At 39.7% G+C, this 71,566-nt stretch overlaps 6 protein-coding genes across 8 annotated transcripts; 4 read left to right on the forward strand and 2 right to left on the reverse strand.

Moving 5' to 3' along the window:
- Positions 1–2,098: 2,098 nt before the first annotated feature.
- On the forward strand, positions 2,099–8,196 carry npy7r (neuropeptide Y receptor Y7). Of its 2 annotated transcripts, none has more exons than XM_058063432.1 (2): positions 2,099–2,250; positions 6,050–8,196. In XM_058063432.1, the coding sequence occupies exon 2, from the start codon at positions 6,102–6,104 to the stop codon at positions 7,209–7,211; it is 1,110 nt and encodes a 369-aa protein (XP_057919415.1). In that variant the 5' UTR covers positions 2,099–2,250; positions 6,050–6,101; the 3' UTR covers positions 7,212–8,196. The 2 variants fall into 2 exon arrangements, with proteins under 2 accessions (XP_057919415.1, XP_057919416.1); XM_058063433.1 differs by having other exon boundaries at positions 6,078–8,196.
- A 745-nt stretch (positions 8,197–8,941) lies between these two features.
- Positions 8,942–13,769, forward strand: prelid1a (PRELI domain containing 1a). 2 transcript variants are annotated; one of them, XM_058063659.1, is made up of 6 exons: positions 8,942–10,078; positions 11,087–11,206; positions 11,515–11,740; positions 11,843–11,956; positions 12,557–12,635; positions 13,144–13,769. In XM_058063659.1, exons 2-6 carry the CDS (start codon positions 11,115–11,117, stop codon positions 13,263–13,265), a joined length of 633 nt encoding a protein of 210 aa, XP_057919642.1. In that variant the 5' UTR covers positions 8,942–10,078; positions 11,087–11,114; the 3' UTR covers positions 13,266–13,769. The 2 variants fall into 2 exon arrangements, with proteins under 2 accessions (XP_057919642.1, XP_057919641.1); XM_058063658.1 differs by having other exon boundaries at positions 8,952–10,078; positions 11,084–11,206.
- Positions 13,715–20,303, reverse strand: mxd3 (MAX dimerization protein 3). The gene is made up of 7 exons (XM_058063661.1): positions 19,960–20,303; positions 18,723–18,959; positions 17,658–17,757; positions 17,529–17,558; positions 17,290–17,404; positions 15,051–15,216; positions 13,715–14,896 (listed from the first exon to the last, which is right to left on the reverse strand). Exons 2-7 carry the CDS (start codon positions 18,790–18,792, stop codon positions 14,778–14,780), a joined length of 600 nt encoding a protein of 199 aa, XP_057919644.1. The 5' UTR covers positions 18,793–18,959; positions 19,960–20,303; the 3' UTR covers positions 13,715–14,777.
- On the forward strand, positions 19,722–32,021 carry fam193b (family with sequence similarity 193 member B). The gene is made up of 10 exons (XM_058063657.1): positions 19,722–20,081; positions 21,231–21,509; positions 23,322–23,502; positions 24,531–24,749; positions 25,933–26,344; positions 26,433–26,616; positions 26,706–26,939; positions 28,588–29,626; positions 29,712–29,787; positions 30,874–32,021. Exons 1-10 carry the CDS (start codon positions 19,908–19,910, stop codon positions 30,968–30,970), a joined length of 2,895 nt encoding a protein of 964 aa, XP_057919640.1. The 5' UTR covers positions 19,722–19,907; the 3' UTR covers positions 30,971–32,021.
- Positions 32,022–32,407: 386 nt separating this feature from the next.
- On the forward strand, positions 32,408–41,619 carry ddx41 (DEAD (Asp-Glu-Ala-Asp) box polypeptide 41). The gene is made up of 17 exons (XM_058063403.1): positions 32,408–32,554; positions 33,075–33,170; positions 33,275–33,425; positions 33,513–33,587; positions 33,668–33,728; positions 33,809–33,945; positions 34,026–34,098; positions 34,410–34,563; positions 35,721–35,857; positions 35,993–36,155; positions 36,265–36,396; positions 37,639–37,710; positions 37,807–37,903; positions 38,062–38,211; positions 39,967–40,038; positions 41,029–41,139; positions 41,215–41,619. The coding sequence occupies exons 1-17, from the start codon at positions 32,528–32,530 to the stop codon at positions 41,349–41,351; spliced, it is 1,845 nt and encodes a 614-aa protein (XP_057919386.1). The 5' UTR covers positions 32,408–32,527; the 3' UTR covers positions 41,352–41,619.
- Positions 41,620–48,910: 7,291 nt separating this feature from the next.
- atoh1b (atonal bHLH transcription factor 1b) lies at positions 48,911–49,567 on the reverse strand. Its single transcript, XM_058063714.1, has one exon. It carries the CDS (start codon positions 49,565–49,567, stop codon positions 48,911–48,913), a length of 657 nt encoding a protein of 218 aa, XP_057919697.1.
- Positions 49,568–71,566: the final 21,999 nt, after the last annotated feature.

Consider the following 71,566-nt stretch of genomic DNA (forward strand, 5'->3'; position numbering starts at 1 on the left):
ACCTTTAGACTATCATTCTTTGTTTACAGCGCATAGCACAGCAAACTAGGAAGCTAACTAGCTAGCCTCTCCAGTATAACCTAGCTTGTTTTTGGAATGTGGGAGGAAACCGGAGTACCTGGAGAAAATCCACGCATGAGAATGGAATCAAACTTGGGTCTCGCATTTACCACTCGGTCACCGTGCAGCCGGATTCAATATTAATAAGAGGAATATTTTCATTTTTAGAGCATACAAAACCTGTTTATGACAATGTAAACATGGTTTTTAACATTATAAGAGCAGTGTAGGTATGAAATAACACCCCTATATTTACCTTAAGACTATCATTCTTTGTTTACACCGCATAGCACAGCAAACTAGGAAGCTAACTAGCTAGCCTCTCCAGTAAATGTATTCTAAATTTAAGAAATTGAGTAGAAGAAAGGGCGGCACGGCGGGCTAGTGGTTAGCGTGCAGACCTCACAGCTAGGAGACCAGGGTTCAATTCCACCCTCGGCCATCTCTGTGTGGAGTTTGCATGTTCTCCCCACATTCCAAAAACATGCTAGGTTAATTAGCGACTCCAAATGGTCCATAGGTATGAATGTGAGTGTGAATGGTTGTTTGTCTATATGTGCCCTGTGATTGGCTGGCCACCAGTCCAGTGTGGACAGCTGGGATAGGCTCCAGCATCCCTGCGACCCTCTTGAGGGCCTGGAACCAATTCATTGCAATAAACAAGGAAGGACAGTATATCTTATATTTAAAGCAGTGCCTCTCAAATAGTGGGGCAGTGGTACTTTATATGTTAGTGCGGACCTGCCAACATGTACACATTTTTTGTACACTTATACCTCACAACTCTGCATTTTGTTGTATTTTCTAGGTTTTTTTTTCGAGTTCAGTTTGTACAGTACAAATAAGAAAATACATATTAGCAGTTTCTCTATGGACAATTTGGAGTTGCTAATTAACCTAGCAGTTAGCTTCCTAGTTTGCTTTGCTATGCGGTGTAAACAAAGAATGATAGTCTAAAGGTAAATATAGGGTTGTTATTTCATACCTACACTGCTCTTATAATGTTAAAAACCATGTTTACAAAATCATAAACAGGTTTTGTATGCTCTAAAAATGAAAATATTCCTCTTATTAATATTGAATCCGGCTGCACGGTGACCGAGTGGTAAATGCGAGACCCAAGTTTGATTCCACGCTCATGCGTGGGTTTTCTCCGGGTACTCCGGTTTCCTCCCACATTCCAAAAACATGCTAGGTTAATTAGCGACTCCAAATTGTCCATAGGTATGAATGTGAGTGTGAATGGTTGTTTGTCTATATGTGCCCTGTGATTGGCTGGCCACCAGTCCACGGTGGACAGCTGGGATAGGCTCCTCTTGAGGACCTGGAACCAATTCATTGCAAAAAATGAGGAAGAACAGTATATCTTATATTTAAAGCAGTGCCTCTCAAATAGTGGGGCAGTGGTACTTTATATGTTAGTGCGGACCTGCCAACATGTACATATTTTTTGTACACTTATACCTCACAACTCTGCATTTTGTTGTATTTTCTAGTTTTTTTTTCAAGTTCAGCCTGTACAATACAGTGCTTTTTTCCAGCAGATATCTGCAGCTGTGTGTCACAATGTTGTTCTTAAATCCCCCCCCCCCCCCCCCTTCCTTACCACCTAAGCTTGTCAGAGTCGACCAACACAAGCGAATACACACATAAGAACGGGAGGCAGAAAACGGCTCCATGACACACTTTTGGGTCACGACCCACCAGATGAAACTCCCTGGTGTTAGACCACATGCCTGGTACTTGATGATGAAGACCTCCTTCTGACTTAATGGTTCACTTGATCATTCAGAACCATCTAGTTCTCCTTTCTGTCTCTGATTGTCTCTCATATGTAGTTTGGAGCCTGCAGACCTGATTCACATTTGATTGTCTTGCGTCATATCTAGTTTGGTGATATCTTCTCGTTTTCTTCTCGTTTCTAGTGCTGTGAGGAGACTCAATACCAGATTGTTCTTCATCATCGGAGATGTCTTCTGCTTCATATTGCAAAGCTGACTCTTACTAGATTGTCCTGTCTTATGTTCAGTGCTGACTGGCGGACGTAGCGCGGATCCCAAGATGCGCACCAGGCGCTCACAGCTTGGGAGGAGCTAGAGCTACCCCCCACCCTCCTTACCCCCCTCCCTCTCCTTGTTCACGTTACTGTGGAGCGAAGACTCGATTTGGACAGAAGAAATAACACGAAAGGTGAGTCCACTGATAGTGTTTTATTTTTTTTGGTTAACGTTTGTGACACAAATTGTATTCAATAACATTATGACACCGTAGCCTTAAACGAAATCCGTTGTTTTCGTGCGTAATTTGGATGAATTTGGAGCGCAAAACAGAACTCCAAATAACATGACGGTGCTTGGAAAAGGAAAAAAAAGGACAAATCATTTGCACTTGTCGCTTTGAGAGCTAAAGTCGAAGTCTTTGAATGCGCTAATAATGCATGGTGAGAAATTACGCACGGAAGTGGGATACATTCGTGGGTAATGTTGCAACGAATGCTGCATATATTCCACATTTCGTTCCACAGCAGGTGTATTTTGAACATAGAATGATGCTTTAGGAAACAGTCCAATGCTGTGCAAAAGTATACATGTCGCCTATAGTCCGTTTGCACCCATGCAAACTGTACACATGCAGTGAAGTGCGCATACTGTGCTAGTTATTTTTAAATTGTCATTTAACTCAGTCAACTGTATACATTTTAAATAAGAATGTAGGTAGCTTTGCATAATGTACCAAAAACGTCATGAATCAAACAGCTGTGGTGATGTTTAAAAAAAAAAAGTGCACGTCATCCATTAGTAAATATTAATAAGGGCTCTCAGTGTCTAAATTGGACCCCCAAATTTGTCTTTTTAATAACAATGTCACACTACTGTACTGAGATGTCATAATGCAACATGATGTCGGTGCCTGACCATACAGTCTATTTGACAAAAAAAGTCTATGCACACAAATACATCTGATTTTCCATCCATTATTATTATAATCCATTTTCTAACTGTATGGAGTAGAAGCAGGTGGAAGTGAATTCATGCAGACAAGAGCAGCAAGTGGCAGGAAGAGCTGATGAATGCTGTACACAACATAAGCTGCACTTTGCAAATAATGTCGGGGAACATTTTTGGATTGAGTGGTTATGCAATGGGGAGGAGTAGGAAAAGAGTCACTATTTACTTAAACCAAGGGTCTCAAACACGCGGCCCGCGGGCCAAATGTGGTACGCAGGACACTACTTTGAGGCCCCCCGCCTTGATATGAAAGTTCAATGTCAGTGCGGCCCGCGCAAGTTTGATATGGATGCTGTATGGTATCATGTACCCAGAAAAAATTATTACGTTTGATTCATGTTCATGTTAAAGGTTAAATAACTGTTAATAGTTATCCTCCCTATCCGTGTGGAAGTGGTACGTTTTTGATATGGATGCTGTATGGTATCATGTACCCAGAAAAAATTATTACGTTTGATTCATGTTCATGTTAAAGGTTAAATAACTGTTAATAGTTATCCTCCCTACCCGTGTGGAAGTGGTAAATTTTTGGCTATTTAAGTTTAAAGAAAATAACTTGAAGGCTACCGTTTAGGTAGTCAACTGATGTTTTGTGAACATGACAACAGAGTGGCAGGTCATTCCTCCAAGGCAGGGGTCTCAAACACATGGCCCGCGGCCCGCGCAAGTTTGATACGGATGTTGTATGGTATCATGTACCCAGAAAAAATTATTACGTTTGATTAATGTTCATGTTAAAGGTTAAATAACTGTTAATAGTTATCCTCCCTATCCGTGTGGAAGTGGTAAGTTTTTGACTACGGACCGCGGTCTAAATAAACGATTCTGATTGGTCCGTTTCAAGATTTGCAAAGATTGGTTTGCACGCATCATTTGTGTCAAGAACAAAAGCGGCAGATCGTATATACCAGGGGTCTCAAACACGCAGCCCGCGGGCCAAATGCAGCCCGCAAGACACTAGTTTGAGGCCCCCGCCTTGATATGAAAGTTTAATGTCAGTGCGGCCCGCGCAAGTTTGATATGGATGCTGTATGGTATCATGTACCCAGAAAAAATTATTACGTTTGATTAATGTTCATGTTAAAGGTTAAATAACTGTTAATAGTTATCCTCCCTATCCGTGTGGAAGTGGTAAGTTTTTGATATGGATGCTGTATGGTATCATGTACCCAGAAAAAATTATTACGTTTGATTCATGTTCATGTTAAAGGTTAAATAACTGTTAATAGTTATCCTCCCTACCCGTGTGGAAGTGGTAAGTTTTTGGCTATTTAAGTTTAAAGGAAATAACTTGGAGGCTACCGTTTAGGTAGTCAACTGATGTTTTGTGAACATGACAACAGAGTGGCAGGTCATTCCTCCAAGGCAGGGGTCTCAAACACATGGCCCGCGGCCCGCGGCCCGCGGCCCGCGCAAGTTTGATACGGATGCTGTATGGTATCATGTACCCAGAAAAAATTATTACGTTTGATTAATGTTCATGTTAAAGGTTAAATAACTGTTAATAGTTATCCTCCCTATCCGTGTGGAAGTGGTAAGTTTTTGACTACGGACCGCGGTCTAAATAAATGATTCTGATTGGTCCGTTTCAAGATTTGCAAAGATTGGTTTGCACGCATCATTTGTGTCAAGAACAAAAGCGGCAGATCGTATATACCAGGGGTCTCAAACACGCAGCCCGCGGGCCAAATGTGGCCCGCAGGACACTAGTTTGAGGCCCCCGCCTTGATATGAAAGTTTAATGTTAGTGCGGCCCGCACAAGTTTGATATGGATGCTGTATGGTATCATGTACCCAGAAAAAATTATCACGTTTGATTCATGTTCATGTTAAAGGTTAAATAACTGTTAATAGTTATCCTCCCTATCTGTGTGGAAGTGGTAAGTTTTTGGCTATTTAAGTTTAAAGGAAATAACTTGAAGGCTACCGTTTAGGTAGTCAACTGATATTTTGTGAACATGACAACAGAGTGGCAGGTCATTCCTCCAAGGCAGGGGTCTCCAACACATGGCCTGCGGCCCGCGCAAGTTTGATATGGATGCTGTATGGTATCATGTACCCAGAAAAAATTATTACGTTTGATTAATGTTCATGTTAAAGGTTAAATAACTGTTAATAGTTATCCTCCCTATCCGTGTGGAAGTGGTAAGTTTTTGACTACGGACCGCGGTCTAAATAAACGATTCTGATTGGTCCGTTTCAAGATTTGCAAAGATTGGTTTGCACGCATCATTTGTGTCAAGAACAAAAGCGGCAGATCGTATATACCAGGGGTCTCAAACACGTGGCCCGCGGGCCAAATGTGGCACGCAGGACACTAGTTTGAGGCCCCCGCCTTGATATGAAAGTTTAATGTCTGTGCGGCCGGCGCAAGTTTGATATGGATGCTGTATGGTATCATGTACCCAGAAAAAATTATTACGTTTGATTAATGTTCATGTTAAAGATTAAATAACTGTTAATAGTTATCCTCCCTATCTGTGTGGAAGTGGTAAGTTTTTGGCTATTTTTTTAATTCTTGATTCATTTTTCATCTTATTTTGTGCAGAATAATAAAAATTAAGATATTTGAGAACAGTGGAATATTTTATCAGAGCTTTTATTGTAGAAAATCGAAACCAAAGCACTGAAAAAGTTTGTATATTTTTCTTTTTTTGGGGGGGGGGGGAAACCCAGCCTTGCCCAGACCCTAGCTCCAGTGCCCCCCAGGTAAATTGAGTTTGAGACCCCTGACTTAAACAGTATGAGTTGCAATAGCTGATTTGATGGCATTTTACATACAGGCTGACATAAACAAAAATGGCTACTTTAGGTGACCCACATTCAAATTGTGTTATAATATACAGTAGGAGGCCACAAAGGGATTCTAACTAAAAATTCAGGTTGTGTTAGGAAAAATGAATTGACTGCAGTAAACAGGACATATAATAAATACAAATATTCCTATAATAACATATTTTGTCATTTTCTGACCATAATAGAAACAGGGTGGGCCTATCTCCTTCTCAGGTGTTTGAACTTCCTGGAGAAGAAATGAGCCCCCCGGACACGTCCAACAGCACGCCAGAATGGGAGCCTGATGAAAGAGACATGTGGACTCAAGTTAACGGGAGCATGGATTCGAACCTGCAAGGTTTCCACACAGATATCACTAAACATCTCGGAGTGCAGATCACCTTGATTACAGCTTATTCCTTAATCATCTTGCTGGGGCTCCTGGGGAACGCGCTTGTGATTTATATGATAATTCGCTACAAGAACATGAGAACAGTCACAAACTTCTTCATAGCTAACTTGGCGCTCGCGGATCTTCTAGTGGACACCTTGTGCCTGCCTTTCACGTTGGTGTATACTCTGCTAGACGAGTGGAAGTTTGGCGCCGTGCTGTGTCACATGGTACCCTTCGCCCAGGCTTTGAGCGTTCATGTCTCTATTTTGACAATGACCGTTATCGCTTTGGAGCGATATCGCTGTATCGTCTTCCATTTGGGTCAACGCCTGACTTGGCATTCCAGTTTCCTCATTATGGCGTTCACTTGGACTACATCGGCGGTCCTGGCGGCACCCTTGGCTATCTTCCGAGAGTACCGTCAGGAAGAGATCCCCTCCATTAATCTGCATATCGCCGTATGTTCCGAGAAGTGGCCCCACGGGACCGGCAGAGACGGTGTCATCTACAGCCTCTCCATGCTTCTTCTACAGTACATTATCCCGTTAGCTATTATCAGTTACGCTTATATTTGTATCTGGGTCAAGCTGAAGAACCACATCAGTCCGTCGACTCGCAACGATAGCATCGCACGACGTAAAAAAACCACAAAAATGTTGGCGCTGGTGGTGGTCGTCTTTGCTATCTGTTGGCTGCCCTTCCACGTGTTCCAGCTCGCCAGCGATCTGGACCTGGTGCTCAGGTTCAAGGAGTATAAACTCATATACACCGTGTTCCATATCGTGGCGATGTGTTCCACTTTTACCAACCCGCTCCTGTACGGCTGGATGAATAAAAACTACAGAAATGGCTTCCTGATGGTTTTCCGCTGTGAAGACAAGCCGGAATCATTCCACCCGGAGGGCTCGTTCCGGACTCGCTCCACGAGACGGCTCAACGGTCGTAACGGCGGACACCCGCCGACTGCAGTGTGAGATGACTGAAGACGTTGGAATATATGTAGGAATGGACGTTTGACATATTTGTTCAATTTTGAATGTTCTGAGCTCCTGTTTCGATACCGTGCAAAATAACAGGAAGTTGCCAGTTTATTTAGACTGCAAAGTACTGCGCTCCATTTTGCCGCCGTTGCTTGAAAACCAAATTCATAAGAATCAATGATTATGCCCGTTTCTCGTACAAATGTAGCCTTTTGACCTCAGTGACTTAACCTTGAGTTTATGTAAAGCAGTTTTTTTTATTTGTGAATGTTAATCGTGACTTTAATGTATTTGGCTGTTTTCTGTATAATGTGGTTCTTGTTCATGCAAATCACTTGTCGGCAATTTAAAGCGTTTGTGTGTTTACTCTTCCTGTAGGAAGAAGGTGATGCTTGTGGACAGGTTTTTTTTTTTTTTTTTTTTTTTTTATTAGGGGGGGCACTGAAGGTTACTGCTGCTTTTCTGTCCCAACAGGACGTTAATTATGTTGACATGCCGGATTCAATGTAAAGGAAGCCAGATGGGAACTGTGAAAGAAATCTACTAGAGAATATGTAAGAGGTCTTTCTCGGATAGATATTCGAGATATTCTATTTTCAGCTGCTCAACTGACTATAATATGCCTGTGGACGTTTTTATTGTATTCTCAGGGCATTGAATTGACTGTTATCTGACCACGCTTCAGTAATTCATGCTCAAAGGACTAGATGGAACAATAGTCGAATGACTAGATATGATATTGTGTCGTCAAACTAGTGTTTGTTCCAACGCAGGGGTGGGCAAAGTACGGCCCGGGGGCCACATGCGGCCCGCCAAGTGTTTGAATACAGCCCGCCCGATCTTTCCAAAGTATTTCATTTAAACTCAACATACAACCTGGCATCATGGCCTGAGCCAACCTTTTGATGGTTGTATCAATTTCGTTTTTTTGACATGGTCTGTTGTTTACAAAGTGCTCCTGAAAAAAGGGACACAAGCACATAATAATAATAATAATTATTATTATTATTATTATAATAATAATTATTATTATTACATTATTAGATTATTATAATTATTATTAGAACTATTATGATTATTATAATTATTATATTAATGCTAATTATTATATTAATTATATATAATATTATTGTTATATTTGCATATTTTACATAATAATAATATAATAATTAATATTTTAATTTTATTGTAATTATTATAATATTTTATTATTTTATTTAAATATAAATATAAAATAATAAATAATAATAGCAGATTGCATGACAATTTTACAGATACAATAATACCAGGGGGCGGCACGGTGTTAGTGGTTAGCGCGCAGACCTCACAGCTAGGAGACCAGGGTTCAATTCCACCCTCGGGCATCTCTGTGTGGAGTTTGCATGTTCTCCCCGTGCATGCGTGGGTTTTCTCCGGGTACTCCGGTTTCCTCCCACATTCCAAAAACATGCTAGGTTAATTGGCGACTCCAAATTGTCCATAGGTATGAATGTGAGTGTGAATGGTTGTTTGTCTATATGTGCCCTGTGATTGGCTGGCGACCGGTCTAGGGTGTACCCCGCCTCTCGCCCGAAGACAGCTGGGATAGGCTCCAGCACCCCCCGCGATATATATAGTCCCCCCCCCCCCCCCCCCGTAAATTTTGTCATATCAATGCGGCCCGCGAGTCAAAAAGTTTGCCCACCCCTGTTCCAACGAGTCATGTCCAACTGATGAGAACAACCCAGTCGAAATTGATTCAATGCCCTGGGAACTTCTGAATTGACATTTTTTTTTTGTGTTTATGTTTTATGAACAACATGTAAAGAGCTATATCTTGCAAGCGCCAATCAAAGAAATGCCAAATCGAAACTCTAGCAACTGTAGCAACATTCGTAGAGTAGTCAAGTGCACGTTTAAATACTTAAACACGCATCCAAACACACATAACCAACCATCAATGAGAGGTCAGTTTATTCACATAAATAATTCTACAAGTAATTATTTGGACTGCTTTCTGAACAAAGCAGCATAATACTTTTCAGCAAATAAATGTGATAAATCGGTTTCTTCCCTGCAGTGAAAATGCTTCGAGCGAGACTTGGTGTATCTTAACACCCACATGCTGGATTTCATGGCTTAGCCTACATTTTCCTTTATGTTCTGGAGAGTCACATATAGAATATTCCGGCTTAGACTTATATCAGAAGGAAAAATAAAAACACCGGGCATGCAACGCACCATTAGATGTTTCTGCAGATTAGGTATGCATCAAGGGACACTATTAGTGTGCAGAATTGATTTGCTGTCAGTTTCTCAGCGGGGATTGCTTTATAGCTTTATAGTGATTGTGATGAAAGCAAAAAGTAGCCACTCAAGTATGAGTTTCATTCACGTTATTAAATTAGGGGAATTTCATTCAACATGTCTGAAAAGGAGTAGGAAGAATCACCTCCTTCTCTGAGCTTGAGTAATGACTTTTGGTGTGTTCACTTCCTGTGTTTAACTTGCTTACTTATGACTATTTTAGAACAACAAAATGTATTTTTATTTTTTTATGTGTTATAATCGGGGTTCAAATCTCCATTGGACATCAATTACATGTGTGGGTTTTCTCCGTGTGCTCAGATTTCCTCCCACATTCCATCCAGTCAACCATTTTCAACAAACAACTGTGGATACTAAGGGTAGTGTTAAATAACAGTGTTTTTCTACCCTCTAGTGGTCGACAAAGGTATAGCAGTGTTAAATTGACCGGAAATGACGTCAATATTTGACCTTCCGTTCAGTTCGTGTGTAACATTTGACAGCATTGGTTTGCCATACAGGGGAGTGCTAATAAACATGCTAATATTCATTATATGAAGATTTCCGTCATTCAGGTAACATTTTTTTGCCTCAGAAATATATTCGACTGATGTTTTCGTTAATGGCGGCCAAGTAGTTTTTCGACTCAATTGTGCCGTTCATTCATATAGTTTGCTATATGCTAGGCTAGCTCATGATATCTATGCTAACAGTGTGTACGTGACACATGACAGCAACGCTGAAGTTATGCTGATATGTTGTTAATTAATTATGAATATCGTCTTATAGCAGTAACCGAATACATATATGTATTTTACTCTTTCAGATGTGCGATAATGCAGCTGCGACGTTTGGCTGTAAAACTGACACTAAAGCTAACACTATTGCTATTAAGAGTATACTGCTACTGCTGTATTTTGGCGACATGCATAAATAAGTTAACGACACATAAAAGTATACTTTCAGTGAGTAAATGTAGGCACTTTTGATTTGGAAACTCTCAATTTAATCGCAGGGATCTGCATTTTTATTTATATTAGTTGAACGGATCAAATGTATAGCAGCGTAGCAGTTATCTGCTTGATATAAGCATGATAAAATATATATTTTTCATTTCTCTTGCGTGTTTATTTTCACGAATGTCTTGTGTTTTTGTTGTGTCGCAATACTGTTATTTCAGCAAGTCAAAGGATTTGATTAATAGCCCTTTTTGCATTTGTTTTCGCATCATTTGATTTAGCTGAAATAATTGTATGTAATTAAAGGGCATCATTTTATTAATGTGTTGATATTGTAAGCTTGTCTGATGGATGTTCACAATTGAGTGTTGATATAATTCTATTATTTTGCATAAAGTCTTTGTCCCGTGTTTTATTATGATTTATATCTGCAAAATACAGAACAAAATCATACAACAATTCAGTGATCTTGAAAAATGTCCCAAGTAAAAAGTATTGGAATTATTGATACAGTCCCTGTATTTACTTTGTATCGGGTCAATACCAAAATATATAATATCAGCCACCTAAACTTTTCACTGCAGATCCAAGTGATGCCTTTTCATGTTTTTGTTGTCACAGCAGGGTGCTTCTATCCTAAGCTGAGGGAACAATGGTCAAGTATTTCTGCTGCGCAGGTTTGCTAAAAACCTCCTGGGACCAAGTCTGTGTTGCTTTCTGGCAACGCTATCCAAACCCTTACAGGTGAGGCCAAAGGTCCAGAGAGGACTTATTTATTATTGACACCTTTGTCCGCCTTCATTCCTCTTAACGCAGATGGAAAACTGGAAAATCAATTCTTAAAAATATCATTGCTGCTTTTTTCTTTATGTTTGTTATCTTTATTTTTCATATTTCACTTGTAAACATGGCAACTTAATGACAATAATTGCAGCTTTATTCACGTTAATGTGTGCTAGTAAAGTTTTTCTAGCAATATTACGACTTTACGACTACAAGCTGAACATTTTCCTGATTTTTTTGTAACTGATGCGTCTGTGTGTGCCTTTCAGTAACCATGTATTGACTGAAGACATCATTTTCCGAGAGGTTACTCCAGCCAACTGCCTCATTTCCAGACGTCTCTTGACCAAAACGAGCCGTGCGCCGCGTTGGATGGAGCGCTACCTTCCAAAACACATGGCTAGCTCAGCTTACATCCTGGAGGACTCGATAGTGGACCCTCAGAAAAGAACAATGACCACGCTAACATGGAACATCAGCCACGCTCGTCTTATGGTACCGCATATATAACTCCCAAGTTCACAAACGTGTCCTGTTAAGATGAAGTTTTTGACGCAGATGTGTTTGTACCTTGTTCATATTCCCGCCGTCCCCTAGTCGGTGGAAGAGCGGTGTGAATACAGAATTAACCCCGAGAATGGCAGCTGGACGGAAATAAAAAGAGAGGCATGGATTTCTTCCAACGTGTATGGACTCTCGAGAGCGATTCAGGTCTGGAGACACTACTTATCACACACATGATGGTGTATGCTAAATGTTATTACAGTAAACCTCGGATATATCGGACTCGGATATATCGGAAATTCGCTCACAACGGACAGATAAAAAAGAACCAATTTTTCTGTAATGCATTTCCAATAAAAATTCATTGCATATATCGGATTTTTTATAACGGATTTCGCCTATTTCGGACAAAATCTCCAGTCCCGTTCCAATGCATTTGCATTAAATTTCCCTCGCATATATCGGATGGCCGCATCGTGGCGCTCCGATTCGCCGAATCGTGACAGGCCGCTATACGACGTCGTTTGCAGCGTTGCCTGCGCGTCCAGGTACATTGGAAACATAGTCAAGGAAGTGCCTTTTTATAACGGATAAAATCCGATTTCCGCATATACCGGATACAAATCCGATATATGCGTAAAACGGACATTTTCCGGTATACGCATATAACGGATTTCGCTTATATCGGACAAAACCAGTGGGAACAATTGAATCCGATATATCCGAGGTTTACTGTACATGGAAGCGAAATGCCTCCTTTTAATAATGACATTATGTACATGCTGAGTTCAACATATCTCTTTGCAGGAATTTGGTCTCGCAAGGTTTAAGACGAGTGTTACCAAGACCATGAAGGGATTTGAATATGTGCTGGCCAAAATGCAAGGTAAATCTCCGCTGCTCTTGTTAATGCACCAAATATTTGTGTCTTTTTGCTGCTTTTTTTATTGAGGAAACAAAGTAACTTGTTCATCCACCCAAACACACGATTTGTTATGATTTGTTCAGAAAGGACACTATATAAATAATATTAGGCCTTATCAAGCGAGTGTGCTCTATCTCGCCCTTGAGGTTCACCTTGGCAGTGTGACAGTCCTTTTATCGAACTCATGTAAAACATTTGCACCGGTTGGCAAAGCTTTTGTTTTGGAACTGCTGAAAATTGAAAACGGCTAACTTTCAGTTGACAACTCGGTGTCATTCACTACATTTTAATTCAAAATGGTTGGGACGTTCAACTCATTTTAGTCAAAATAGTAAAAAATAAATGAATTCGGCCTTTTGAAATAGCCTAAGTAACTTAGCCATACACGATGGTTAACGTTTCGTGGGGCTTATATTTCCAGAAAATGTGGTCAGTTATGGGGATTTTATTTCCTGACTTGTTTTCGCAGGTGAAGCACCATCAAGGAGTTTAGCCGAGGCGGCGACAGAGCGAGCGAGAGAGACGGCACTGGCAGCTAAAGAGAAAGCCAAAGACTTGGCGTCACACGCCCAGAAGAAACAATACGTCTGATCAACCCATGCTTCCGTTGGTACCCATTTAGGGACACGCTTGTCTTTAAATCCTCTTCCCAGGTGAGTGATGCATTGTGGGGAGACAAAAAAAACGGACACTTCTGCGAGGAAGCAACCTGCTGATCTGGCGGGAGGACCACATTAATGCCTCAGCTTCTTCACTCGGGTCATTCTGATCACGTTACTTTGACTGCATATCACTTTGCCACTTGGTGCAGTGTCAGATCCTGCAAAGAACTTGTTTGGAATTACAATTTCTTGCCGTTCCTCTGACCTTCATTCAACCTCTGTGCCCAACAAATGTTAACTTTTTTAGTTTGTCAAACTAGCTCCAATCAACATTTCAGCAATATGTTTTATGCAGAATTATGTCTGATGTTTTTTTTAATAAGCTACTATAACCCTGATTGTAAGTTCTTCACAAACAATCCAAACTGAAATTGAGCATTCTGCCTCATATTGTACGTCAAAAAGCAAATATGAATACATGCTCTTTATATTATGATATGATCATTCTTTTGTCAATCAGTGTTGTCTTGTGTTAAATATGGACACGTTTAAATATAGAAAATATTTATTCATACAAAAAAAGCTTACACCATTACAAAAATTGCTACATAATATTACTGGGCGGAGAGACTGAAGAATGCATATACTATAAAAAGTTATAAGGCATCTTGCATAATTCAAAAGTGAGGGCAAAATGTGCCTTCTGTTATTAAATATAGAGCAACATGATACATATTTGTTATGCAGCAAATGTAAAAAAAACATGTCTGATCCATGAGCTTGTCAAGAAATTAGTAACATAAAGAACCTTGGATGTGCAAGAATCGATGCGCTCCGATCCACCAGCCATCACCAAATTACAGAGTAGAGTGTGCAAAAAAAACGCCAAATGAATATCAGGTCAAGTTGCCTAATAGGCTGGCATGTATGTGCAAATGCCGTTATATCGTTCCTCTTAACCTGTTTTTCCACATGGAGATCTGCAACTCTTTGGAGACAAAACAAGTGCAATGCGTGGATGTTTTTGTGCAAAAAAAAAAAAAAAAGCCAAAAACACGAGCAGACGTGTATGTGTGTGTATACACCGTAGCAGAGATTAATGTTTTAAGTGCATGCCACACATGGCCTTACTGAGTTGTAATGCTTAGGAGAGGCTGAGTAGATCAAATCTAGTCCGAAGGCTGAAGTCGGTGAAGGTATTGAAGTAAAAAAAAAAAAAAAAACTGTATTGATTTATGAAATCCCTTACAATGAATGATTGTAAGTGGCTTTGGATGTTTGTTCCATCGCAGCCCAGTGATTTGAACTGCCTTTCAGTGCAAATCGACACAGCTCACTCATGATTACACTCGTGGTGTAACAACAACCGCCTTTGTAAAAAAAAAAACATGGGGTTCAGTTGTGCAGCATCATCCTCCTTATCCTGCTTATTTTTGGAATGTCTTCTCCCCCTTTGCCTCGGTGACGACGCTGATAAAAAAGGACCGCTGCCTCGCTGCTGTCATAGCCAGGCTTTGTCCATACTGGAGTAACAGTGATCTGCATCGTTGCGTGTATAGTGCAGGGCGTCAGAGTCCATGCAATCAAACACGATGCTTTCCACGTCCACCTCGACGTCCTCTGGAAGAAGCAAACATGAAGAATTGGTCATGTGTGTTAGCTCAGAGAGAAGATTTAGGGTGACAGCAGTATTGTGCCTTGTGTTGAGGGCCACTGTGTTCCTAGTTAAACGTTAAAGTCTGGAGCCCCTGGACTACGGCAACGTGAAACTCACCTCTGTCCGAGTCAGACCTTTCGGACGACATGGTGGACCCCTGGCTGTCGTTCCTCATCCGCTCGGTCCCTCTCTGCAGCTGCTCCAGACGCACCTGCAGCTCCCTCTGCTCCCAGCGCAGGCGGCCCTTCAGCTGCTCCGCACGCTCGTCCTGCTCCTGCAGCTTCTTAAAGGAGAACGTGCAAATTGCGTGTAAGGGGACAATAAGGCGCCACTGCAAAAGAGTATTACGCGGGTATGACAATTATGATTTGCAACTTTATAAAAATTTAAAAAATATTTTTTAAATGCATTCCATTGAGAAACAATGTGCTTGAGATATTAGACCTTATTTTTTATACATTTCGGTCACTGATTCTAAAATATACCACCACTTTATCCTCCATCCTCTGTTAACTCAAATAAGATATTATTTATTTTAAGATATTATTATTACTCTGACGACCACCGATTATCTCGGATTGTAGTTTTTTGCTACTTTTGCACTTGTGTTGACTGTATCGTGAATAGAAACATTGTGTTGCTTAGCCAGACATTCTAGAACAGAGGTAGGGAACCTATGGCTCGGGAGCCAGGTAGGGCTCTTTTGATGACTGTATCTGGCTCTCAAGCATTTCTTACCACAATAAAAATGTATTTTTGCTAACATTTTAAAGTAAACATCACAGAAATCACTGTTAAAAATATTAAAAATCAACAATTATGCATTTTAATCCGTCCATCTATTTTCTACTGCAATACGGCCGACCATATCTATCTTTCCTGATGATATTTTCCAGGTCAAACACCAAAACTCGATTATTACTGGGTAATGCGGTAGTGTACCTCGGTCATTAAGATGTAAATGTAAACTTTCCTCCTTTAGTCAAATAGTCACCTAGCTAAAGCTGCAGAACCAAGCCTTCTGGCAAAGATGGCCAAAAGAATGAAATATACTGAGTACGGTGCAAAACCACGCAGCAGCAGAAGTTGCACTAATGGCAGCAAGTATTTGATTTATTATTGGACACTGCGCTGCTCACGAAAGTGTGCTGGCCACACCCCCTTGGCGTGGGGTAGTGTGCCTGGTCTACGTAATTAGAGCCCATTATATATAAAACTGTTGGTCTTACATAAAAATGCACACATTTTATTGTATTCAATGTTTAAAAAAAATGTATATGGCTCTCACAGATACACATTTTAAAATATCATGGGGGCGGCACGGTGGTCTAGGGGTTAGCGCGCAGCTAGGAGACCAGGGTTCAATCCCACCCTTGGGCATCTCTGTGTGGAGTTTGCATGTTCTCCCCGTGCATGCGTGGGTTTTCTCCGGGTACTCCGGTTTCCTCCCACATTCCAAAAACATGCTAGACTCCAAAATTGTCCATAGGTATGAATGTGAGTGTGAATGGTTGTTTGTCTATATGTGCCCTGTGATTGGCTGGCGACCAGTCCAGGGTCGCCCGAAGACAGCTGGGATAGGCTCCAGCACCCCCCCCCCCCCCCCCCCGCGACCCTCGTGAGGAAAAAGCGGTAGAAAATGAATGAATGAATGGTCTTCATGGCTCTCTTAGCCAAAAAGGTTCCCGACCCCTGTTCTAGAAGAACGTTTTATGCGGATGAAAATTCAGTCTTAGATCTATGAAGGGACGTAATCCTGCTCATTTCGGGGACTTTTTAAGTGATACTGAATCCCAGTGAGAGGAGCCAGGTGAGGTGGTGCCTCCCAAACTTCTCCCTGGGGAGCTACTCTGGGCAGGAGGACCTAGACTATGTCTCTCAGATGGACTTGGAATAACTCAGGACCCGCCGGGAGGAGCTGGATGAAGTAGACGGGGAGAGGGAAGTCGAGGCGTCCCTGCTTAGGTTGTGGTCGTGTGAACCGACACAAGTGGAAGAAGACAGACCGACGGATGGATTCCAGTGGGGCAATACAGGTATAGGAAGTATTTTGGTAAAAGGCTCAAGGTAAATCTGCATTCTCCTGTTAACCTAAATGCCCCCCATTCTTCAGACTACGGCTCTGACCACGCCTACTCTGTTGTGATTGGTCACAGGTTGAGAGTCGTCTACATCCGCCCCCTATCCCGCTCAAAACTGCAGAGACACTCCCTAATGTATCCTACATGGATATCGGATTGGATCGCATATTGGAGAAGGCGGCATCCGACTGCGCTTTGTTAGCAAAACCGCTGTCCATACATGACGTGGCGGGCGAGGAGAGGAGCAGTGACAGGTTGGTTGGACGCCGCAGTACCTTGATGTGAACCTGGGCTCGTCGGAGCAGGTTGAGCGTGGTGTTCCTCATCGTGTCGGACGACAGGGGAACTTGCTTCTTTAGCTGCTCCAGGCACTGCCTCAGTTGCGCTCGTCTGCGGAAGCACAACAACAATGCTTGACAACATACAAGCGCACGCACGCACGCCGCCCCCAAATTAGCCTCATTACTCATCATGCTTACTGTATTAATATAATAGCAAGCACTATAATAGTTACCTGTTTTTCTCCAGCTCGTTGTGTACAGACCTGCATTTGCGACATAAGGTTGAGTTAACAAACAAAAACATTAATAATCGAGTCAAACCACTCCCCGCTTGTCAGCTGCGTGTTATGCAACGTATTCACCTATTGCCACCAGCAGATATCTTCTTGCTCTTCTGTTTGCTTCTCTTATCAGAGAGACCTGGACTGGGAGGCAGCAGTGAAGCGTAGCCATGTTCTGCCTCTGTAACAAACATGAAACAAAATGTAATACACATCACAAGTACGTAAAATGAAACACTAGCCAAATGTATTAATTCACGCTGATATCGTAGTCTGTCATTTTTTTTTACGTAATACATTGCCAGGTTATCCAAATACTATAGAAATATTACATAAGAGGAGAAATTATTAATGTTGTTTTGGGGGCAAAGTCAAATACAACAGGGAAGTGATGGATTACTGTAATTCTTTTGCAATTTACAATTTAAAGAAATCCTTGCTGTGACGTTAATTGACAAAGTCAATTATAACTGTAGATGACAGACTGCTATGCTAAAAATATATTTATTATTAAAATGTGGTGTCATTTGCAATATTATTTATATTCTTGAGTATCCAAGTCAAGGCATACACTCTTTTTATGGTCCCAATCATCCTTGCTAATGTTCTCATGCAGTTTTTAATGTAATTTATTTTTGATAAAAATCAATGAAAAGGGAAAATTTAATAAATCTTCGGACGCCGCTTATCTAAAGTCAGCAGACATAAAGACTCTGTCATCAGCATCAGCTGTGTTCGATTTTGGCGCCATCGGCCAGTTAACGTTTCCATTCTTCTCCAAGCTAGCAAAGCCGCATACAAAAAAGTAACCCCAAATGTCAGCAAATGCAATGGCAAAGGATGTATATCAATATGGAAAAAACAACGACATATTCTTGGACATTTCTATTAGCAATATGAGTCGCCGGGCGTCATTTTGAAAGCAGCCCATATTGGCGCCTTTGAGTACAATGATGTGGACGATATGTAGGTCACTGAGTCAAACGGGGGGGAAGCTTGTCCAAAAATAAATACTCCTACACCCAACACTTGTATTTCTCTGTAATTCGCCATTATATGTTATTTGACAACCAGTGTAAAACTCGCTCCTTTGTGTATTTTGTTACTTTAACAATAAGAAACTTCGACAATGACACAAACACTGACCTCGCTCTTTCCTCTCCAAGAACTCGGCGGCACGAAGAAGCACCTGGATGTTGCAAATGGAACCTTCCATTTTTCTATGTTATTATTTTTTTCTTCGAAAGAATGAGCCAAAGAAGCCAGTCGATTGAAGTGGGTGAAGCAGTGTCTGACTTGACTGACTGTGCAAACTGCAACGTCCTCAATACACCGTATAGTGCTGCCTTCAGGGCATCGTCTAAACTCGGTCATCTGAGTGTTCTGGAAAAATATATGTATATTCTGCCTAAAATGTCCATTCATAAATAAATACGTTTATTACAGTAGTATGTTACTTCGTAAATATGAAACATGAAGGGTAGTACCCCAGTTTGGGGCGTTTTTCTGTGGATTGAGTCCAACAATATTCCAATATTACACAGTACCTTGAAGGCATCAGCAGGCAACGTAAAACGTCATCGTCACGCCCTCTTCCCCTCCCTCCCCTGGAAGTGTATCGAGTGATACTTGCTATTCATAATTTAGCCACTAGATGACACTCAAGGATATAGGTATATGTGTGAACTACACTCGTGTTATACAAAAGAATAAGATAGTATGGCTGTATGTTGTTTGCTGAACTGAAACCATATGGCATTAAATGAGTTCTGGATAAACACAGCTCTTTTTCATTATGATTTCACGTCAGTAACATTCTAGTATATTGTTTATTTATAATTTCATACCCGGAAGTATTAAACACTGGGTCTAATTACACACACTAAAGTATTGTTTTTTTAAACTTTTGATTCATTTTGCAAATATTGGTATTAAACATTAAATGTACTAAAGAAATAAAAAGGTCTGGTCTGTAAATAAGACGTTTTAAAAGAAAGTAAACATAGACTAAAGTGAAGCCTGTTTAATCAAATTTGATTCAACATATTTGTACTAAAGGGGAGAAACGTTTGCCCTTACTAAATATGGCGGTGCTAGCTACAATGCCCGCGTAGATTTCCGTTGTAGTTCCCTTGTGAAAGCGAAGCCACTATGCCAGCACTATCTGTAACCTATGAACTCCCGAGTGTGCCAGCCCTCCGCCATATTGACTGTTGTCTTGACTGGAGGAGAGAGGGAACGTTTGCGGTCCGACAATAAACGAAAAGTGTGCTCTGGAAATCACCGAAACTGGTGCAAACTTGGCGAAAGCGTATCGCATACACTATCGTGATGGCAAGGAAGAAAAGCAAGCAGCAAGGCGTCGGTCAGAAGGAGCTTATACCTGGGCAGCAGACCGAACCGAAGAATCCAGTCTCTCCCGGCGATGCAACTGGCGGCGGCGGAGGAGGAGGAGGAGATGCTGGATTGGATAGGTTGACCACCACCACCACCAGGGCGAACCAGGCAAGCCAGTTAGGCTAATACACTTTAATGTTAGCGCATCGTCGTTATTCTATTCTAAGTTACATACACCAATTGTATCCCTTAGCGTAGGAAAGGTAAAAGGGACGTTAAGGGGTTCATCGTCTGACAAGCATTCAGGCAACCATGTTCAAGTCGCTGTAAGAACGGTGCCCCGTACATCGCACCGTGGCAATGTCGCCGTGCAGCCCATCTTATCTGCCGGACAGGTGACAGTGTGATACCGGCAGGTCGTTTCATTACCAACGTTAAACACACAACCGTTCGCCCGCCTGCTAATGTTAGCCAGGAGGCTAGCCGCCAACTAGCATGCTGCAAACGTGCTTACTACCTCCACTTGTACACACCACAGGAAACGGCTAACTAGCTACGAGCTAATCGGCTATTTATCGTTCATAAATAAGAGCTTTATAACAGTGTAACAAACACTACACACTTTATTCCAGTCTGCTTTGAAGGAAAACATCTTTATTGTTATATTTAATTAATTCTTAGTCACATGAAAGTAGATGTGCATGTGTTTCGAAGAATGCAAGATCGTAAATAAAGAATTGATGTATTGTAGGTTAGACATTTGCCACTTTATTAGCCCACTAACCTTACATTTGACCTCTGAACTTAGCTGCTTGCTAATGAGTAATTACACTGTAACCCCTTGTGTTGAAGATGAGTGCTACATGTCACACTATGCAATAGAATGAGGTTGTTGTAAGGTCTTGGGATAATAATGTGACACTTGATTTGTTGCATGCGTTTACATTTAAAGCTTCTGTATGTCATCACCTCAGGATGGTAGATTTTTTACGACCAAAAATATGAGTACACAGTCACGGGCTAGCATATGTTATCAATTGTGGATTAAGAGAATAGCTTGTCTATATTATTTCACAATTTCAAGATAAAAATGCATTAAAAAATTGCAGTCAATTGTTGTTCAGACATATGCATGCAAAAGTGAATATTTGTAGTAATGATGTTGCTATACATTCAGTGATAACTATCCTGAATAGCTAAACTTAGACAAATAGCTATCATTAGCTGACAACACATGATGATAGGATGAGCGCAGTTTATGTACTAATTGCAAACCACTGTTAATTTATTAACCTTTTTAAATATGTCTTTGTTTAGCCTATGCATACCTGCTGCCTCCTTTGCCACCGGGAATTTAAGGACTGGGGTGCAAACTCTGTCAACGGACTCCCCGGGGGCCACGGCACCAAGCTGGCTGACGCCGTGCCCGCTCTCTCCCAGGCCCTATTGCGGGAGGCGCCAGGGCGTAAGCTGGCCGATTCGATGCCCTCACTGTCCCAGTCCCTGCTGGGCGAGGTGCCCCTGTGGATCTGCCAGAGCTGCTGCAAGAGTGTGGAAGAGGAGGAGAGACGGAGCACCCAGGAGCAGCCAACAGCGGTAAATACAAGTGGACCGAGAATTGGCTCTCAGGGCGTATTGTCTGTCGGCTGAGGTGCTTCTGTTTATTTACTCACTAAATACAGCGGAACTACTGTAGTGGATGGCAATCTGTTCTGAATAACAAATAATGTAAATTAAACCAGTTTTAAGGGACAAACTGTTGCCATCCAAAAAAAAAAAACAATTTAATCGTACAGGTAATGTTTTAATTAAACATTCCAAATAAGTAAAGCTCTATTACAGATTAAATAAATATGAAATAAAAAGACTCATCCTTTGATGATGTGTGACATAAGCCAACCAAACACAAAAGCGAGTCACCTTGTTACTATTTAATATTATTAAAATGTCATACAGGTTTCTAAATCATTAACTACTAATGAGAATGAATAAACATGCAATTGGAGGATTACTGTGTGTAGTCTTTTCATATTAATATGTAAGATCACAATAAACATTAAGGTGTCCAGTCGCCTTTTGGAGTCCTGGCTCAGGTCCTAAAAGAGCTTTCCTCCTCCCCATTTGCAACCAAACGGCTGTTCATGCTTTGATTGACTGATGACAAGTTTACTTTCGCTTTGAAAGTGGCTGCTTTCTTGTGGCGTAAGAATTTAAGTGTGAGAAATAACGTTACGACACAATGATATCATCTCGGTGAACATTATCAATGATAAATCTGGTTTCGCTTAAAGCGGGGGCATCCTCTGGTGTTTTCAGGGTATTTTCTGGTTAGAATACAACCTTTTTTCTTAATATTTTGACTTTCAATTTTTTTCCCCCCCAACTACAGTAAACCTCGGATATATCGGATTCAATTGTTCCCACTGGTTTTGTCCGATATAAGCGAAATCCGTTATATGCGTATACCGGAAAATGTCCGTTTTACGCATATATCGGATTTATATCCAGTATATGCGTAAATCGGATTTTATCCGTTATAAAAAGGCACTTCCTTGACTATGTTTCCAATGTACCTGGACGCGCAGGCAACGCTGCAAATGACGTCGTATAGCGGCCTGTCACGATTCGGCGAATCGGAGCGCCACGATGCGGCCATCCGATATATGCGAGGGAAATTGAATGGAAATGCATTGGAACGGGACTGGAGATTTTGTCCGAAATAGGCGAAATCCGTTATAAAAAATCCGATATATGCAATGAATTTTTATTGGAAATGCATTACAGAAAAATTGGTTCTTTTTTATCTGTCCGTTGTGAGCGAATTTCCGATATATCCGAGTCCGATATATCCAAAGTTTACTGTATTTCAACTTTCTTATTGTAAATTATTATAATTATGACTTTATTCCTATTCTGAGTTGATGTCGAATGGCTGTCACTCGTGCTATGTTGTACTGAGCAGCCTGGGCGGAGCCATGTGCACCGATTTCTCATGTTGCATCCCCGTTTCTGGGGAAAGAAAAAAAATGCAAAGAAGCCAAAGAAATCTGAAGTTAATCCTTTAGAAGCTTACTGAACTAAAGAAAGTAAACATGAAATCTGTTTGCTGACATACAGCGTCTCTTTTCACAGCAGCTTTTACGTATATAACATTAAAAAAAAAAAGTGGATTTTTTTGGTCACATTTGGCTTGTAGTTGCAAAAGCTAAAAATAGTCCGCATGACTGAGAGCACTGCTGCAGTCTTTGAAGTGATTTAACAGTATTTGTTTTTTTTGGTGGGGGCTTTTTTCCCATTCTCATATACATTAACATTTCATTTAGTTACAGCATCTAACTTATTGTTCCTGAGCATGAAATACAAGGTCCGTGAATTAACTAACTGTATGTATGTGTCTTCCTATTGCAGGTACCATTGTCACACTCTTCCTCTTGTAAGTCCCAGAGCTGTGGGAACGGTTACCCGGAGCAAAGTACGGTGGATTGGGACCCGAGTTCCTTCCTGTCAGCCCACAAACTATCAGGACTGTGGAACTCAGCCCATGGGGGGGAACACTGCAACCATAACGCCTCCTTACACTCACAACAAGGTCTGTCAGAACCTTTAACAATGAGCATCACGTTGTATTGAAGTCTCAGAATTGACATAGGGTTTAAATGTAATTAGGTGCGGATTCTGGAAGAACTAGAACGCTTTCTTTGCTGGTTATTGTGTTTAGCTGCTCTGTAGGAGTCCACAAGTCAATACAAAAGGGTCGAAAAAATGAGCATAATAAGTCCTCTTTAAAGAGAAGATGTCGTATTTTGACAAAAGAAACTAAAAAAAATACAGTTGGAATTTTTGGAAAACAAGGTTGTGGAAAAATGTATAATTTAATGGGGATAAGGTGGTAATATTATGGAATGGAATGGCCTTTATTGTTATTATACAAGATGTACAACGAGATTGGAGAGCTTCTCCTTTCAGTGCAGTAGTCAAGTTAAAAAAAAGTATACAAAAAGTACAGTAAATAAGACAATTTAACAAGATATATACAAGATATCCAAAATATACACATAGTATTGCACAGGAGCATATACAGGAGCAGACATATTGCAGATATATTAATTTTAGTGCAATGATAAATGGGTCTTAGTGCAAATAATGACTGGTGTACACACATGAAAAAAGTCACATATTAGTATTGTATTGGGTTGTTAAACAAATAAATATGTTTGAGGTAGTAACAGAGGCTTTCTTTATGAAAAGAAAGCTTTTCATAGTTGTGGAGGACAGCACACCTGAGGAAAAATCAGTATTTTTATTAGAAGAAATTCAAAATATTAAAGGAAAAAACTGTAATTTTAAGACATTAATGTTGTAATATTAATGGGAAAAATAAAGTCAAAAAAAATACCCTTTTTATGTTGTATTTTTTGGTAAATTTGGTGAGGGGGAAGTTGTAATAATACGCAAATAAAGTGAAAATATTAATGGAATAAAATCATAATAAAAGACGGTCATTCAGTGAATTTAGTACTCATGATTCACGCTCCCTTTTACTAGATTGAAGAAAACATACCATCCTTAATGTGTAATGTTTATCATTTCATTCCGATTTTCACTATGTACCCGCAGGTTTAATAACGGGCGCACTCTGCCACGAGAAAAGAGGACTTCACGAAGCACCCGGGAAATCTGCTAAAACATCGGTAGCCAAAGTGTGTCCCTACAGTCACCCGTCAACGCAGAATTCCAGTGGACACTCTGCTGGGAGCCCCCTCTCTACCTCAGCGGACCTGTGCAAGACCACTCCCAAGCATTTCAAGACCATGTGCCGTCGACCAACGCCACCAGGTACTTCTTGGGTGGCTGTATAGAATGGTGACTTATAGTGGGGACTTTAGGTGTTTTTAAAGCGCTTTTCATACATAAAACGCAACGCAACGTGATTTGCCCAGTTAAAAAGTATGCCCTGAATTAATATAACTAGTTAATATTTTATGATAGAAACAGTTTGACCCTACAGTGGATTATTTTTATTATTTTCTTTGGGGAAAGTCCTGTGTTCTGTAATGGTGGAATTATGTTCCACCTCAGAGGTTTCATTCTGTTTTTCATTTTAACTTTTAAAGTTACGCAATAACAGTTAAAGTGGACCTATTATGCTTTTTCCACTTTTCTGACCTATAAATGTAGTTAGAATGTTGTATTCTCGTGTTAAATGATGCCTAAGTTTCACATAATGAGGTTTGCGTATTTGGAAGTCAGCCCCGAAAGAATTTTGGGATGGCTCAAAACGCTCCGTTACAAAAGGCGTGGTAAAACTGCCCCTTTGTGATGTCACAGAGGGGCGGACTTTCTTATAAATTAACTGTATGCCTCCCCCCAAGCTCTATTTTGTGTCAGTCATGGAGCAAAAGCGCTTGTCTGTGTTGCATTATTATAGCATTATAGCATAGAGGAAGCGGGGTTGCTAATAGCCTTTTCCCGCCACAATTAGCGGCTCGACCCAAGTTTTTTTTTTTTACACACTGTTAGTCCCGCAAAACACATTTCCTATTAAAAGCGTCACTTTAAAAAGATAAGTCGCCGTTTATCAACTCCTATAAAGTTGGCGGCACAAACGGGAAATCTTTATACGCACTCGACAGTGCCCAAAATAGCATAGCCGCTTATTATCAAAACTTAGAACGTTTATCAACTCCTAAACGGCACAAACCAGAAATTTTTCTATGCACACACTTTAGCATTGCATTGTGACCAACCACAGCAGAGTGGGCGTGCCTGGAGGTGGGCCATGGGTGGAAAACATTAAAACAGGAAGCACGAAATCCAAAGAAATACAGCTGAATAGGTGCAGATTCTGGAAGAACTCGAAAGCTTTCTGTGCTGGTTATCGCGTGGAGCTGCTCTGTCAACAACTCAATACAAAGAGCCGAAAAATTAGCATGCTAGCCCCCCTTTAACAGCCATGTAATTTATTATAATTAGCATGTACTCACTATAATGTCTTTTGACACATATGTGATTCTTCCAGGTGAAGCCTTCCACGCCAGCGACCATCATCAACACACAGACTTGTCGGTACCCCCCAATAGTCCCACGGGCCTGTCTTCCCAACATTCCTCCCTCCTGCCCCCAAAGTCCAGCTCGGGACAACACAACCACGTAACCTCTTCATCGGCCTCCGGCGTCGCAGCTCACAGCCCTTTCTCCCCGCTGGTACCAAACCTCCACGGGCCAACAGCTAAAATGACTTCTTCCAGTTCAGACAGCCCAACGTCGGTTCACAAGCCCGGCCCGTGCAAAAACTCCCACATTCCTGCTGTGAACACACAACACGGCAAATTGGGCACATCAGCGTCAGGCTGTAACCACCCTTGTAATGGACACAGTACGGGAACGGCGGCGTCTGCAAATGTAGGCAATTTGTCGACTGGGTCCTGCAGGTCAGTGCGGAGAAGCATCGTCTTTGTTTGGTGTGTGAAAAGTTCATTGAAGCATTCTTGATTTTTGTGTTTTTATTTGTATTTGCAGGGACCAGGCATGTAAGGGTCACAAAATGACAAACGGGACACTGTGTCATCCGCCACCAGATCTAGAGGAGGTGGAGGATGAAGACAGCAGCTCTGAGAGGAGCTCCTGCGCCTCCTCTTCCACCAACCAGAAGGATGGAAAGTACTGCGACTGCTGTTACTGCGAGTTCTTTGGGCACAATGCGGTAATTTTTTTTTTTTTTCCGCCCACACATTTGTTTGAAATGTGACTTTTAAGTCAAGATTTTACAATTAAGAAATATTGATTTCACAGCCTCCAGCTGCTCCAACCAGTCGAAACTATGCCGAGATTCGAGAGAAGCTCCGGTCGCGACTGACACGACGTAAGGAGGAGCTGCCTCAGCGTCAGGACGCTGACATGACAGCGGCCGGCGCCATTGACAACCGGGATGTCGATGAGTTGCTGGACTTCATCAACAGTTCAGAGCCCAAACCTGTTAACAGTGCAAAAGCGGCGAAAAGGGCTCGGCACAAACAAAAAAAGAAGGTATGGTTATTTTATTTTGTTTTTTTAGTTTCAGTCCTAAATTATTAATGTCACTCTTTTACTGAAATTAAAATTAGCTGCGCAATATTACAATGTGGCGATCTTGTTATCGGTTAGCACGCAGGCCTCGCAGCCAGGAGACCCGAGTTCAATTCCATCCTCTCTGTGTGGAGTTTGCATGTTCTCTCCGGTTTCCTCCCACATTCCAAAAACATGCTAGGTTAATTGATGACTCCAAATTGTCCATAGGTATGAATGTGAGTGTGAATGGTTGTTTGTCTATATGTTCCCTGTGATTGGCTGGCGACCAGTCCAGGGTGTACCCTGCCTCTCGCCCGAAGACAACTGGGATAGGCTCCAGCACCCCTGTGACCTTTGTGAGGATAAGCGGTGGATGAATGAATGGATGAATTAATATTACAATGTGGCGATCTTGTTATGGGTTACCTACTTCAGAGTGGGTAGCACACAGGCCTCACAGCCAGGAGGCCCAAGTTCAATTCCACCCTCTCTGTGTGGAGTTTGCATGTTCTCTCCGGGTACTCCGGTTTCCTCCCACATTCCAAAAAACATGCTAGGTTAATTAGCAACTCCAAATTGTCCATAGGTATGAATGTGAGTGTGAATGGTTGTTTGTCTATATGTGCCCTGTGATTGGCTGGCGACCAGTCCAGGGTGTACCCCGCCTCTCGCCCAAAAACAGCAGGGATAGGCTCCAGCACCCCCGCAACCCTCATGAGGAAAAGCGGTACAGAATGAATGAATGAATGAATATTACAATGTGGCGATCTTGTTATGGGTTACCTACTTCAGAGTGGTTAGCACGCAGGCCTCGCAGCCAGGAGACCCGAGTTCAATTCCACCCTCTGCCATCTCTGTGTGGAGTTTGCATGTTCTTTTCAAATTGTCCATAGGTATGAATGTGAGTGTGAATGGTTGTTTGTCTATATGTTCCCTGTGATTGGCTGGCCACCACTCCAGGGTGTACCCTGCCTCTCGCCCCGAAGACAACTGGGATAGGCTCCAGCACCCCCGTGACCTTTGTGTCAATAAGCGGTAGAAAATGAATGGATGAATTAATATTACAATGTTTCTACAAATAACAAAGAAAGAAAGAACGGCAAAAAAAAGTCGGTACCAATACTGCCACCTTGTGGCAGTTTATAGGTGTCGTTTGTCTCCATGCGGAAGAAAACCTTTTTTTTTTACCATTGCAGTACTGTATGTACTGCAAATGTACTGCGAAATTTACAAAAATGCACGTTTTGGCTTGTTGACGTCATTTTAATGTATCCCCATGCATAATGTATGCATGGGGATACATAATGTATGTTAACATCTGCGTGATATTTGGTTCATTCATTTTATTGTTCATGTTGTACTGACCAGCCAGACCCTTTCCGTTGTAGCAATAAGTTTAACTTCTATTTTTCTATGGTTATTATCACTTTCCTGTCCGCCATGAATGACCTAATTCTAAATATTTGTAATATTATGTCTTAACAACCGAAGGTGGGTTTTCAAACGTTAGATGATTAGACTCATATATAACTGAATGAAACACAAAGTACAGTAATTAAAAAATAATGTCTTTTTAATTCCCGCTGTCATCAGATTTGCGATTACTCCCATATCATTTATTTTTCAGGAAAAAGCTCTGCAGGGTAACATGGGTGCTGCAGGCAGCGATCCCATCTCCAATCCAACAGAGCCCGTGGACGAGCCAATGCCTGACACTTCAGAGGCCTCACGGTTACTGGATTGGCCTCAGCTGGAACTCGAGCGAGTCAACAGTTTCCTCACCAGTCGTCTGGAAGAGATTAAAAACACCATTAAAGACTCGATTCGGGCCTCATTTAGCATGTACGACCTCAATCTAGATGTCAATGACTTCCCAAAAAAGGCAGCTACGCTGGAGGGCAACCATTTACTGTCTCATCTCAACGGGTCCTCTGACTTGCAGCAGATAGACCTCGACTTAGCCCCTCTTTCGCTGGGAACTTTTAGGAACCATCTGGACCTGGTCAACGGATGGGAGGACACAAACGCATCCCAAAATACCACCACCACTACTACCACCACCACCACATCCACAGGGGTCGCAGGCGGGTCTAAGGACATCCAGCGCTTGAACACTACGCCAAGTCTCTCCAAACTCATAAGGGTGCGCTCCCCGGAAAAATGCACTTCGTCTGGATGTGACGGTTTGTTACAGGTATCCAACCAAGCGACAGCTAAATCAAAGGAGGACACGGCCGATGCTAAGAACAGCACAGTTGGAAATGGTGGTACGAAGTCAAAGAAGAGTAAAAAGCAGCAGCAAAAACAGGAGCAGACTCTTTTGGAGCACAATTCCAAAGTCAGCGAATCCAAAGTGTCTGAAATCGTTAGTAACGGCTACAAAGCTGCACTCAAACAGCTGCAGCACCAAGCTGACAACCAGAGGAACGGCTTGAAGAAAACCGAAGAGAACAGACCATCCAGAAATGCGGCAAACGCCGCAAACGGCGGCCCCCCCAATGCACACAAAGTTAAAAGTGACACTGAGATTCGGGCGAGCAGATGTGAGCAGGATTCCGAGAGCAAAGCTCATCCCGCCATTCCAGCAAACGGGCAGCAGCAGGCTCAATCCAAGGCGAAAAATAAAAAGAACAAGAACAAGGGGGAGAAATCCACTAGCGCTTTTGGTGCGGCAAGTTCTTGTTTACATCAATATATACACATATATATATATATGTTTTACAAATTCTTACTTATTTCTATTTTCTGTAGATGATGTATTTCTTCCAAAAGATGTGGATCCAACAGAAATGGATGAAACTGATCGGGAAGTGGAATACTTCAAAAGGTAAATGGAGCTCAATCAACAGGTTGGAATACAGCGGAGCCTCCAAATTCGACCATAAAGCATTATGTTACACTATGTAAACTGTTATGACTTTAAAACTATTTTTTTTTCAATTACAGTCGTGCCACACTACATTGCGGTTCAACTCCCTCAATCTATTATACATTAGTTTCCCCAAAATTATTTAATAAAATATTATTGTTGGTTAACTGCAGTCTATTTTTAGTCCCAAAGATTTATATCTTAAGGAAATGTATATATTATTATTATATTATTTACCTAAATTGGGTATTTTCAAGCATACAATGTTCTAAATGTACTAAAATACCCTACAGTTTACGGCAATACAAGCTATTAAACTGTACTATACTGGCCACTAGGTGTCACTAGTGACGCAACAGACGCCAATGAAAGGCTCATTCATTCATTCATTTTCTACCACTTAATCCTCACAAGTGTGTGTTGGTGCTGGAGCCTATCCCAGCTGTCTTCAGGCACCCTGGACTGGTGGCCAGCCAATCACAGGGCACATATAGACAAACAACCATTCACACTCACATTCATACTTATGGACAATTTGGAGTCGCCAATTAACCTAGCATGTTTTTGCAATGTGGGAGGAAACCGGAGATGGCCAAGGGTGGAATCGAACTTGGGTCTCTTAGCTGTGTGGCCTGCATGCTAACCACTCGGCAGCCGAACAATAACATTCATTTTTACTGCTTTTTCCTCACGAGGGTCGTGGGGGTGCTGGAGCCTATCCCAGCTGTCTTCAGGCGAGAGGCCGGGTGCACCCTGTACTGGTCTCCAGCCAATCACAGGGCACATATAGACAAACAACCATTCACACTCACATTCATACCTATGGACAATTTGGAGTCGCCAATTAACCTAGCATGTTTTTGGAATGTGGGAGGAAACCGGAGATGGCCAAGGGTGGAATCGAACTCGGGTCTCCTAGCTGTGTGGCCTGCATGCTAACCACTCGGCAGAAACACTACTTCATTTCACGTTTCCACTCTACTTCCAGCCCTGTCCGGTATCGTTGACTAATCCAAAAATGTTCCCCATTCTTTTCCATTCTAGGTTCTGCCTTGATTCTGCAAAACAAACCCGCCAGAAGGTAGCAGTGAACTGGTCCAACTTCAGCCTCAAAAAAGTTCCCTCCAATGCAGCTCAGTAGCTCGGCTGAGCGCCAACAAATAAAACTTCCACAACCACAAACTCTTTCAGTAGATCTCTTTGACGCGAGGCTTTCTCTCATTGGCTGAGTTGAAGGACCTCGTTCACATTATCACACTAGTTGAAAAGACTCCAACCAATCCGACTGGCGGCTAGTTAGCCAGGGATCAATATCAAGGCCAGCTATACCATTTTTTTTTGCTACTATTGCATTGTTCACTTAAATGACAGGTCCAAAACGGAAAACAAGTGTGTTTTATCCACTGCATCCATGTGCTGACGTATGTAGTATGTAAACATTTACCTTACATGAAATAAATGTTTTTATCAGAAATCATGACATGTAACAGTGTTAAACGTCTGAATTCCAATTCTGGTGCTCCGTTATGGTGTTGTTACTTATCAGCTTCCTTAAAACACAAATGTCTTCGATTTTTACTGCAGCATGTCAGCTTGACTACCACGTTACACATGACACTGCACTATTCTATTCAAGCAAAGTTAAGCAGAAGATGCATAATTTCAAATGACTCAAATACAATGGTTATCAATGGAGTCCCCATGCATGATTAAACAACTGTCTAGTATAGTGTTAGCCTGCAATCCAAACATCAATCCTTATATTCCAGTACTGTTAATGTTTATTTAATGATTGGAACCATCGCATATATTTTGCCACAGTTCATATTGTATATATTGACTGGTAATTTTGGGCCTTTTTGAGCCTTTGGCATGTGTTACCAAGTTGTTACTATGGGTTGTGGTTGTGTGTGTGTGTGTGTGTGTGTGTGAGGGACAAATTCAAAATCTGATCTTTTTTTTTTCTCCAGTTGCTCCCAAGAGTTGATCATCAAAAGCTGCATCAACCCCGAGTGTTGTAGCTAATGGCTATCATTGCGATCAATGACTTGTTTTGTTTCCATATGGACATATTTGATGCTCTCCTGGTTTAATCCAATTAGAGATGAGTATCTTACTGTTTTGAATGTAGATTTATACTATACCAATAATAGCCAAGTGTATGTTGGCTGGTTTGCTTAAAAAAAAAAACTTTTGATACTGTGAAAAATCTTTCGCTCTGAAAGATTAAAATGATACAGTTTTGACAAAAATACAATAAGTGTGACGTTTGTTTTCTTTGTGCTGCTTCTTTAATAGGCTGATGTGACGTCACCAGATGTATGCCAGATGTAGAATAATTATCTTACTGTAGTGACGATAATTCACCTTCTGTACGATGTACGGCCAATAATTCAAAAATCCCATAAAGTACGATAACCAAAACCCCTTCAATACACGGCTTTTAGCAAGAAAACAGGATACATGTGTATTGTCTTACTTGCTTAACAGCCAGGTAGGGGCGCTGTTTTTTTTAGTGGCAGTTTTTTCCCCCAGTACATCTGGCAACACATTGAGGTAAGATTTGACCCTCTTAGCTTTCCGTACCTTAGCAACAACGCACAAGACCTGTTATCGATTTTTCAACATTTAACTATTTTAAATATTTTGTGGCATTTAATGTCACACTTTGCCGTACGAGGGTATAATTTTGTATAAGATGGAAGACGATAATCGGCTTAAAAAGGTAAGTTTAAATCAAAAGCCACAATTCCCCCGGCGAAAAAAGAGGCTACGTTAGCATGAGGCAACTAGCTAGCAACAAACAACCCAAGTTACATACGTTGGACGTGCTGTGCTTTGTATTATATAACTTTTCTTTCTGAAAATTGTGAAGTAGCCGACGAATATGAATGCAGAGTATGAACGTTGTGTGCTTAATTACCTGTAATTAACAAAGCTCATAGCTACAATAGTGCTCCGAACGTTGATTAAAGTGCCCCTTCGGATTGAATTAGCATTAAGGAAATTGTGTTTCTGTGACACATATTCAACAATAATATGCTGAACGCCACCAAAACTATTAAATTGCTCGTATGGCGTATTGTAGCTTGAACCATCGATATAATCCACACTTTGGTACAAGTAAAAATGAGTTTTGCAGGACATCTATTGATACCATATGTATATTGTTTGATGTGCTTTTGTGATATTAAAATCATTCTCCCCTCCAAATATTAATGACAGCGTTAATTATTTTTGTTCAGAGATCCCTCGAAGATGATGAAGGTTCTGACTCCAATGGATCGGAGGATGATGATTATGTTCCTTACGTTCCAGTCAAAATCAGAAAACAACAAATGGTAAGTTGTTGGTGGCAATTGAATTGTCATGTGTGAAACAATCTATACCATTTGACTTGAAAGTTTGAAAAATCATACAATCGTACGTGTTGCCCAAACGGCAGGTTCAGAAGATGCTTCGCCTGCGTGGTAAAGCGGTGGATGAGGAGCACAGAGACAGCGGGGAGGAGCAGAGAGATGAGGATGAAGGGCTTGGTCCACGCTCCAATGTCAGTCTCCTGGACCAGCATCAGCACCTCAAGGAAAAAGCTGAAGGTTTCCATTTCAAGCATTTTGGACTTGTCTCTGTAACTATTATTATTATTATTATTATAATTTTGCGGTTTTGTTTTGCGTTAATAGCACGCAAAGAGTCAGCCAAAGAGAAGCAACTGAAAGAGGAAGAGAAGATTCTTGAAAGTGTCGCAGAAGGCAGAGGTAATCCTTCATGACTATAATGTGATCAATTCAAACACTTTGGTTCCCAATATCAAAAATCACATCAATTTCTCTCCCAGCTTTAATGTCTGTGAAGGAGATGGCCAAAGGTATCATATATGATGATCCAATTAAAACCAGGTAAGCTTTTTATCTGTAAAGTCTTAAGTAAATCAAACACAGATTATGCCCTTGCTACATTTCATGATTGTTTTTTGTAGCTGGAAGGCACCGCGTTATATCCTGAATATGCCCGAGACCAGAAATGAGCGTGTCAGGAAGAAGTTTCACATCCTGGTTGACGGAGACGGTATCCCTCCTCCAATCAAAAGCTTCAGAGAGATGAAGTTTCCACCAGGTTGGTTGGACTTCAATATGCTCGTCCACACACATTAATATTACTGTCTGCCATTCAAATCCATGTTGTTGTGTTTACAGCAATTCTAAAAGGTTTGAAGAAGAAAGGAATTGTACATCCAACACCGATTCAAATTCAAGGCATCCCAACAGTGTAAGTGAACTATGCACACCTTAGTGTTAACTGTATTTGAAATTCATTAAAGACAATCATCAATATGTTCAATATGTTGTAGCTGTAGTTTGGTTTTTTTTGCCCCATACAGTTTAACTATTAGCAAGTACGGTGGTTTGTATGATGCAAAGCAAGTGTACACAATCTCAAACTACAATAAAAAACACATTGTTGACTTGCTACCTCTCCAACAGTGTCAATCAAAACTGAGCTTTTTGCCACGCTTTCTTAACATGACTCTTCAATGTAGACCTCGATCGCTCAGGTAAATTTAATGACTGTGTTTGCAGTCTCTCAGGTCGGGACATGATCGGGATCGCCTTCACTGGCTCAGGCAAAACTTTGGTCTTCACGTTACCCATCATCATGTTTGCTCTGGAGCAGGAGAAGAGGCTGCCCTTCTTCAAGAGAGAGGGACCATATGGACTCATCATTTGTCCTTCGGTAAGGCATAGCCCAGGGGTGGGCAAACTTTTTGACTCGCGGGCCGCTTTGAGTTAACAAAATTGTCTCGGGGGGGCAGAATATATATTTAATACGCACTATTTTACGCTTATAATTCTGACAGTCCGCATTGAATTATTAGTCTAATTTTATCTGTAAAAGTGTCATACTATCAGCTGTCACTATCAGACCACAGCAAATTACGAAATAGAATTTTACAGTTTTGTTTTTTTCTGAATCAAACATCCGACTTGACTTATGTTGCCAGCTGTTGTATGTTAAAATTTGAAATAATTAGAAGCAGTTGATGTTTGCGAAATAATCACTAATAAATACAATAAAATCACTATAATGACAGTTACTATGGTACCCATTATGTCATTGTATGGTCATATCACCTCGTACTTCGGTACGTGACAAAAAAAACCTTACACCATATTAGGAAAGCAGGAAGTGATCAAATTATGTCATTGTAGAGTCACATCACTTCTGTACGAGGTACATTATTAAAAAAAAAACAACAAAAAAAAACTTTAAACTGTATTATGGAAAGCAGGAAGTGAACAAATGTAACAGTTACTTTTCAGTTCATTTTAATGGCTGATTCCACTACAAGAATGTTACCTGAAAAATATATATATTATATTTGTAACAATAAATGTATCTTTAGTTGTACCAGGAATTAAAGTGAATAGGCTTATTGTTTCAGTGACAGTATATGAATACTAATATGAACATACAGTAACCTCATATGTCACTAACTTCTTTTTTGCTAGGAGCACAAAAAACCTGTGTTAACATCTTTTAAGTCAACCGCTGAAAATATCATAGCAGGGTAGCTACATAGCTGACTTCCGTACACACACAATACACACTGTGTATTAATAACAGGATAAAAGCTCACTGGAAAATGTAAGTAAACTTGAGGCAAAATGTTATTTGCGTACATTTTCAATGTTAACTGAAAAACACACTGTAACCAAGGTTCCATTGCACATTTAGGAGGACAAAGGTAAAGGACATTATTGGCACATTATTCCCAGGCTTTCAAGGGCCACATCTAGCTGCCGGGGGCCTTGAGTTTGACATGTTTGATGTAGATAATGAATGGGACAATGTTTATATGGTGAAACCTCTCCCTTTCCCCCCCCACACAGCGAGAGCTCGCAAGACAGACACACGGCATCATAGAATATTACTCTAAATTGCTCGAGGAGGAGGGAGCCCCTCAGATGCGAACGGCTCTCTGCATTGGAGGGATGTCTGTCAAGGAGCAGATGGAGGTTGTGAAACAGTGAGTATAAAAAAAGTAGCACATTGTGTTTGATTCAGAACCCACAAGATTTATCAAGGTGTGGTTATTTTGTCATTGGGCGTAGTGGAATTTTTTGTCCACTCAATCAGACCGTGTATGTTTCTCTTCTTACAGTGGTGTGCACATGATGGTCGCCACCCCCGGGCGTCTCATGGACTTGTTACAGAAGAAGATGGTGAGTCTGGACATCTGTCGCTACCTAGCGTTGGATGAGGCTGACAGGATGATTGACATGGGCTTTGAGGAGGACATCAGGACCATTTTTTCCTATTTCAAGGTAAAGCCCTCTTATAGTATTGGCGTATTTACTTTACACAGTAAAATAATTTCAACTGTATAACAGTTTTTTGTACAAAAAATGAATTGTATGTTCTTCCTTCATCAAGGGTCAAAGGCAAACGTTGCTTTTCAGTGCAACCATGCCCAAGAAGATCCAGAATTTTGCCAAGAGTGCTCTGGTTAAACCCATCACAATTAACGTGGGTAGAGCAGGCGCTGCCAGCTTGGATGTTATTCAGGTATGTGCATCAGCGTCATGTCAGTTAATACTAATGCTACGTTCACACCGACGCCCAATTGATGGCGAATTAAATCGGCGAGCAAAGCTTAATGAAAGCGTAAAGACCGTAATACAGCGTAAGAAAGGTTTGAGCAATTCGGGACATTCGGCAAGAGCGGCAAAATTTTTTAAACTGTTTAAAAATTTGAGGCGATCTGTCACGAATTGCGTAAAGCGGGGAGAGCGTATTAAAGCTTATCAAAGCGTCACAAAGCTTATCAAAGTTTTGCTCAAAGCGTAGGAAAGCTTAACAGAGCTTGGTTCAAAGGATCAAAGGATCTGCTGCATCTTTATATATTGTAGCGTCGTCGCCGACGCTATGGAAATTACACGACTGCGATCGCTGACAAGCTTTTTATTGCACAACAATAATACTGGCTACTGTCGGCCGTAACCACGCCGTTGCAACCACCGCCAGCAACACAACAGTACTTCCTCCACCAGACACAAGAGCACAACGTCAACATGAAAACGTTAGGGTCGCTACAATATGCTCTGGATCAGAGGCGGGATGCAGTCGGGATCTCGAAATTTTCCATTGCGTAACAGAGCTTAGGAGATTGAGATTTTTTGAAAAATGACGCCGAATTCGTCGCCGATTCAAAGCGCGACATTCGGCGTCGGTGTGAACGTAGCATAAGGATCGACCGATACATCGGCCGGCCGATATGGCTGATATTTGCTTTTTTTCCTTGTATCGGTATCGGCCGATACGCGCGTGGGTTTACTCATGTATTTTTCCACCGCACACACGCACAGAGGGAATTGGAGCAGACGTGTCTGCTTATGAGGGGTCTTTAGCGTGCAAACAAACTTTAATGATGAGAGAAATGTTTTATATATCGTACTCTATATTGTGTCAGTGTGATGTGTTTTTGTGTGTGGAATATTTATTCCTTTTAAAGTTGATAATGCCGTTTAAATGTGTGTTTAAGAAAGCCGAATCCTACTGTGTTCAGTGTTTACATTTCAATATATATTTGTTTAAACATGAGACCTGTAATATTTGTTATAATGGTCATTTTTTCATGTAAATTGAGGGATCAAAAGCAATATCGGCCCAAGCAAAATCGGCCATTGGCTGAGGGTGATGGAAAAAAATCGGCATCGGCCCCAAAAAAAACATATCAGTCAATCCCTAGTTAATACTAAGCTACTAAAATAGAGTTGACTCTGATGCTTGTTTTGTTTGGTTGAATAGGAAGTGGAATACGTCAAAGAGGAGGCGAAGATGGTGTACCTGCTCGAGTGTCTGCAGAAAACGACGCCTCCTGTGAGTTCCATACTCAACTACATCAAGCTCTGACACACATACACAAAATGTATTCACACTTGTTAAATATGAATGACGTTATTTTTCTTGCAACAGGTTTTGATATTTGCTGAGAAAAAAGCTGATGTTGATGCCATCCATGAGTATTTGCTATTGAAAGGTGTGGAGGCTGTGGCTATCCATGGAGGAAAAGGTATCCACACCATTGTGCTCTCCCTGCAGTTTCTCACCTTCACCACTAGATATCAGTATTGTATTAGTCAGCAGTGCTTCCTGGGACTTGTGATCAATCTTTTTTTTTTTTGTTGACATGTTCAAGTTTCAATATCACGTGTTTTTTTTTTACTTTAGACCAAGAGGAAAGAACAAAAGCCATAGAAGCATTTAAAGAAGGAAAGAAAGACGTCCTAGTAGCCACAGACGTGGCCTCCAAGGGTTTGGATTTCCCAGCCATCCAGCATGTAGTCAACTATGACATGCCCGAGGAGATTGAAAACTATGGTGAGACTACAATGTGTGTTTATGATTTGCTTGGTTGCTTTCAAAGTAATGGTTTATCCGTGACACCACCACAGTATCTCAGTACACGAAAACATTGCTTAATTCGTTAACTAGTTGGGATATAACCTAACTCAATCATTTTGGTAGGCCCCTATTTTGTTGCTCTCGTGAGATAGACCGAAAAAATGTGCACAAAACCGCCACAATCCAAAATCTAATCTTGCCTAAAGATTTGAGTTTGTTATTGCTACAAAGCAGGCATCAACTCAATCTTATCTTCTATTTTATTATCTGGTAAGTGTAATAACCAGATGTCCCAATACTTTTGTCCTTATGGAACAGGGGTCCAAGCCATCTATAATATGCAAAAATGTGATACGACAATGCAGCTTTGTAGGTCTGTGATTCTAATAGTGTTTAGGCCAGCAGAGGAGGCCTTGCTGGCCCTGACTCCGCACCACTGTGGTATTTGTAGTATGGTTTATTTGTTTCATGGCATTATTCAAAATAATAAGAAAAAATATATCGGGATATATAATATATATATCGGCGGCACGGCGGTCTAGTGGTTAGCGCGCAGACCTCACAGCTAGGAGACCAGGGTTCAATTCCACCCTCGGCCATCTCTGTGTGGAGTTTGCATGTTCTCCCCGTGCATGCGTGGGTTTTCTCCGGGTACTCCAGTTTCCTCCCACATTCCAAAAACATGCTAGGTTAATTAGCGACTCCGAATTGTCGGAATTGTAGGAATGTGAGTGTGAATGGTTGTTTGTCTATGTGCCCTACATAATGTTGAGTCGCTGTGTGATGAATTTAGTGTTGTCAGTAATATGACACCATGAGTCAGACGATTATGTTGGTACATGTACAGGGTGTACCCCGCCTGTCTATATGTGCCCTGTGATTGGCTGGCGCCCAAAGACAGCTGGGATAGGCTCCAGCACCCTCCGCAACCCTCGTGAGGAAAAAGCGGTAGAAAATGAATGAATATCAGGATATTAAATGCATATTTTGTAGTCCAGTCACTGTTAAAGTTACATTTTCAGCGTCTACTTTTGTTTTTCTGGAGTTGACAGCCCTATTTTTGTTTAAATGCCCGTCATATTCTACTTCTGCTTCATTGTGACTCATCCGCCAGCCTGTTGCCCCCTGCTGAGCAGAGCAAGTACTGTGTGAAAGAGCACTTAATGTAGGATAAGTGGCACAGAAAAATATGGCTGAATCTGCATGCCAAATAAAAAGCTTTGGTTGTCGCGTTGTGACTCGCTAGGTGCCTAACGAGGGACACTGTAATTGTGTATTCTGACCACTTCCTGTTGGTGTTTGGTGAATGATTATTGGCTTTATGTGAAAGCAAACCATGATTTATGTCCTAAATATGGAGAAAAAAAAATCCATATTTCTTGAAGTAACCTCCAGGAGAAATCACGTAAGATTGAAGAGGGTTTTAAATATTCAGCAAAAGTGAAAAATGTACATCATTTTCCAGCTATATCATAATTCATCTCAGCAGAGCCTGTCTGGCAGCCATGAAGCAGCTTATAAATAACATGAAAGGGATCCAAAATGTCAATTTACAACTTGCCAGGACTTGGCATATATACAGTGTGTGTATATATATATATTTTTTTTTACAATCAATTATCAGAGCTAAAATTGGATTGTTACCTTGCAATTGTCATCTACTTCCTGAAATGTTTGGGCTTTTAATTCATGATCTGAATGTAACCTTAAACTATTTTTGTTTTGTTTCAGTCCACAGAATTGGAAGGACAGGACGATCTGGTCAGACTGGTATCGCTACAACATTCATCAATAAAGGCTGTGGTAAGGAATGGCGCCAATAATAATAATAATAATAATTTAAAAAAACATCAAGATATTTGATAGACTGGCCAGATTTAGAGTTTTTAAAGAACAATTTGATTTGGTGTTTTTCAACTAGAAATGATACAAGAAATTAGCAAAAGACTGTGAGACATTGTTGTAGGTAGGCATGGGCTGGTTTCAACTCTGCTCCGATGCGTTGAAACCACAGGCGTGTGCCGAGTTGCCGAAACTTGGGTCTGGTACTGGTAGCTGTTGTCGGTCGACATACTGTATTACTCGCATCGAGGGTCACCATATGTGGAAATATGATTCAGAACAAGGAGGTATAAGTGGTATAAACAAGCACCAACCACGTAACAATTTCTCTGATGTTAACAACAATCGCATGACCCGGAAGCGGAAGTTCATGGAAAAATATGATCTGCACATTCACCACTATGGTAACATTACAAGTTTTTAGGAATTATCGATGTGGTGACCACTTGATTGCATTTATGGAGTGATTTGAGTTGCGGGATTAGCCACAGTAGACTGCATTGTATCTGCATTTTATTAATTATTCAGACAGAATTCATTCATTTTTTGCTATATGTTTTAAATACTTATATTCCACTTTGATTGTTCTATTAAATCGATCCGTTTAAATTGAAATTTTATATTTTGACTTTATGTTTTTTGTCCTGTAAAAAACGTGATATTTTTGCCTAAGGTCATCATTCAAAATGGATTGATTTTGACTATTATAATTTTCTGGCTTATGTTTTGTTGTTTGACGTATGTTGACTGGACTGATACTCCTGTGTTTCTTGAAATAGTAAAAAAAAAAAAAAAGTTACTTTACTGCCCTTTACTGTCTAGCACATATAAGAATGTCTTATTGTTAGTAATATAACTTCACCCAATCAACAAATAAAAAGTAATAATTTTGAGCGTATCTATATATAGTTATCACATTATTGGATAATGATATGTGTTTTTTCCTCACAGATGAGTCTGTGTTGATGGATCTGAAGGCCCTCCTCATTGAAGCCAAGCAAAAAGTCCCTCCAGTTCTCCAAGTCCTCCAATCAGGAGACGAAACCATGCTGGATATTGGAGGTGAGGCATTCATAGCCATTTTGGTCTGTTTGCCTATGCTTGTCTTAACATATAATAACTCATGTGTCTTCTCAGGGGAGAGGGGCTGCACGTTTTGTGGTGGTCTCGGTCATCGTATTACTGATTGCCCCAAGTTGGAGGCCATGCAGACCAAGCAGGTCACCAACATCGGGAGGAAAGACTACCTGGCTCATAGCTCCATGGATTTCTAAGTGTCTTTTTGAAAGGAAAGATTATCCACCAGTTACTTACTTCTTTGTGTGTATACCTGTATCAGTCAATCCAGGAAGTAGATACTCCCATTCTAATGTAATCAACAACTGCAAACCTTTGTAACATTTTTTTTCTACTGATTGTAAATAAATGTACTGTATATTTTCTGGAAAACCATATGTCATCTTCTCTCCTGCAGCAGTTCTGCAGCTGATCAACCAAGAAGTCAATACACGTCATTTAAATATCGCTTTAGGGCATCGACCATCAAACCAGAGTTAAAGCACACAAGTACAGATGTCATCTGCAACAAAGGAGTGGCGTACACTTTGGAAGGTCAACTTTGGAATAAGTATGTTATTTTGAAAATCTATCAATCTAGCTAGAGCCGTCTAAAGTTCATTTTAAGATGAGCTATTGTGTACCACAATGCTAACCTTCAGAAAGCATAAATGCTTTCTAACATACAAATGTATAATAAATTAAGTCATTTATGATTTTTTTTTTGTTTGACTACTAGGTAGACACTTCATTATACACTTTTGAAAATTGTATTTGTTTTATAAACTTTGCTCTTTAGAAGTTCTTCAATTTTACTTGCCTTTTTTATTGATACATTACGTGAAATATTAATTGCTTGTATATTTACTCCGCCGGCATGCTACAATTTTTTATCATAAGTTGTGTGTATATAGACATATCTTTACAAATCTATATAACCGACATTGCTTTGATTTGATTGGTTCTGTCAGCAAGATATTGGGCTCTAATTTCGTAGACCAGGTGAAGGCGTGACGCACCTGCCCTTTATTTGCACAGTGTTGCAGTGGACCAAATTACCGCTCCGTGAGCTCTGCGCCACCTTTCCTCTGCGCCACGAAATTAGAGTCCATTGTGTCCATTATTGTGGTTATCATTTGCAGGGGTGCCTCAAGCTGAAAAGGGCTGGTCCTAGTACATGGACTCTTGTCACTAAAGGTAATTAAATATAATCCATGCAATTGAACATAATTTGTACAGTATTTTGGTGTCAGTAGATGCCGGTTTTTGTGGGGGTTAACTCGCGGGACCACCATTGAATACCAAAAATAACGAGACTCCCATAAACGTGTTTATCTTTGACACATGGATTGCTGCCCCTCCATGTCTAAAAACCTCTTGCTAGCTTGATGTTGATGTTGGCTGGGGATTTCAGATCAACATTTGCAATCAAAGTGTTCCCCTCCATATCTAAAAATCTCTTGCTAGCTTGATGTTGATGTTCGCTGGGGATTTCAGATCAACATTTGCAATCAAAGTGTTCCCCTCCATATCTAAAAAATATCTTGCTAGCTTGATGTTGATGTTTGCTGGGGATTTCAGATCAACATTTGCAATCAAAGTGTTCCCCTCCATATCTAAAAATCTCTTGCTAGCTTGATGTTGATGTTCGCTGGGGATTTCAGATCAACATTTGCAATCAAAGTGTTCCCCTCCATATCTAAAAACCTCTTGCTAGCTTGATGTTGATGTTCGCTGGGGATTTCAGATCAACATTTGCAATAAGTGTTTTATTGGTAATTATTAGATCACTAATGAACTACCAAGCATAGTGCAAAATTGCAACACTGTACGACAAACCAATAGTACGCATTACCTGCATTGTCACATATTTAAAAATTGTTAGAAAAAAATATTGATGCTGATCCACCATATAATATCTGAAAAGTGTCTTGTGTAATTGGCTTGTTCTGAATACATTATATTCCCATTTCACACATGCATAGAAACATGCTGCTAGCTACCCCAGTACCAGTATGTTGCCAGTACTGTACGTTGCCAGTACTGCACCCACAATCAATGATACACTAGATAGCACATTGAGGAAGCTCCAACTCCTGACATGTCACTTCTCCAATTCTTTTGCTTGCACAAGCTCTGCACTTTCTTACATCTTGCCTCTTTAAAGCCATAAAATTGTGATAAGATGGCGGTGTACTCTAAGTGATATTTACCATGCCACTGTGTTTACAGAAGGATCCTGGTGAATCACACAGAGGAGGGGGTTTCGTCAGAGGACATGGCTTGAGCTGTGAAAGTTGACGTGGCTAACTGGTAAGAGTTTTAATTAGAGCAGATTAATCACTGAGTGGGTACAAAATCATCACTGGTTTTATGGTAATGAAATATTGTGATTTGACAGGGTTTACATTTCTTATTTTGTTAACAGTTCACAAAATATCAATATAAAGTCATAGGAACGCACACAGGTGGGTATGTATACAGTTCTACACCACGGCTAACTCAATAATAAACATGTTGCTACATTGTCGGTGTCAATCAAAAGTGCTCATTATTTTTGTTGTCTTAGTATCATTAGATTCTGTAGGTGTATCTAATTATAGTAGAGTGTATTCTGTATTTTTTTTTGGAGGAAACAACCAGAAGCAAAACTGGCAGCTTGGTCTAAAAACAACAACAACAAAAAAAAAACTGCATTATAAATTCAGCAGAAATCAGCAGAAATATTTGAGCAGCGGCTAGAGCCACTAATTTATTCAGAGCAGGTTTCTACACATCTATTTATTTTCTTTCCTAATGGATTACACGTCAGCGAGAAAATACAGACACATGAGGTAATTTGTTGAATGCAAGCAATTTTAAATGAGCCTTGCCTCAAAATGAGAGAGTGCATTTATACTGTTTTTGCTGACGCATTTGTGTTTTGACCTCAGAGGGCATACCGCTCATGAGAAATTAATATAAAACGAGATTACAAGTTAAGCACACTTCACAAACCACAATGTTACCCACAAAACTTTGTGTTAAGGACAGTATAACAATATTACAGTCATAATATGATGGGAAATATCTGACTATTGGATTTGTACTCTGTAGCATCCTTTCTTTTTTTGCAGAATTATACAAATGTCACCATAAAGCTAATATATACGTTTGTACAATAAATAAATAATAATAAGTGTATGAGGCATATTGAAGGCAGTGTTATGGAGCTGAATCTAATAATTACAAGTTACTTTTATTGCAAATGTTGATCCAAAAACGTGTGAGAATTCTGACTTCAAGCTAGCGGTAGGACGTTATTTTTCATTCATTCATTTTCTACCGCTCTTCCTCACGAGGGTCGCGGGGGGTGCTGGAGCCCATCCCAGCCGTCCTCGGGCGTAAGGCGGGGTACACCCTAGACTGGTGGCCAGCCAATCACAGGGCACATATAGACAAACAACCATTCACACTCACATTCATACCTATGGACAATTTGGAGTCGCCAATTAACCTAGCATGTTTTTGGAATGTGGGAGGAAACCGGAGTACCCGGAGAAAACCCACGCATGCACGGGGAGAGCATGCAAACTCCACACAGAGATGCCCGAGGGTGGGATTGAACCCTGGTCTCCTAGCTGTGAGGTCTGCACGCTAACCCCTAGACCACCGTGCCGCCCATAAATAAATAATAATAAAAATTAAAATAAAGTTTAAAAAATAAACAAACACAGAACTTAAATTATATTAGGAAAGCAGGAAGTGAACAAATATAACAGTTACTGATTATAAAAGTACCACATGGAGGGGTAGGATTCAATAAGCTTTGCTTCTTCCTACTCCTTTTGGACATGTGGAACTGTGAACTGATTATGTGATGCACTCAATTGTAATCTGATGCATGTTCAAATGAAATAAAACCATTACCACATAATATCAAACAGTCAATTATAACAATGCCTGCAGGCCCATTGGTGCCAAAGGAGAAGAAGACATGTCACACCTACAGGATATGTCCACAATGATAAAGAATTTAATAGTTTCCATGCGGATTAATGCTGCTACTAAAACATTTACTGCGGCAGTTATTACTTAAGTATATACATATTTACAGATTGGGTGCGTTGTCTAGTATAGTACATTGTACAACAATGCTGATTTGAGGGAGGCATGTATTTGTTTATTTCTGGGAAGTGAAGGTTTCCTTTTGATGCAATAGTAACTCAAACTCTAATAAAAAATTCCTGTATTCACCAGTAGGATTTTCCTTTTTACAGTTTGGGAACAGGATTGTATCTTTTTGCACAGTCTCCATGGTGACCAATCGTAGCCCTATGTGTTACATTTATGTACACTATACCAGTGATTTTCAACCACTGTGCCGCGGCACACTAGTGTACCTTGAGAAACCGTCAGGTGTGCCGTGAGAAATTATCCAATATCACTTTTTATAATTAACATTTATTAATCATCATTTGGGGGCGGCACGGTGGTCTAGGGGTTAGCGCACAGACCTCACAGCTAGGAGACCAGGGTTCAATTCCACAGGCATCTCTGTGTGGAGTTTGCATGTTCTCCCCGTGCATGCGTGGGTTTTCTCCGGGTACTCCGGTTTCCTCCCACATTCCAAAAACATGCTAGGTTAATTAGCGACTCCAAATTGTCCATAGGTATGAATGTGAGTGTGAATGGTTGTTTGTCTATATGTGCCCTGTGATTGGCTGGCGACCAGTCTAGGGTGTACCCCGCCTTACGCCCGAAGACAGCTGGGATAGGCTCCAGCACCCCCCGCGACCCTCGTGAGGAAAAGCGGAAGAAAATGAATGAATGAATGAATAATCATCATTTGCAAATATTATGTCAATAGCCATTATGTCAATAGTATACATGGACCCAAATATTCCAATTGCATTTGGTTTATTTGCTCAAACGGAAAGAATTGAACAGGGATGGAATATTCCTTTAACCCAGGGGTCTCAAACTCGCGGCCCGCGGGCCAAATGCGGCCCGCAAGACATTTTGTAACATTTTTGGTTAGTGATTTTTAAGGTTTTTCCAATGTAAAAAAAACGTGCCGTGGCTCAATAAAGGTTGAAAAACACTGCACTATACCATTCATTCATTTTCATTCATTTTCTACCGCTTTTCCTCATGAGGGTCGCGGGGGGTGCTGGAGCCTATCCCAGCTGTCTTTGGGCGAGAGGCGGGGTACACCCTGGACTGGTCGCCAGCCAATCACAGGGCACATGTAGACAAACAACCATTCACACTCATACCTACGGACAATTTGGAGTCGCCAATTAACCTAGCATGTTTTTGGAATGTGGGAGGAGTACCCGGAGAAAACCCACGCATGCACGGGGAGAACATGCAAACTCCACACAGAGATGCCCGAGGGTGGGATTGAACCCTGGTCTCCTAGCTGTGAGGTCTGCGCGCTAACCCCTAGACCACCGTGCCGCCCTGCACTATACCACTGAAGGCTAAAAGCAAACTCAGTATGCATGGATGCATGACTCTCTGGAAGAAAATAGACACATTGTGACATTAAACTACACCTTTAAAAGGATGTGTATTAATACAAGAGTGAAGTGTGACAAGGAAATGTTCATCTTCCTGTCCGGTGCTCCCTGTAAATCTTCTCAGGCTATACATCTAGTAAAATAGTTCCTGTGTCCAGCCAGCTTCTACAGCTCCCAGAAGGTCATTATATTCACCATATTCCTCTCCTGCTACCAATCACACACATCCCACCTGTTGATGCTGTGATACCATCATTGAGCGTGCATGTCCACTGCTTTAATGATGTCTCTGTAGTATCTGCAGATTCTCAGATTCTTCTTGTTAAGGCAAACAGAAAAATGGCTGTGGAGGTTACGACAAGCCAGGCTTTCCCCATGAGTCTGGATCATATCACAGATGACATCCTTTGTAATGACTCTGAAGCCACGCTGCCTGTAATTAAAAAAAACGGTCAGCAGCCTACACCTCAGATGAAGGATTCAGTGTGTTTGAGTTCCAATTTGAACCCCTGATCCAAGCCTCTACTATAGTATGTAACCCCATCTTACTCAGGGAATGACATAAAGGAGGAGGAGGCAGCTCCTCAGAGACTGCTGCCAATTTGACAAGCTGGCAGAAAACACTTCCAAGGACCTGGAAAAGTTCCAAGTACCCTTCTCCTTCAGAGAGGACATTGCCAATTGTTCTCATTAAAGAGCAGCTTTAAGTGTGATAGATACCATGCAGCATCATTAGCTTTAGTATAGAGTCTGTCGCTTTATTAACTGGCTGTTAAAGCTTTACTTCTTATAGGATGCATGCATGCATGCATGCTTGGCTTGAGTAGGTGTTATTTGACCTTATTTAGCTACATTATCTCTCACTATGATGCACTATATCTACGCTACTACAAACATGTTGCCACGTTGTTGTCTATACAAAACACTGTGTTTTGTACCAGACAATGATTATATAACAAAATAAAGTCAAATATATACACTATTTGCTTTCATAATATATTGTAGTTCCCTGTTGTGGTGACTTAAACTATAGTACATTTCCCCCTCAATACACCAGCTATTATTTTGCTTTTATTGCACTCAAAAAAAATAAATGTTTAGCCTCAACAAAAAAAAAATCAACGCAACAGTTTCCATTCGTCTTTCTTAGTTATGACAACTTAATTTGAAATTGCTTTGAACCAACAAACAATATTGCATTGCACGAATTAGCTTTTCCTCTTCACTCAAAGCTTATCTTAAGTAATGTTTTTTTATTATTAAGTTTAATTATTTTTTTATTTTTGTATTTTATTATTTTTTTATAAAATTTATATTTATTTTTTATATTTATTTTATACATATATATATACATATAAATATATAAATATATTTATATATATATATATATTTATAAATAAAATTTATAAAAAATAATTAATTTAATTATTAATAATTATTAAGTAATGCTTACTCAATAATTGTTGTCATAGGGCCAAGTTTTGTAACTCAAAAAAATATGTTTTATTCAAAGTAGCTTAATTTGTTGTCTAGTTAATTATAATAACAATGCACACAGCTTTTTAAGTAGCAGTAACTATATACTATATATATATATATATATATATATATATATATATATATATATATATATATATATATATATATATATATATATATATATATATATGAGATATGTTAAGAGAAACTAAGCTAATTTTATTAAGTCATGGCAACTTGAATTTTGTTTTAAGTTTACCAACAATAAAATTTTAGTATATGACATGCTAAATTAAATTCATGTAATAGCCAACATTATTATTTGAACATAACTCAAAAAAATAAAGTTAGCAACTTAGAAAGTTCATCTAAATCAATTAATTACATTTTTTTTACATTGCATTTATGTATTAAACCAAGTGGTGTCAACAGATACCCTGAATTACTTTTTAGAGTGTGCAACATAACCACCATAAATCAAAAATATGTGGACACCATATAAAGCATGCAAAGTGTACATACACAAAATATCTTAGTAGTCTCTTTATTGCTGTAAAAACCTTAATAAATTCCGTATATATACATAAATATACCAAAATAAGGTTCCCCCAAGATGTATAAAAAAGTTAACTATTGACATTATTGACGGTTCAGTTCATGTAAAGTGCAAAAAGGGTCTCTTTTATATATTCTAGAACCACATCTAATCTAAAGTATGATATATATATACCATACTGTAAGCTAAAGCTGTAATAGTTGTCTCCTACTGTACTTCCGGTGTGATTAAATTAATTTTAACGTTTCCCACTGTGACTTTCCTCCACGTCACTGAGAGGAGAAGATTCCCCATCACTGCTGTGGCAAGAAGTGCTTTTATTCAGATCAGATTTAGGCCCCAGTATGATGAGGTGGGAAGAGGGAGGGTCCCGTCGTGGGTTCTGGTCCGGGATGAGAGTGTGAATGAGGTTCTTCCTGGTGGTTTTGTCCGTGGAAGCTGCATGAGAGTTTCTGTGTTCCTGGTGCACCACTCCAGCCAGAAGCTCCGACAGCTCCGTGATGTAAATCTGCGCCATTTGGAGTGTGTCATACTTGGAGAGCTTCTTCTCGTTCTCCAAAGAAGGAATGACACTCCTTAGTTCATCGAAGGCTTTGTTGAGGCCGTGCATCCTTCTTCTCTCCCGTGCGTTCGCTGCCACCCGTCGGTGTCTCTGGGGGCCGCAGTGCGCCGTCGTCTCGCTCGCTTCCTCTCTACCGGCCTCGGGGATCCCTGTGGCGGATGCAGCGTCTGGCATCTCTGGCACAAGGTGCTCCACCAGCGGGGGGTTCGCGTCTCGCATCGCAAAGACGCGCAGGGAATTGGGACAGATCCAACTTTTTGCAGCCACGTTATTATTTTGCGTGAAGTCCTCAACATACTGTGGCCAGTTTGGAAGCTCTGTTTTGGTGCTCATCTTGCCCGCTTGGCTCACAAGTACTTTGCACTGAAAGAGCCATGCAACATTTTATATAAGTCCCCCCCCCCCCCCTCCTCCTCCCTCTTTTAACACCCCTGTCACTGCCCTCACTCTTTGACAGGTCTGCTGCAGCCAAACACCCCCCCCCCCTCTCTGAAACGAGACAAAGCTCATCCTTTTCTTACACCTATTGTGCATTGTAACTCAATCATGACCTTATTATTAACTTCACACAGAAGCTTGGCATGGGTATTAATCATTTAAGACAGGGGTGTCAAACATACGGCCCGCGGGCCGGAACCGGCCCCCAAGGAGGTTCGATCAGGCCCGCAGGATAATTTGAAAGTGGGAAAAAATGCATAAAAGACATGGAATTAATATTTTTAATATGCTGCAATTCATGGATTATCCGCTAAGGGGCGCACTCTTTCCATCAGAGTAGAAGACAAGCCGCATCACTGAGACAGACTGAAAACAGCAGACGGTATCAATGCGCCATAATTTTAATGGTCCGGCCCACTTGACATCTCCCTAGGCCGTATGTGGCCCACGATGCGAAATGAGTTTGACACCCCTGATTTAAGAGCTTAGACCAGGGGTGGGCAAACTTTTTGACTCGCGGGCCGCTTTGAGTTAACAAAATTGTCTCGGGGGGGGGGGGGGCAGAATATATATTTAATACGCACTATTTTACGCTTATAATTCAGACAGTCCGCATTGAATTATTAGTCTAATTTTATCTGTAAAAGTGTCGTACTATCAGTTGTATGTTCTCATGTCACTTTTTTCAGGAGCTTTAAACATCACAGCAAATTCCGAAATTGAATTTTACAGTTTTTTTTCTGAATCATACATCCGACTTGACTTATGTTGCCAGCTGTTGTATGTTAAAATTTGAAATATTTAGAAGCAGTTGATGTTTGCTAAATAATCACTAATAAATACAATAAATCACTATATTGACAGTTACTATGGTACCCATTACGTCATTGTATGGTCATATCACCTGTACTTCGGTACGTGACAAAAAAAACTAAAAAAAAAAACCTTAAACCATATTAGGAAAGCAGGAAGTGATCAAATTATTATGTCATTGTAGGGTCACATCACCTCGTACTTCGGTACGAGGTACATTATTAAAAAAAAAAACTGTATTATGGAAAGCAGGAAGTGAACAAATGTAACAGTTACTGATTGTAAAAGTACCAGATGGAGGGGTAGGATTTAATAAGCTTTGCTTCTTCCTACTCCTTTTGGACATGTGGAACTGTGAACTGATTATGTGATGCATTCAATTGTAATCTGATGCATGGTCAAATGAAATAAAACCATGACCATTACTATAGAAAGCAACTGGCAGGCCGGATTCAACCGCTTAGTGGGCCGCATGTGGCCCCCGGGCCGTAGTTTGCCCACCCCTGGCTTAGACAGAAGATGACTGATCACTCCCTTTAAACAACTACACAAAAATACTACAACATTTCAGCTTGAATTTTTGCAATATTTGAACATAATCCGACACGCATACATACATGTGTATGTTATGGTAGTTCGTGGAAAGCGGATTCGGATTCATTTCTCATGGACTTGTTAATTGACCTTAGTGGGGATAAGGTGAGTTTGTTCTCAAACAAATTGTAAACATTATTTGCAGAAGAATAATAAAAGGACCAGGTGGAAGGCAAGGGCCTGAGAGACACACCTGTCTATGGCAGAGCCAAGGTAACTGATAAGTTGTCTTCTCAAAGCCATTTATGAATCGTTTAAAAAGCCATAGCATCACATTTATATCTATGATTTTTCTACTTAGAATGCACAACGTTGAGATGCAGTGTAGTTGTTGATGGTTGCTTTATGTATGTAGCAGAATTATGCACAGAACACACAATTATTTTCATCCACTTTTTGTACCGAGCAAGAACTCATTATATTTTGGTGCAAATCTGGATACATGTCCAGTGGAAACTGCCATGGAACGTGTGCTAATCCCTACCCCAGAATGCAAATGAAGTTAATGTACTTTTCCGTTGTCCTCAATGAATCAAAAATGGTTTGGTCCTGTTGTGATCCATCAACCAGTGAGTATCTCAATTATTGGTAAACAAACACAAATATCATATGAACCTGTCATTTTGACAAGCATCTTATACAGTAAACCTCGGATATATCGGATTCAATTGTTCCCACTGGTTTTGTCCGATATAAGCGAAATCTGTTACATGCGTATACTGGAAAATGTCTGTTTTACGCATATATCGGATTTATATCCGGTATATGCGTAAATCGGATTTTATCCGTTATAAAAAGGCACTTCCTTGACTATGTTTCCAATGTACCTGGACGCGCAGGCAACGCTGCAAACGCTGCAAATGACGTCGTATAGCGGCCTGTCACGATTCGGCGAATCGGAGCGCCACGATGCGGCCATCCGATATATGCGAGGGAAATTTAATGGAAATGCATTGGAACTGGACTGGAGATTTTGTCCGAAATAGGCGAAATCCGTTATAAAAAATCCGATATATGCAGTGAATTTTTATTGGAAATGCATTACAGAAAAATCGGTTCTTTTTTATCTGTCCGTTGTGAGCGAATTTCCGATATATCCGAGTCCGATATATCCGAGGTTTACTGTATTATCATTCACAAGTGGTGAGTACTTTAAATTTTATACTTTAAATATGTTTAATAAGTGTATGAGGCATATTGAAGGCAGTGTTCTGGAGCTGGATCTAATAATTACAAGTTACTTTTATTGCAAATGTTGATCCAAAAACGTGTGAGAATTCTGACTTCAAGCTAGCGGTAGGACGTTATTTTTCATTCATTCATTTTCTACCACTTTTCCTCACGAGGGTCGCGGGGGGTGCTGGAGCTTATCCCAGCTGTCTTTGGGCAAGAGGCGGGGTACACCCTGGACTGGTCGCCAGCCAATCACAGGGCACATATAGACAAACAACCATTCACACTCACATTCGCAAATTAACCTAGCATATTTTTGGAATATGGGAGGAAACTGGAGTCTACTGAATTTAAGTGAGCAAAATTATTTTGGATATAATCAGTGTAAGGCGGCACAGCAGTCTAGTGGTTAGTGCGCAGACCTCACAGCTAAGAGACCAGAGTTCAATTCCACCCTCGGCCGTCTCTGTGTGGAGTTTCCATGTTCTCCCCGTGCATGCGTGAGTTATTTAGAAGCATTTTTCTTATTATATTTGTATCATTATTTTATACTTGCTGTAAAATAATTATTTTTCTAGATCGATTGGTTTGCCATCCCGTGCATGTGTGGGTTTTCTCCGGGTACTCCGGTTTCCTCCCACATTCCAAAAACATGCTAGGTTAATTGGCGACTCCAAATTGTCCATAGGTATGAATGTGAGTGTGAATGGTTGTTTGTCTATATGTGCCCTACATAATGTTGAGTCGCTGTGTGATGAATTTAGTGTTGTTGTCAGTAATATGACACCATGAGTCAGACGATTATGTTGTTACATGTACAGGGCGTACCCCGCCTCACGCCTGAAGACAGCTGGGATAGGCTCCAGCACCCACCCAGAAATAAATGAATAATCAGTGTAAAAAAAAAAAACCTAAACCTATGGACAATTTGGAGTCACCAATTAACCTAGCATGTTTTTGGAATGTGGGAGGAAACCGGAGTACCCGGAGAAAACCCAATTTTCCAATATTTTTGTTCTTGGAGTCAGAATGGACTGCCCACCCCCCCCCCCCCCCGCCCCCCACTCCACAATCACAAATATTACTGTCTCAACATCTTACATCCAACAACAAATCAGATGAGCCACAATGGAAGTCTTTGCTCCACTGCTTATGATAAATAAACAAAGCCCAGATAATTGAGGCAACATATTCAATGCCGAGGCTCGTGTGCCTATCATCTGCTGTCCCCTGGCACCCCACACAAGACTCACACCTCGGTCAGAAGCCGAATCGTCCACATCTCCCATATGCCACTCGCAGTGACTACTCTGCTTCCACGCCGATGCCTTGCGCTGTGACACAACAGCTAATGCCTCATTAGGTCATCAATTAGAGGAGAGCAACCTCCTCAACACATTTAGAAACGAATCAACGATGCAGACTTTAACAAATTAAGCATCTCTCTTTTCTTTTTTTTGCTGTTTGCGTGGCAAGCATGACCGAGCACAAGCAAAGAAAATCACTGTGACCTGCCTCGCCGCCAGCAGTTTAATGAGGCCTGGTCTTAGTTGAATAAATCGGCACGCTCCATCCTGGGGTGTCCATTCAGTTTTTGGGCTGCATGAATATTTCATTCCTTCAGCCCCACTGGCAGAGCAACAGCCTGCAACCCTGCGCACTGCCTTTTGGAAAAAAAAAAAATGCAGCCTCACTTCCCATCTGGTGCGGGGCTGAGCAGGGGAGGTGTAAGGAACATTTCGAAGGTCAACGCCTTGTGACCCCCTGCAGGAGAGACACTGATGCCTCCCAGCAGGCACCAGGCAGGGAGGGGACAGTCATTGAGACTGTTGCTGGCATCTCTCAGTGGATCTGTACCGTGTATAATGAGACAAGGAGGGGCGGGACATGCAGTAAAGCTTCCTCAATGGAGGAGTCTACCTCAACTTGTTGCAAGATTTGAATAAATGTTTTATTAACAAGTGAGGCATGTTTGTCTAACACTGTTGGACAAAAGTATTGTTACACAACTCTATATTAATACATTACTTACCTACTTATTAATCAGATTGTGAACCAGGTCCGACACCAGTGACCTTTGACACGGACACACTCCAAATTTGTAGACCGAACCACGGCAAAACAACATCTGCAAACTGAACTTCGCTACGGCAGGGGTCTCAAACTCAATTTACTTGGGGACCACTGGACTCATTTATTAAAAACAAAAAAAAATTAAAAAACTTCGCTTTGGTTCCAATTTTCTACAATAAAAGCTCTGTTAAAACATTCCACTGTTCTCAAATATCTTACTTTTTATTTTTCTGCACAAAATAAGATGAAAAATAAATAAACAAATCAAGAATAAAGAAAATCAATCAATCAGTAATAAATAAATATAATAATAATAAAACTGCAAATAATAAAAACTTACTTTTACTTGGGGGCCACTGGAGCTCGGGTCTGGGCGAGACTGGGCCGCATCAGGTTTTAAAAAAAAAAAAAGTTATTTCCTTTAAACTTAAATAGCCAAAAACTTACCACTTCCACACGGATAGGGAGGATAACTATTAACAGTTATTTAACCTTTAATATGAACATTAATCAAACGTAATAATTTTTTCTGGGTACAAAATAAGATGAAAAATAAAAAAACTAATCAAGAATAAAGAAAATCAATCAATCAGTAATAAATATAATAATAATAATAAAACGGCAAATAATAAAAAATTAAGAAACCACATATAGTTAGTGGGTAGACAAATTATTTTTTTCAGATTAAAATTAACAAAGCATTATTAGAGCCCTGTAGACATGACAAAACACGACTATAGTCACATTTATATTCTTTTTATTTACAACATATTGCGCAACTGCAGGGTCTTGAGACACATGCTAACTCGCAAACTAGAGCGCTAGCGACCTAAACGGTAGCCTTCAAGTTATTTCCTTTAAACTTAAATAGCCAAAAACTTACCACTTCCACACGGATAGGGAGGATAACTATTAACAGTTATTTAACCTTTAACATGAACATTAATCAAACGTAATAAATTTTTCCGGGTACATGATACCATACAGCATCCATATCAAACTTGCGCGGGCCGCACTAACATTAAACTTTCATATCAAGGCGGGGGCCTCAAATTAGTGTCCTGCGGGCCACATTTGGCCCGCGGGCCGCTTGTTTGAGACCCCTGCGCTACGGTATCGGTATATGTTCTGTATCCATTTTGTGTGGCTTAAGTGTTAATTTAGGTATTATAATATACAGTGCTAATTATTAAAGATTCTTTTCCAACGGTAGTCAGGAGCTATGGAGACCTACAGTAGTAGTGCAACATCAGGGCAATGCTCCCTTTCAGTGAGCAAAGCCTCTTTGTTGTTGCACAGGAGGAGAGCGACTTGTGTCCTTTAGATGTTGCTGACACCGACACAGCTTTTGCTTGTGCCAAAAAGAGAGCGAAGGCTTTCTGCAATCCATACCAGTGATATTAACCATCAACAGATTTTTGTTTCCATAGTATTTCCATATGTCATTTGTGCATATGTGAATTTAAAATGAAGGAATAGGGAAAAAAAGTTTGCCTGAACGATACACAGGACAATTTCAGCTCTAATTTGGCAACTGTCCCGACCTTTTTCTACACACCATACACACTACTACTACTAATACTCAGTGGCGCGTACATGTGTTCCAACAAAACATGTTCTTTGCTGCGTGATTGCAAATGAACTGATAACAGCAAGATGAGCAACAACTGTGAGGTTGGTTTGGCAGCTCTGAAGAGAGACGAGAGATCACATAGTTATGCATTGAGGCATTAATTAAATGGTGCTAATATTGGGCTTTCCAGAAACCTGTGCTTGGGGAGAGAAACTGTTACGGAATCCTGGTAGATTGTGGTGTAATCTAAAAGTATTGAAATACAAGTTATATGTAATGTGTCAGTAATGATGCATTGATGAGACATGACTTACTTAACTTGCACTGCATGGAGTCAGCAATAAATGCAGAGTGAAACATGGCTACCCTCCCATTCCATGTGGAAGTGGTATGTTTTTTTATTCTTACTTTGTCCTTCTTCCCCACTCAGTTTCAAACCCTGTCATTTTCCTTGTCATGTCTACTATATTAGATAATAAGAGTGAGTGACGAGTGAGTGACAGCCATTAGCACCACTCCCCGCACACAAATTTCAAATAGGGTTCAACTCATAATTGTGAAGAATATAGACTTTAGATTTCATCCATTCATTTTCTACAGTGCTTATCCTCACGAGGGTCGCAGGCCCAGCTGTCTTCAGGCGAGAGGCGGGGTACACCCTGGACTGGTCGCCAGCCAATCACAGGGCACATATAGACAAACAACCATTCACACTCACATTCATACCTATGGATAATTTGGAGTCGCCAATTAACCTAGCATGTTTTTGGAATGTGGGAGGAAACCGGAGTACCCAGAGAAAACCCACGCATGCACGGGGAGAACATGCAAACTCCACACAGAGATAGCCGAGGGTGGAATTGAACCCTGGTCTTCTAGCTGTGAGGTCCACGCGCTAACCACTTCTACGCTGTGCCGCCCAAGTGATACATTTAAATGAATAAAATGTATTGCTTCTTGACAAAGGCAAAGTGTTAAGCAGACAAAGGAAAAAGAACAGAGTGGGCATCTGTGTGGGCTGTAATTAGCCTCTCTCTCTCTCTTTCTCTCTCTCTCTCTCTCTCTCTCTCTCACACACACATTCGTACCCCAAGCTATGGAGGTGCCTTTTTGGTGGCCACAGACACATCTTAAATGCCGGGGTTTCACACGCAAATTAGCACAATTAGCAGCCTCATTAATTTGCTCCAAGCGAACTCATATTTTAGTCGCAGTAACGCTTCATTAAGACCCTGTTATCCGGGTGCCGGCTAATTAAAGGAACAGCGCTTATACAGTGGGACAGTATAATGTAAGTAACGTTTAGGTGGTTTAGGAAGTAGCAGTGTTTACTTGGAGGACCGGTGCTTGTAATGCAGGAAGTAGTCGGAGCCCTCGGGGCGGTTGACGGTAGTTAGTGGTTCCATTTGGGTGACGTGGAAAAAAAAAAACAAAGCCGTTGTTCGAACCCCTGACCTGCACCACTGATCACAGGTGTCACCTCCATGACACGTGGCTCATATACATTTTACCTGTCTATACGTTTGACCCCCATTTCCTTTGAAATGGAAATACACTGAGAATAATGGCAGTTTATGTAAGTGGCATAAAACAATATTACTTTCTTGGTAGAAGTTTGATTAAATTATTGATTAAATTATTGAACTATATGGACAAAAGTATAGAGACACACCATATCATGTGTGAAATAATCACTTCTGGGTTTATATGGAGCAAGTAAAAGAGCCAAATTATTTATTTCTCACAAAATCAGCCATAAAAACAAATATTTCTATCATAATAAGTAATATTTTCTATAAATTCTTCTAATCTATCAACACTAATCCCATTGAAAAGCTATGTTATTGTGATTATACCTTACATTGGTGCATCATTATCTCTACTACACTCAAGAAATAAATGTTTAGCCTCAACAAAAAAATGATATATAATAATAATTATATAATAAGAATTATATATATATTAAATAATAATAATTTGAAATTGCTTTGAACCAACAAACAATATTGCATTGCACGAATTAGCTTTTCCTATTCACTCAAAGCTCATTTTAAGTAATGCTTACTTAAGTTTTTAAGTTTGTAACTTAACATAAAAATATGTTAAGTGAACTGACTTAATAATTTTATTCAAAGTAGTTTAATTTGTTGTCTACTTAATTATAATAACAATGCACACAGCTTTTTAAGTAGCAGTAACTATATATATATATATATATATATATATATATATATATATATATATATATATATATATATATATATATATATATATATATATATATATATATATATATATATATATATATATATATATATATAGGAGATGGAACTTAAAATAGAAAAATTTAAAAATTTTAAAAATTTTAAATTGTTGCCAAGCTAATTTTATTAAGTCATGGCAACTTGAATTTTGTTTTAAGTTTACCAACAATAAAATTTGAGTGTATATGACATGCTAAATTAAGTTCATGTAATAAGCCAACATTATTATTTGAACATAACTCAAAAAATAAAGTTAGCAACTTAGAAAGTTTATCTAAATCAATTAATTAAAATTTTTACATTGCATTGTAAAAATAAAAAAATTGTAATTGTAATTTTTTTAATTGTAAAATTTTTTTGTAATTGTAAAAATTTTTGCATACATTGCAAAAATAAAGTTAGCAACTTAGAAAGTTTATCTAAATCAATTAATTACATTTTTTACATTGCATTTATGTATTAAATCAAGTGTCAACAGATACTCTGAATTACTTTTTAGAGTGTACTTTATGTAAACCCAAGTGGAGGAAATAATCAGTGTACTGCTGGGTATTATTATATTTTATACGGGTATGTTTTGCTTCATCTCCTGTATTGGATCTCATGTTCAAAATAAGTCAAATATCTATCAAATACCAAATGAGAAATCCTTCCTTATGTACTCCATTTTGCAATATTCCTCGCTCATTAGCGGCTCCAACTTTCAAAATACCTAATTAATGTCAAGACAATGGAAGGTTTACATAGATGAGCCGTGTTGTATGTGTGAGTTGTCCTTCATGTCACACTGAGCTTCTTTTCTTGCGGCGCCATATGGCAGATATGGCTGTAAGGACGCAGTCCATCAAAAGAGAGAAGAAAGGCTCTCAGATACTTCAGCACCATGCAGGGACGCTGAGAGAGCTGTCACTGGTGGATTACTGCTTGACAACGTGTAATGGATGCTTAGGCCTTTGTTTGCAACAACATGTGTACATTTGTGACGCTCTTAAGTGGAAACTAAATATATCCATATAACATCTTTTGCTATAAGGGCAGTGGCACGCATTAACACACAACAAAAACATATCTTATATAAGTTTTGTTTGACTTTTGTGTGGTAGTGAAAGCTAATTGGTGCGGGTACTCTGATATTTTATATTATATATCAAAAGGAATGTTTTTATATATATGTAAAGACAAAGTTTTGTGTTGTTTTATTTCAGCAACATTATATCATTATTTTTGCTATTTGCTATTTTTTCTGCAATGCGCAGAAATACAATGATTATGGATGATTAGAGGTGTCCGGTAATTATCGGTTCCGATAATTATCAGCATAAAAATCAGTATAGGAATACATAGACATAGACTTTCTTTATTGTCATTGCACAATAACACAGCAGTGAAATCGCCAATGAAATGTCGTTGCCTGGTTCCCGTGTAATAATAAATAATAATAATAAATAATAATAAATAATAATAAATAATAATAAATAATAAAAAATAATAATAAACAAATAATAATAAATAATAAATAATAAATAATAAATAATAAATAATAAATAATAAATAATAAATAATAAATAATAATGTGGTGAATAAATAGATTACATCAAATATGAACAACAATGTCAAGCGTAAACAGTAATTTGTACAAATAATTTTAATAATTTAGAATAAATAACTAAATACATAAATAATAATATTCATAATAAATTATAAATAAAATTTATAATAAATTTATAATAAATAATAAATAATAAATAATAAATAATAAATAATAAATAATAAATAATAATGTGGTGAATAAATAGATTACATCAAATATGAACAACAATGTCAAGCGTAAACAGTAATTTGTACAAATAATTTTAATAATTTAGAATAAATAACTAAATACATAAATAATAATATTCATAATAAATTATAAATAAAATTTATAATAAATTTATAATAAATAATAAATAATTTAAAGTTTTGGTTGTGCGTGTGGGCAGGTATAGGATTTTTTTCCCCAATCATGAAAACCGCAATTTAAAGAATTCTGTACACAACATATACAATATATATTGTAGTCATGTTGTACATGTACAGTGTGTAAGGCATTATTGGAAGCACACATTAAGAGCTTTAACTACTGTCCATTATTGCAGCACCAACTTTCAGTTCCGTTTTATAACACACCTCATACATAGAATGAATACATATGAGAAAAGGAGTGAGCTGTCTTATGATTATTATTATAATACAGTGTATTATCATAACAGTGGTTAATTTTGTCTAAAAAATGTTGAAAATAATATTTTTGAGCAACAATTTGTGGGACAATAAACAAAAATACACCTGCAGTGTTTCAAAAAAGTCAGTTAAAATGTTGAAAATAATTTTTTTAGCAACAATTTGTGGGAAAATAAACAAAAATACACCTGCAGTGTTTCAAAAAAAGTCAGTTAAAATAAAAAAAAGTCATATTTTTTCATTGTATTTTTCTTAAAATTAATGTTATGTGTAATAGAAAAAAAAAGGTTTTAGAAATACAGATTAATAGAGCAGAAAATATGTATTTAAATACGTATAAAAAATGTATTTTTCTTAAAATTAATGTTAAAATCTCATCTAGTCTCATTCTGGTGGACAAGACTTGATACGCTTTTTGTACCGTAGAACCCATAGAAATATAATCTAAATTAGATATTTTTAAATTATGATCTTTTTACATTAATTTTCAATACTTTAATCAATTCCAATATAATAAGCCTTAAAAATTACAGGCAATATTAAGCATTTTCACTGTGTAATAGAAATAAAAAAGGTTTTTAGAAATACAGATATTATTAAGATATTAATGTATCCACTACCAAAAATAAATCTCTGTAGTTTCATTGACTACCGCTAGATGGCGATAGCACAACACACTTTCCTCTGATCAGTCTACAATCTGAGATAACAAACATTATGCTTCCATATTGACATATTGCTGTTAAAACAATGCAATATGTGAAATTAGATCTTTAAATTGATCATAGTCATGGGGGGGGGGCAGACACCTCCGCGGGTCTCTGTGATGGTCAGCAATCAGACTCCTATTAACTGGGGGGGGGATAAAGATCTTATCATAAGAAGGCTGCACTTACATCTCTGGAGGGATTACTTCTCCCAAGATAGCGCAGAAGCCAAGTGATCATAACCCGAAATCTAAACCGGCTCTAATGTCCATCATAACATGAGGTGCGGTGCTACCCATGAAGGCATCACCGGACTCAAAAAATAAAATAGCAAACATCTGGCAAGTGCCGTGCGGCCGTCAGCAGAGAGCAGCAACACTCTGCTCTCTGTTGTCTTTTCTGAGCCAACACTTTTCCCACTGACCTCTGTGACCTTGTGAATTAAATGTGCAACATTAAGCGAGGGGGGGGGGGTGCTTGTGAAGTCACGAATGGCGTTGAGTCATGACAGTCTGCTTTCAATAAGCAACGTGTGTGTGTGTGACCTTCGCTGTCTTTTTGTACTTTTGAAGTCAGTAAAATGGCACTTGTGTGATCTTCCACACTGAGCCTATTCGGAAAAAATCAAATCAACCCATCACGATGGCGGTCATAAGGTTATTCCGACAAGATTATTTCATTTGACACATGGTGACAACCACAACCAACTTTAATTATAATCACGCAACTTGGTAATTTCCCACCAAAGATTGTTCATCAAGCTTCAGTATGGATTTTCTATGGTTGGTTAATGTAATTGGATTGGAAATCAGTGATGTTTCAGTCTGCACTCATGTCACATTTAACATCAGCAGGCGTGATATTTATATATTTTTGCTTTTTTTTTTTTTTTTAGTCCAGGGTGTATTTCTCATTATTTGCAGCAACCGAAACCAACAAAACATATGTCATATGACCGACAACAACACTAAATTCATCACACGGCAACTCAACATTATGTTACTATACCCCAAAAATATACAAACGCATACCAATACAAGTTTAAAAAACCCAACATTCATTCATTCATTTTCTACCGCTTTTCCTCACGAGGGTCGCGGGGGGTGCTGGAGCCTATCCCAGCTGTCTTCGGGCGTAAGGCGGGGTACACCCTAGACTGGTCGCCAGCCAATCACAGGGCACATATAGACAAACAACCATTCACACTCACATTCATACCTATGGACAATTTGGAGTCGCCAATTAACCTAGCATGTTTTTTGGAATGTGGGAGGAAACCGGAGTACCCGGAGAAAACCCACGCATGCACGGGGAGAACATGCAAACTCCACACAGAGATGCCCGAGGGTGGGATTGAACCCTGGTCTCCTAGCTGTGAGGTCTGCGCGCTAACCCCTAGACCACCGTGCCGCCCCAAAACAAACCAAATACTATAAATAACCATAATTACGAAAATATTTTTTGCACCTGCCTCCTAACTACTGCCATGCTAACACTTCAGATTGGTGTGATCGCTCCCTTTAAGGCATCGACTATGATGAGATAAGAAGGTGTGATCCTGAAGGTGGGGTTGAGAATGACATCTTATAGGTCTTATAGACTTATTCCAACTGCTTTATGTAAACGAGCCTTAAAGTTGAACCTTAATGTGGTACAATTTAGCATTAAAAACTCCAAAAGCAGGGGTCTGCAACACACGGTTCCAGACTCGAATGCATCACTTTTATTATTTGCTGTGGCTCCAGCTGGTTTATGCTTCTGTGTATTCACAGCATCCCTTCTGAAGCCGCTATGAGCCTTTCTGGTTAGTTAACTGGAACAAATCAATGTCTAACAACACTTTTTATTGTCAATGCTGATCCAAAAGCAGCAAAGAATGCTTAAGAAATTCAAAATTTCCTGATGTGAAAGGTGGCCGACCCCTCTTTTTTGTGATTCCACCCACCATAGAAGTGTACCAGTGTTGTGTACCTGTAGCATTTTTTTAATGTGTGAGTGACGGGAAAAAAAGCTCTGCCTCTTGTATATATATATATATATATATAAAACAGTACACCCAAATATAAGATGACAACATGATGACAAAAATATAATCTTATTAATTATACCAAGCAGATGCTAGCATGAATGGCTTGGAGCGAAAACACAATAGAAGCTTACTCACAAACTGTGCATTTTTACTACACCATGTCGACAAACAACCAGCATAGTGAGTAGTTTTACTTTATTTTAGTTTAGTTTACTAAACTAAACTTAGTACTTGTTCCTCTGCATGAATGCCTTAGTAGAATTTGAGCAGTGTTGAGAATCGATAGACAGTATCGCTCAGCAATTGAAGTGTCGGCGGCGTTTTGGGTGAGTAATTTTACTTTATTTTACTTTAGTTTAGTTTAGTTAAGTCGTGTTGTTGTGTTGCTGCCGGTATCAATTCCAACAATACCTATAAAACGCCTCTAGGCCTCACTTAGTAAACTAAGTTCACTTAGTAAACTAAGTTTCGTTTAGTAAACTAAACTAAAATAAAGTAAAATTACTCACCCAAACGCCGCCGACACTTAAATTGCTGAGCGATACTGTCGATCGATCCTAAACACTGCTCAAATTCTACTAAGGCATTCATGCAGAGGAACAAGTACTAAGTTTAGTCTAGTAAACTAAACTAAACTAAAATAAAGTAAAACTACTCACCCATACGCCGCCGACAACTAAATTGCTGAGCGATACTGTCAATCGATTCTAAACACTGCTCAAATTCTACTACGGCATTCATGCAGACGAACAAGTACTAAGTTTAGTTTAGTAAACTAAACTAAAATAAAGTAAAACTACTCACGCAAACGCCACCGACACTTAAATTGCTGAGCGATACAGTCGATCGATCTCAAATTCTACTAAGGCATTAATGCAGAGGAACGAGTACTCAGTTTAGTTTAGTAAATTAAACTAAAATAAAGTAAAACTACTCACCCAAACGCCGCCGACACCTAAATTGCTGAGCGATACTGTCACGTAGAGATGTTTTATAGGTATTGTTGGAATTGATACCGGCAGCCCTGATCTATAATATAAGCTAGAAGAAGTACCAACCTGTCCATCCCAGCAGCCCTCACCTTCATCACCCCAGACTTAAGAGAAGGTTAACATGTTGTCATATACAGATTTAACCCCAGGGCTTATACTGTACTCCCCAGCCCTTGGTAGTTAAACTATATGGAAATGTTAGCACCTTGTCCTTCATTGTGATCCTCAGTTTGCAAAGTGTAAGTGGGAGAGCCAGGGGGGAAGTAAAAAAAAAAAACAATATGAGTGCCTCTTGGCCAAAGGAGGAGCCAGCAGAGATGGATGAGATGGGTGAAGCATAGGTCAAGGTTGAGAGTGGAGGACACAAGGGAGTATGCTTTTCCTAACATTTAGAAAGCAGTAGGAGAATTCTGTCTGGCACTTTTTCACTTTTTATATGAAAAGAGTAGTAAAAAAACAATGTGCTTTTTAAACGGAGACCAAAATTTAATCATGATTTTATTATAAAACCACTAAGATCTAATTACAGTTTTAACTAGCTAGCAGCAAGGTAGATCATCATAATTGCTTTTTTCTCTCTCTTTTTTTTTTTTTTTTAAAGAAGGCCACCACAGAAGAGTATACTGGCGATGGGGGAAACAATGTAATATAACCATAGAACCAGAAATATAACTTATTTTTAAAATTACATACACAAATCGCCATTAGAAGAATGCTAACATGCTAACATTAGCCTAATAACATGAGTTAAGTGTACACATCTCATGTCAATCTGAAAATCTGAAAATGCTAAAAATGCTAGTATAATTATGTTAGCATGCTAAAATTGGCATGTTAGCATGCTAACACATAGCATGATAGCACTAAGTGTCTGCTTAAGTTTATTCCTAAAACAATCCTAGTATACTCATGTTAGCAAGCTAGCAATGCTAACATGCTAACACCTAGCATGATAGTGTGCTAATGTTAGCATGCTAACACCTAGCATGATAGTGCAAAGTGTTCATAAGCACCCGGAGAGCGCAAACTTATGCCGAGCAAACCCGTCCATACAATGGAAGGGTTTGAATGACTCAAAGAATGCTAACATGCTGACATTAGCCTAATAACGTGTGTATAAGTGTATAAGGGCCTACATCTGAAAATGCTAAAAATGTTAGTATAATTATGCTAGCATGCTAAAATTGGCATGTTAGCATGCTAACACATAGCATGATAGCACTAAGTGTCTGCTGAAGTTTATTCCTGAAAAAAATGCTAGTATGCTCATGTTAGCAGGCTAGCAGTGCTAACATGCTAACCCCTAGCATGATAGCGTGCGAATGTTAGCATGCTAACACCTAGCATGATAGCGCTAAGTGTCTGCTTAAGTTTATTCCTGAAAAAAATGCTAGTATGCTCATGTTAGCAGGCTAGCAATGCTAACATGCTAACACCTAGCATGATAGTGTGCTAATGTTAGCATGCTAACACCAAGCATGATAGTGCGAAGTGTTCATAAGTGGCTATAAAAATGGCTAAAAATGCTACTATACCAATATTGACATGCTAGCAATGCTAACATGCTAACACCTAGCATGATAGTGTGCTAATGTTAGCATGCTAACACCGAGCATGATAGTGCGAAGTGTTCATAAGTGGCTATAAAATGGCTAAAAATGCTACTATACCAATATTGACATGCTAGTAATGCTAACATGCTAATGTTAGTGCTAAGTATTTGCTATATATATGTGTCTACCCATTAAATATGCCCACGGATCTGTATGCTGAGAATTGATTGCAGTACACACTGATGAAGTAAGCACAAAAATGTTATTAGAAGTTATTACTGTGTACCGCTACTGTTCCCTTTATTGTAGCTTTACTATACAGTGCTTAACTTATTTTTACACTTGTTTGACTTTCCACTTTTGACTTTTGTTATCTTTGTGTCCGCCCTGTTTGTGGTTGCAACTGTCTTTCGCCAGCCTGATGAAGAGTTTCTCCGAGTGGGCTCACATTCTCCTCTTACTACTGATATAAATCCTGGAATAGACATGAAGTGTGCTCACATAACCCCCGGAGTATACATTACACAAGCGGCCATGAGTCAGTCAGTATGTCTGCTTGGCCCACTTCATGGTCTATCACATATCTTATGTGAAGATTTCATTAAAGTTTCAACCGGTTTTGCTTATTTAGTTCATATTTTATGTGCCTCACGTTTTTTACATCCTCACACTGAGCACCTAACATGCTGTACATCCAGCTAATATAATACGCGTGTAGCCTAAAGTACATGTGCACAATTCCACGCCCTTGTAGAGATCACGTATGACACAGTAAAAGCGAGTCTTACACATGTTGGCTTTAGTGGATTAATACATCAAACTCTTCTTTGTCTGTGCTGAATCAAAAACAGTCATCATCCACTCAACACGCTTTTTGTCTTTATACCAAGTGGCAACCCAGTATTTACTTCGTTTGTAATTTGAAGGGCAGCATGTGGTTATACTACATCTGGCAACATTGTGGGTTTAAATGTCAACTTTGCATGTTTTACCCATACTCAGTACTCAGGTTTTCCCCCTTATATACCCAAAACACTCATGCTGAAATTATCTATGGGGGTGGCTGGGAGTGGGAATGGTTGTTGTTGGTTTTAGGCTCCAACTCACCGATGACCCAAAACTATTTCCCTTATTTTCAAATGAAAAAATTTGGTTTTCCCAAGAATTATTCTATTCCGGAGTCAAACTCTCTGCACAGTAAAACCTTTATTCAAATATTTTCACATTCTCAACCTCTTGAAGACAATTGTCGTGAAATCACACAAACATCCTTCGGTCTGAATGCATAGGCTATCCACCGATTGCTAATGTGTACCATGCAGTGTGTAATTAGCATTATGCCAGTTACTGAAATGGACATTTTTCCCATTAGAAATAATATGAATCCAATTAATCCATTCCAGAAAACCAAAAATGTTAATACAAAACACAATTTTATAGGTTTACATGCAGAGGACAATGTAAAATGCATATAAATGATGGGACACATTTGTAGGTTAAATAAAAGTCAAATATAGTAAAGAAACAAAAAAGTGTTTTTATTTTTAATTTTTATTCTGTTTCATTATGTTTTAAAAATTAAATCAGTTCCGGTTGTGCGAGGTTGGCCGGTTGATTTTAGTTTCAATGCAGATCCAGTAGTTCTGAAGTTGGTAACCCATAATAAGATCATATATCGAGCTTGATTGACGTGCAAACGGAACGCTCGTTTATTTTGATAATTTTTTCCACAACGAAAGCGCGATGCTCACCAAAAACGAAAAAAAATGGTATTATATGAAAAAAAAAATGGCATTATACAGATGCACTTTTTGGTTACTTTACTTTATTTGCCTTTTATTTAACCTACAAATGTCAGGTCATTTTGCCTGACCCTGTACCTGATGAATTAAAAGATTTAATTAACATTTAAGGTTACGTTGACCTTCATTGAAGACGTGATTCTTGACATGACTGTTCCCAAAGATTATACGAGATCAACACCTTCTATGAATTATTCCTTGACATTGCCTGGCAATGACAGACTGTGTTTCACTTATTTCGCTTCAGTTGTATAATCGACGACAAATGACTTCACTGTATATTGGCGCACCACCTAAAAACGCGTAAACACTATCATAACCCTATTCCCTAACAACATTCCCTTGATTCCTTAGCGTCTGCTGTTCAAAGCTGGTGAAGTCTTCTGCTCTGGTTAGTTATGTGGCCATTCAGGATTTGAACGCACCCAGTGGGAGTCTGAACAAAGGACCCGCCATCATAGTTAATACTCCGCCTCTTCTTCGATATGAAAAGAGGCATTTGGAAAACCGCAGGGAGCTGTGATAACGACGGATAGGACTGATTTTTTTTTTTTTTTCCTCTCTCTTGCGCCCTTCTTGTTCTTCCTTTGCCTCGTTCGGTGTCTGTTACTTCTGCTCTATTCCTCTGCACTGTCTGCTCTCGCGGTAATGGCTGTCCCCGACACCTCTGTTCAGTCAGCCAAATGTCACAAAGCAGAAACTGAAATATCAACTTGGCACTCAATATGACGGAGAAAAGACGGGGGAGGTGCCGCCGTCTTGTCCTCGGGGGAAGCTACGCGAGTGTAATTATCTCCATGCCAACCTGCAGAGAAAAAGGCACATTAATTGATTATCATATTGTTTTGTCTGATGTTTTTCAAGCCTTGCTTCCTTCTAATATGACTACCATGTGGATAGCATAATAATCACATTCAACATGAAATGTTTTGTTTTGGCTCACATTTTTCACAAACTGAACCGCGAGACATGCTAGGTTAATTGGCGACTCCAAATTGTCCATAGGTATGAATGTGAGTGTGAATGGTTGTTTGTCTATATGTGCCCTACATAATGTTGAGCTGCTGTGTGATGAATTTAGTGTTGTTGTCGGTAATATGACACCATGAGTCAGACGATTATGTTGTTACATGTCCAGGGTGTACCCCGCCTCACGCCTGAAGACAGCTGGGATAGGCTCCAGCACCCCCCGCGACCCTCGTGAGGAAAAGCGGTAGAAAAGGAATGAATGAATGGTATGTGTTTGTATATTTCTGGGGTATAGTTACATAATGTTGACTTGCTGTGTGATGAATTTAGTGTTGTTGTCGGTAATATGACACCATGAGTCAGACGATTATGTTGTTACATGTCCAGGGTGTACCCCGCCTCACGCCTGAAGACAGCTGGGATAGGCTCCAGCACCCCCGCGACCCTCGTGAGGAAAAGCGGTAGAAAATGAATGAATGAATGAATGGTATGTGTTTGTATATTTCTGGGGTATAGTTACATAATGTCGAGTTGCTGTGTGATGAATTTTGTGTTGTTCTCGGTAATATGACACCATGAGTCAGACGATTATGTTGTTACATGTCCAGGGTGTACCCCGCCTCTTGCACAAAGACAGCTGGGATAGGCTCCAGCACCCCTGTGACCCTCATCAGGATAAGCGGTAGAAAATGAATGAATAAATATTGGGTTTTTTTTAAAACTTGTATTGGTATGCATTTGTATATTTCTGGGGTATAGTTACATAATGTCGAGTTGCTGTGTGATGAATTTAGTGTTGTTCTCGGTAATATGACACCATGAGTCAGACGATTATGTTGTTACATGTCCAGGGTGTACCCCGCCTCTTGCACAAAGACAGCTGGGATAGGCTCCAGCACCCCTGTGACCCTCATCAGGATAAGCGGTCGAAAATGAATGAATAAATGTTGGGTTTTTTAAACTTGTATTGGTATGCGTTTGTATATTCCTGGGGTATAGTTACATAATGTCGAGTTGCTGTGTGATGAATTTAGTGTTGTTCTCGGTAATATGACACCATGAGTCAATCGATTATGTTGTTACATGTCCAGGGTGTACCCCGCCTCTTGCCCGAAGACAGCTGGGATAGGCTCCAGCACCCCTGTGACCCTCATCAGGATAAGCGGTAGAAAATGAATGAATAAATGTTGTTTTTTTTAAAGTTGTATCGGTATGTGTTTGTATATTTCTGGGGTATAGTTACATAATGTCGAGTTGCTGTGTGATGAATTTAGTGTTGTTGTCGGTAATATGACACCATGAGTCAGACGAGTATGTTTTCACAAACTGAATCGCTTGATGTTTACATGTGCTTCTCAGTCTGCAAATGGGTGTACCAAATCTTGCGGTGATTCGGCTTAACAACCTAACGTTACTGCGTGTGTTTTCTCAAGTGTATTGAGCTGTGTGAGAAATTTCAAGTCAACTTATGGAGTATATTTGCAGACGATGTTTGTTTGTTTATTTGGTATTGGTACAAATGAGCTGGCATATGTACGTTTACACAGAAAATGCCTTACTCACCGAATGTTGTTATCAATATCTACCGAAAAAAATAATTTATTATTCATTTATAACCGAATAGAACGCGGCGGCTCGAGGAGGCGGTCAACATTGGCCTTTTTAGTGTGTGTGTGTCTAACCCACAGTCTTTTAAAGGTCTATTTAGTTTAGCTCACAAGCCCAAATCAGTTCAGTAAAATCAATTTCACAGACATAAATGAAAGATGACTATTGCGGGTTTTATTGACCAAAATAAAAGTTGCAAGCAAAGCAACACAACACATAGACTAAGCATAGCTCACTATAAGTTACATTAACAAGCAGGTATTATGACAAACACATTATGATCAATACAAACAAAGACCACACAACCACTGTGATTGGTCCATTGCTGGCATTTAAGAAACATGTAAACCTGTCTATAAGATGACCCCTGGTCAATACTGAGAGAAGTCATTATTGACAGCGTTATGCAAGTTATTAACAAATCTTTCCCCCCTCCACAACTTCTTTATTAGAGGAACCAATTTACTCTGACCTTTAAATATGCACTATGTAACTGCACACTGTGGAAAGAGACATTAATAGATGTGCAAAAAAAAAAAAAAACTTTTACCAGCCCCTTCTAGCTAGAACTAAATAGAAGAGAATAATAGAAAAACTCCATGGCACCATGTCAGCTGCAGTCTTTGTCGCACTCACTCCTGTGGTTATCATCCTATATTATATTTTTAAATGTGCTTTTACTGTCATTTTTATAGGCTGAATGACTGCAAGACTATTGTCCTGGGATAGTGATTTAAAAAGTTAAAAAAGACCTAAAAAAAAGGAGAGGTCAGGAAAATCAGCATCAATATTGGTAGTCTGTTTAGGAAACTGTTTGTATGAGTGATTAATTTATTCTAACTAATTAATTTATTCATTCATTCATTTTCTACGGCTTTTCCTCACAAGGGTCGCAGGGGTTGCTGGAGTCTATCCCAGCTGTCTTCGGGCGAGAGGCGGAGTACATCCTGGACTGGTGGCCAGCCAATCACAGGGCACATATAGACAATACCTATGGACAATTTGGAGTCGCTAATTAACCTAGCATGTTTTTGGAATGTGGGAGGAAAACGGAGTCTACTGAATTTAAGTGAGCAAAATTATTTTGGATATAATCAGTGTAAGGCTAGTGGTTAGCGCGCAGACCTCACAGCTAGGAGACCAGGGTTCAATTCCACCCTTGCTTCCATGTTCTCCCCGTGCATGCGTGGGTTTTCTCCGGGTACTCCGGTTTCCTCCCACATTCCAAAAACATGCTAGGTTAATTAGCGACTCCAAATTGTCCATAGGTATGAATGTGAGTGTGAATGGTTGTTTGTCTATATGTGCCCTACATAATGTTGAGTTGCCGTGTGATGAATTTAGTGTTTTTGTCAGTAATATGACACCATGAGGCAGACGATTATGTTGTTACATGTCCAGGGTGTACCCCGCCTCACGCCTGAAAACAGCTGGGATAGGCTCCAGCACCCCCTGCAACCCTCATCAGCATAAGCGGTAGAAAATGAATGAATAAGTGTTGGGTTTTTAAACTTGTATTGGAAT

Source organism: Doryrhamphus excisus, chromosome 23 (genome assembly GCF_030265055.1).
Source record: "Doryrhamphus excisus isolate RoL2022-K1 chromosome 23, RoL_Dexc_1.0, whole genome shotgun sequence".
NCBI classification, from domain to species: Eukaryota; Metazoa; Chordata; class Actinopteri; order Syngnathiformes; family Syngnathidae; genus Doryrhamphus; species Doryrhamphus excisus.

Bases quoted from the DNA above. Each gene is read 5' to 3' on its own strand.
- npy7r (XM_058063432.1), top strand. From the start codon at position 6,102: ATGAGCCCCCCGGACACGTCCAACAGCACGCCAGAATGGGAGCCTGAT.
- prelid1a (XM_058063659.1), top strand. From the start codon at position 11,115: ATGGTCAAGTATTTCTGCTGCGCAGGTTTGCTAAAAACCTCCTGGGAC. The intron at 11,741-11,842 runs GTACCGCATATA...GCCGTCCCCTAG, and splicing joins TCAGCCACGCTCGTCTTATG to TCGGTGGAAGAGCGGTGTGA. The intron at 12,636-13,143 runs GTAAATCTCCGC...TTGTTTTCGCAG, and splicing joins TGTGCTGGCCAAAATGCAAG to GTGAAGCACCATCAAGGAGT.
- mxd3 (XM_058063661.1), bottom strand. From the start codon at position 18,792: ATGGAAGGTTCCATTTGCAACATCCAGGTGCTTCTTCGTGCCGCCGAG. The intron at 17,758-18,722 runs GTCAGTGTTTGT...TGTTTGTTACAG, and splicing joins CTTGGAGAGGAAAGAGCGAG to AGGCAGAACATGGCTACGCT. The intron at 15,217-17,289 runs GTACTGCGGCGT...TTCTCCTTTAAG, and splicing joins GAGCCCAGGTTCACATCAAG to AAGCTGCAGGAGCAGGACGA.
- fam193b (XM_058063657.1), top strand. From the start codon at position 19,908: ATGGCAAGGAAGAAAAGCAAGCAGCAAGGCGTCGGTCAGAAGGAGCTT. The intron at 20,082-21,230 runs GCAAGCCAGTTA...GTCTTTGTTTAG, and splicing joins CCACCACCAGGGCGAACCAG to CCTATGCATACCTGCTGCCT. The intron at 21,510-23,321 runs GTAAATACAAGT...TTCCTATTGCAG, and splicing joins CCCAGGAGCAGCCAACAGCG to GTACCATTGTCACACTCTTC.
- ddx41 (XM_058063403.1), top strand. From the start codon at position 32,528: ATGGAAGACGATAATCGGCTTAAAAAG. The intron at 33,171-33,274 runs GTAAGTTGTTGG...CCCAAACGGCAG, and splicing joins AAATCAGAAAACAACAAATG to GTTCAGAAGATGCTTCGCCT. The intron at 41,140-41,214 runs GTGAGGCATTCA...GTGTCTTCTCAG, and splicing joins AACCATGCTGGATATTGGAG to GGGAGAGGGGCTGCACGTTT.
- atoh1b (XM_058063714.1), bottom strand. From the start codon at position 49,567: ATGAGCACCAAAACAGAGCTTCCAAACTGGCCACAGTATGTTGAGGAC.